This window comes from Vigna umbellata, chromosome 7 (genome assembly GCF_029865625.1).
Source record: "Vigna umbellata cultivar VRB3 chromosome 7, Vumbellata_1.0, whole genome shotgun sequence".
Classification (NCBI taxonomy): Eukaryota; Viridiplantae; Streptophyta; class Magnoliopsida; order Fabales; family Fabaceae; genus Vigna; species Vigna umbellata.
Window position 1 is genome coordinate 9,124,175 of NC_142171.1, and position 72,089 is coordinate 9,196,263.

A 72,089-nucleotide genomic window follows, 5' to 3' on the forward strand; every position below is an offset into this window, starting at 1 on the left:
GTGTATAAGAGATGATCACTCATTCACTCTACTATCACAATGTCACATGAATCAAATTTGCCTTTCATTTTACCACAATCAAAAACATTCACAAGCATGCATCATCACAAGGACTTTTCTATGGCTTATAATGTGGCTGGGCTAACAAGAAAATTGGTTTTTCTGGATCACAAAATCCTTGAGTTAAGAGAATCATACAACACAATCATCTTATTCTTTCCCAACTTTCTTTTGCCTTTGCATTGAGCTTTGCTTCTTTTTCTTTTCTTTTCTTTTTCTTTGCATATTCTTACTTTTTAGCTCTTAGCTCAATGCTTTTCATGTTTTCCCAACAACCCCAAACTTGAACATTTAACAATACCACACAAGATCTTCTACTTAACTCAAGGTAAAGATTTTCAATCAAAGGTTTCAGTGTATATTCAAGGCTAAGGGTTCAAAAGGATTGAACACAAAGTGTTCTCTTTTAGTGGGCTAATTTTACAAATTTGGCCAATAAAAAGGTTTCCAACAAACGGCCTTGATCATATGATGCAAAACAAGCAATTGATTCAATCATAGAAAACCTGGGCAAAATCATTCATGCTTTCAAAGTAATAGCATTCAACAATAACAACTCTGGAGCTCAAAATCTCACATATAAGCTCATTCACATTTGACATACACATCCTGCTTAATTTCACAATCACAATCATGATATCATGCATTTGTTCACAAAGCTTGTGAATCACCTGTATAAGCATTTTAATGTGCACATCATCTCAACATCAATTAATCATAAGCATCATTCAGTATTACTTATCACACAATCACAGTTAATAGCAAACCATCACAAGAAACCAGGTTTCAAATAGAGTACATCAAACCCTAATCTAAAAACAAAAACAAATAAGTTCAGAAAACTTAAACCACAAAAGCATAATCATATGATAGCATTTATCAGTAAATGCTATCTCAGCTCCTCATCAGTCTGAGCTGTCCTCTGTATCTTCCTCTTCCTCCTCATCTTCATCATCTTCAAATGCATCATCATCATCAGCTTCATCTTCTTCCATCTCTCTAGCTGAAGCTTCAGCTGCTCCAGCTCCTCCTCCATGCACTGGCTCCTCTGGCCAAGCTACCACATTATGGAATTCATCCATAGTCCACCTGTGGGCTGGAGGTGTATCATACATCCCCACAATCATCTCAGCAGTGGCCACCTGCCCTCTGTGAATGGACTGCAACTGAGCACCTATAAGAGACATGTACATGTCCCTCATCTGGAATGGTTCTGCTTCATGTGTATCAGCAGATGTCTGGCTCTGTGCTGGCCCTCTCTCTCTACGAGCCCGGCGTGGTGGAACTGGCTGAGCTGCATCATCACCTCCACAGTACTGTCTATAATAGGCCTCATCAATAGCTTTTCTTGGCCTCTCAAATGGTGGAGCAGAAGTGTCCACCCCAGCTATCTTGCAAAGGTGCGTGATCAAAGAAGGATGTCCTAGTGGTGCTTTGTTGTTTGAAGTATTGGCGCACACACTAATCTCATCAGCTATCACCTGCCCAATATTAACATTCAAGTTTCTGATAGCACAGTAGATGAAGAATGCCCTGCTGAGAGTAATATCTGACACATGTGAACATGGCTGAATGTTGGCATGAGAAAACGCCATCCAATACTTTGCAAGAGGAGTCAAATCTGTCCTCCTAATGTTAACCACTGAGCCAGATCGATTCCTTTGGAAGTGTCCTCCAGGTATACACAGTACTCTCTCCACATCCTCATAATCAGCACCTTCCTCCATGCAAAGAGCAAACTGGCACTGCTCACCAGCCCATACAGTGTCCAGAAAGTTATTAATTGAATCAGGATCATACCTGATAGCATGGCCTCTGACATAGCCCAAATAATTCTCAGCTGGATAATCACCAATCTTCTTTGCATTGGTGTAAAATTCCTTAACCACAGCTATGTTGGCAGGTGCAGGATAAGTGGCTAGCTTTCCCCAGTCATTCCCTAACACTTGCTCTCCAAATTGAGGAGCAAGGTTAGGTATCATTCCAACCTTTCTCTCCATCAGAAGTCTCCTGTCCTGAACCACTTTAAAGTGCTTCTCATGTTTCCTAGAGAGGAACCTGCTAGAGTGGGGTTGCTCTGGTTCCTTTTCCTTTCTCTTGGTTGCCATGGTTTTCAATCTTTTTCCTGAATGAGGATGCCATTCCTACATTCAAAACACAATACAAAACCACAGAACATGATGTTAATCATTAGTAAAACACAGAACACAACTCCTTTCGAAGCTAAACCACCGCTGAGGGCCAGAATTTCCCCCTCAGCGCCACCAGTACCACATTCCAGATCACAAAAAACCAGAAAAATCAAATCTGGCAGAGTGCCGCTCAGCGGCAGTTTACCCCTCAGCGGTAACTCTGCAGATTTTTGAAAAACCTGTTTTAAAGCTTTCCTAACTCCACCCAAATGCAATTTTCAGTTTTCCAGTTCATAATCATGCAGTTTAATCGGTTCAAACATCAAATATATCATCAAATCATGCCAAGAAATCAAAACCCCTAAATCTTCATGCTTTGACAATCATATTCAAAATCAAAACCCTAGAATGAACAAAATGCATTTTACTTACTTGGGTGGAGATACTAGATGCAATGAGAATGCTTCCAAGCTAGAATGCTCTCTTCCAACCCCAAACTTTGATGGCACACTAGTGAAAAAGTGAGTGGAAGAGAAATTTTCTTAAGAGGGAAGAGTGAAAAGATGTGGAAAACCTTGGAGAAGGTATGTGGGAGTGTTTGTGCAGAGAAAAATCTGAAAGTGTGAAAGAATACGCAGCTTAGGGTTTAAAAATACCCTAATGGGCTCGGGTCCCGCTAAGGGGAACTAAAACCCAATCTGCGAGAGTACCGCTCAGCGGTAAAGTACCGCTCAGCGGCACTTTCGTGATGTGTTCTTCTCCTTCTTTTCTTAACCTACGTGCCTCCTAGACATGCCCCTCACTGGCTCCCTGCAATTCAATGTTCAAAATGCTTATGCAAACCCTAACTAAAACAAATCAACAAAAATATTCAATCAACTGGGTTGCCTCCCAGGTAGCGCTTGTTTAACGTCACGAGCCTGACCCAAAATCCACCAACACCCTTCAGTAGGTGCAAAATTTTCTTACCAACACCCATCAGTAGGTGTTACAGCCATAGTATCCTTCAGTAGATACTTAACCACCTAGCATCCTTCAGTAGATGCTATATCCAACAAAATAATTACAAAAATAATGTTCACAAATTAAAAATTACAAAACCAAATCAAAAGTTCTTAAATCACTGGGTTGCCTCCCAGCAAGCGCTCTTTTAACGTCATTAGCTTGACCCAAAGCTCAAGTTCCTTCTTCTTTTTCTTCTTTCTACTGAACTTCTTCAAAAATTTGATCAAACCAGGAACCTGTTGCAAGTGTCTCAATCATAGGAACTTTAATCTCCAATTTCTTGAAGATTTCCATAAAGCACTTGAATTTCTTTTCCTTCCTATGATTCTTCTTTAGATGAGGATGTGATTTTTCATATGATTTCTTCTTCTTTCCTCTCATCTTCTTTTTCTTCCTTTTTCTCTCCCTAAATTTTCTCTTTTTCTTTTCTTTTATTTTTTTCTTCCCTTTTCTTTTTCTCCTCAACTTCTTTATTTTCACACAAATTTTCTTTCTCTCTTCTCTCTCAACCACTTCTTTTTCTTTTTCTTCATCTTTATCTTTCTCACTCAACTCTTCTTTCTCTTTTCTCTCTACCCTTTCCTCATCTCCCTCTAATTTTTCCTCATCAAGAATCTTGTCACTTTCAGTGATAATGACTTGCCCTTCCTCCTTAAGGTTAACTTCAGTATTAACATCATCATTCAATCTCTGATTGATGTAACGAAGTTGCATCTCCATTCTTTTACATGATTCTTCAATGCTTTTCTGAGTAGAGTCGGAATTTTTCAAAAATCGTTGAAGGGTGTCCTCCAACCTATCCAAACTTCCTGATAGAAAGGGTTGTTGCTGCCATTGTTGTTGTGGTTGGTTCTCAAATTGTCCAGCAGCTTGCCAAAATTGGCTTTGATCCATGCTTGAGTGAGGTTCCCACCAGTGGTTGAGATTACTTTGGTGGAATTGAGTGCCCATATAGTTAAATTCTTGACCAAATTGCATTCTGCAGACATTAGGCACAAAACCCTAAAAACAATTGTTAGCACAAAAAGATAGAGAAAAAAAAATCAAAGGATATAATTGAAAAGATAAGAAGATAGGAAATAAAAACAGAAAAATAAAAACAGAAAAATAAAATAAAATAAAATAAAATACAAACAGAAAATAAAATAAAATAAAATAAAATCTAATCTAATCAAATAAAATAAAATCAAATAAAAACCGAAAAATAAAAAACAGAAAATAAAAACAGAAAACAGAAAAACAGAAAACAGAAAATAAAATAAAATAAAATCAAATAAAATACAAACTGAAAAATATAAACAGAAAAATAAAATAAAATAAAAAAAATTCGAAATTTAAATTAAAATAAAAAAAATAAGTCAAAGATAATCAATAATCACACAAATTAACCAGTTAAACCACGAGTCCCCGGCAACGGCGCCAAAAACTTGATGGACAAATTTATGAACACCAAATTATGATGTCACAAACTTGTTTTCAATCGGCAAGTATGACCGAATCGTTCAAGTAATAAACTTGGTTAGACCAAGTATCGTTCTTCCCAAAGGACTCACGGCCTAGTTTAGTTATGTGGTTTCTTGATTAACTAAGACTTACAAACGAAATATTTGGGGTTTAATATGCAAGACAGAAAATAAACATGTATGCATGAATTTTGATCAATGGCAAAAAGCAAAAGATAAACACTTTCAATGAAATTATATGTATGAATATGTTGTTGGGGGTCAATTTCATCTTATCCACTCTCATATATTTTAGGAATTCAACAGTCAAATCATCATTGTTAATGCCACTCTCTAATGTACCTTTCTAGAAGGCTTCTCCCTAATCACGAGTTCATACAATTCCTAGCATTCCTAATGATCAGTTCATAAGTGCAGGAGCTTAACGACAACCAATATCATATTGGGAGAAATTCCCCGGATCTAGACTTCCCCGTACGTGCCCGTATCGACAAAACCAATAATCATGCATCGAATGAGTTAAACAATGCAAGCATTAAGCAAAGAGGAAAAACCCTAACTAATGATGAAAGAAAGCATAAGTCTTAATTAAAAGATGTAAAAACAGATTCCATATATGAGAGTTTCACAAGATTACATTGATTCCCCAACAAACATACAGAGTTTAGTTCACCATATTCATGGTGAACCTAGATGAATTACAATGAAAGAATGAAAGAATAAACCCGTAGAAAGAGAAGAGGAGAGCTGTCACCATCTCCCAATCTACCCCAAGGGGTGGAAGAGAGAGTGTTTGCTTCGTTTCTGCCAAAGATGCCTAACCCTAGGAAACCCTAAAGCTTATATATCATTCGTAAATTACAAAAAGTCAAGTCCAAGCCCATTAAAGTGCCGCTCAGCGGTAAAATACCGCTCAGCGGTGAGTGCGTGACTTGTTTTCTCCCCTCAGCGGCCATTTTGCCCCTCAGCGGACCTCCCGCAAGCTCCTGAGTGCCGCTCAGCGGTAAACTGCCGCTGAGCGGTGACTTCGGCTTTTCCTTTTTGCACTTTTTGTTGTCTTTTCTGATTTCAACTCTCTCCTTCTTCACTTCTTTCACCAAATTCACCTTAAAACCTGCACAAAAACACTGAAATCAAGCATAAACCTGTCCAGCTCTCTTATTTCCAAAAATATAAAGAAAAGCATGATTTCAAGCTAGTTTCTAAGTGTAAAGGTTGCTTTTAATGTCAATTTTAATCATAAAAATAACAGTTTTTCAACTGTTATCATGTACCTCCTGCAACATGGTTAGTGCAATGTGGCTCCAAAGAAATGACATGCAGGGGTATAACACGCAATCCCAATTTATCAGACTGAACCTCAGATACATCCTCAGAACATGAATCAATTTCAAAATCACAAGCAATATCAACTACAGACTCAGATTCATGTTCAATGCATGGAGAATAAACATTCGGATGCGACAGCAAAAATTGGTTCTCATTATGCATAGAGGGAAAATTAAAATCAGACTCAACAACAATATAATCATCAGCATACCTCTCAACAACATAATCATCAATATAATCAAATTGAGGTATGCTTACCTCCTCTTCCTTAAAGATTGCTAAAGTGTGGGAAGATGAAGGTGGTCTACCTGGTTCAAAATTGCTGCTTATACCTGCCTGGTCCTCAAAATCTTTGTCAGTCTCCTCTGGTGCAAGAGTGAGGACATCTGAAGGTGGGAAAGTAGGTTGCACAGTGGTAAGCTCATAACTCTGCTCCCCATCTCCTATGTGGATGCCACTATCATCATCATCTGGAATCTGAACAGTCTGAAATGGTGATTCCTCTAACAGTTGAGACTGTTCCTGATTAAGTTGTGTGGCCATCTCCCCCATCTGATCAGTCAAATTTTGAATGGACGCTCTGGTCTCTTGCCTGAACTCAATGTTCTGCATGGCCATCTGCCTCAGTAACTCCTTCAATGTAGGCTCGGAATTAGAAGGTTGAGGAGTTATTTGGGCAGGATTATCATATTACTGACTTTGGTATTGCTGGACTGGCGGAGAAATAAAGGTATTTTGAGATGGTGCTTCCTGATATTTTTGTGGAGTTTCATACCATCCCAAACCAGTGTCATTCCATCCAGAATCGTTGTTGTAACTATTTTGCACAGGAGGGAATTTCTTCAGAAACTGATGCTTAAGATTTTCCCATCTGGTAACGCATCCTCGAGGAAGACGATCTTTCCAATCCTTTGCTGCTCTTTCTAATGAGTGCGGGAATGCCCTTAAGAAAACTAGATCATCCGGGACATTTGGAAGTTTCATTAAAGAGCAAATTCGATAAAACCTATCCAAATGTTCATGTGGGCATTCATCTGCAAGACCATAAAACTTGGGCAACAAATTCATCAGTCCAGTAGTGAGAACTAAATGATCACCATCCTCATTAGGTGGAACCGGCTCCCAGAGAGAGCTCTCAGAAGTTGGAGGATGAGCCATATTGTTCTCAGCATAAAAGTCAGCAGAATTACAATCAGAGTAATATGTAGAATAAGAGTCATAGCTAGAGGCATCAGCAGAATAAGCACTATTCACAAAACCAGAATAAGTAGACATGGAAAAATAAAAATACTAAAAATTACGAAACAAATAAAACACAACACATTTATACATGCAAAACGCACACACAAAACAGAACATCACATCACAAGACAAGACAAAACACAACACACACTAACACAACAAAAACCTAAGACCGAACCATTGGTCCCCGGCAACGGCGCCATTTTGATGAGAGGGTCGCACCTCCCACAAAAATTGTGCATAAAAGAATGCAGTATAGACTAGGCAGTGACTCCTAGGTCGTCTCTCAAGGACCAATTTATGGTTCGAGTCTCAGGTCAAACACGTAGTGGGGGGTTTTGAAAGTGTTTTTGCGATTGCGGATGAACTTGAATAAAACACGAATGCAAACATAAAATGTAAATAAAAAAAAATTGATATCAAATACAAAATTAAATCATTGGTCTATTAAGCTAACATGACAACTAAATTAAAGAAATTTGTATGACCCACTAAAAAGCAATTGACAAAATAAAAAAAAATTAAAATAAATAAAAAAAACATACTATTCAACTAGAATAGAAGAAGCTACGGTTAAGCTATGAAAATGGAACGTTGATTGCAGTAGCTTGCCACCCACTTCCATCATCGAAAACAATAATCTAAAAAGAAAATTTCGTGAACAGTGAGCTAAAAAAAATGAATACGCTGCTTCCAAACTAAATGCATTTAAATGTATATGGTATAAAAGATTCTCGGTGCTAGCATTAAAACATAATAAATCAACAAACACATCTATTTAAAACCAAACAAAACCACTGCTTAAGCAAAGCAAATCCTAAATGAAGTCAGCACCGAAATTTTTAAAGCAAGCCACATAATAAAATGCAAATAAAGCCTTTGCTGGTTTCTTCTAAGTGAAAATCACCATTTAAATCACTGTGCTTCTAACAAGAATGAAACGTGTTTCTCCTAGCCAAACCGTGACACCTCCTTTCCAACTCCACGTGTGCACCGCTGCACATTCAGCTGAACGTTCCCATGCTTCTCACTGTCCCATTCAATAAAAACTTCTTCGAAGAAAGTCCCTGGAGGTGGCGGCTGGAGCCCTCCAAGTGTGCACACCTCCCAGACCTCTTCTCCCCCTCTTTTTTTTTACTGTAGCCCTGGACCCTTGTGTGGACTCTTCTATTCCCCCCGTGCACACCCCAAGCTGCTGGGAATTGAAGAAACATGTTGGGCCGTGGTGATGCTGGAGCGTGGTGAAGCCCTTCGTGCACCTCCCATTCTCTCCCCGCACCCCTCTAGCTGCTTCCGGATGCTACTGGACTCCCGTGTGCGTGGACCTGTTTTTCAAGCCTTGCTGCTGTGTGCTTCTTCTTCAAAAACCCTTGACCGCTTCTTCTTTTGCCACCTAAGAAAGCTGCCCTGCTGGACGTGTGAAGGTGCGGAATGTGCTGGACCGAAAACTGTGTGGGTCGTGTGTATGCCTAGCTGGATGGAAGAAGGTATGGGCCGCGTGCTTCTTTCTTTCAGCTGGACGTGGACGTGGACGTGTTTCTTTCTTCAAGCTTGCTGGGTAGAATCAGCTCTCAAGGGCCGTGGAGTGTGTGCATCCAGCAAAGGCCGTGAGCTTCACTCTCTGATGATTGCTAAAATAAATTTTCCATGGGCCCAAGCCATGTGTAACCTGCTGCTGGTTCCGTGTGTCCATCATACAATTTTCAATTGGAAATTCAATATTTTGCTGACTTCTTTCCTTGTGCAAAGTGAAAATAAATTTTCATTTTTGTTTCTCATTTTAGTTTAAATTGAAATTGATGAGAAATGTCTCTTTCAGTCCCAAAATATTATCCAACAATTTCCCTACAATTAATAATGCAAATAATTAGTCTCAGATAATTCAAATTAATTAAAATACGAATTTCTGATCAAATTGAGCACAATTAGGAAAAATGGAAAAACACTGGACATTTAAGCACAATTCCCCGATTAATTCTAGCACAATAAACTATGTGAAGTGAACAAAATATCGACTCATCACAGGGTTTACATCTACTAATGGATGTTAGGTGGAAGAGTATCTACTGAAGGATACTATGTTTGTATACACCTACTGATGGGTGTTGGTAAGAAAGATTTGCATCTACTGAAGGGTGCTGGAGGATTTTGGGTCAGGCTCGTGACGTTAAACAAGCGCTACCTGGGAGGCAACCCAATTGATTGATTTTATCTGTATTGTTTGTTTTGATTCGGATTTAGTTACATGATAGGGATTGAATGTATGAGTGATCTGAGAACTTAATTACAGGTAGCAAGTGAGGGGCATGAGTAGAAGGCACCTAGGGTAAGCTAGGAAGAAGAAAAGCTCAACACGAAAGTGCCGCTGAGCAGCAAATTGCCGTTGAACGGTGGTATCGTAAAATGGGCTTAGGTTGCCCCTTAGCGGAACCCGAGCCCATTAGGGTATTTTTATACCCTAAGTCACGCTTTGGCCTCTATTTTCAGATTCTTCTCTTCACACACACTCCTAAACACTTTTCCAAAGGTTCTCTACATTTTTCCTTTCATTCCTCTTTAGAAAATCTCCCTTCCACTCACTTTCTCACTAGTTTTCCATCTAAGTTTGGGGTTGGGAGAGAGCATCATTGATGGGGTTGAGTTTTTCAAAGCACTAGAGCAGGATTTGTTTTATCAATCACTTTTGTTTTTAGAATAGGGTTTGATGTACTCAATTGGAAACTTTGTTTGTTATGATGGTTTGCTTATGATTGTTGTTTGATAAGTAATGCTTGATGATGCTTTGATATTGATTGATGATGAGATGTGCACATTATATGCTTATATAGGTGATTCACAAGCTTTATGAACAAATGCATGATGTTGTGATTGTGATACTAAGCAGGATGTGTATATGTGGAATGTGAATGAGCTTATGGGTGAGGTTTTGAGCTCCAGAGTTTTTGTGATTGAATGCTATTATTTTGAAAGCATGAATGATTTTGCCCAGGTTTTCTATGATTGAATCAATTGCTTGTTTGCATCATATGATCAAGGCCATTTGTTGGTAACCCTTTTGTTAGCCAAATGCATGAATTTAGCCCACTAAAAGAGAGAACTATGTGTTCTATCATTTGAACCCTTAGCCTTGAATATAATTTGAAAACCCCTTGTGAAAAGCTTTACCTTGAGTTAAGTAGAAAATATTTTGTGGTATTGACAAATGTTCAAGTTTGGGGTTGTTGGGAAGTTATGAAAGGGAAATTGAAAGCATTGAGCTAAGAGTTAAGAACTAAGTATGTGAAAAGAAAAAGAAAAAGAGAAAGAGAAGAGAAGAAAAAGCAAAGCTCAATGCAAAGGAAAGTTGGGAATAAGTAAGAATGGTTGTGTTTATATGACTCTCTTAACTCAAGGGTTTTGTGATCTAGAAAAACCAATTTTCTTGTTAGCCCAACCACATTATAAGCCATAGAAAAGTCCTTTTGATGATGCTTGATTGTAAGTGTTTTTGATTGTGGTTAAATGAAAGGCAAAGTTGATTCATGTGACATTGTGATAGTAGAGTGAATGAGTGAATACCTCTTATAGACTTGTGTGTTTGAGTGAAACACTTTATCCAGTGAGGAAAGATTCCATGAACACATAAGAACATCTTTGCTTAGTTGATTGATCACTCATGAAAAGTAGCATTTGTTGGATAGTATGTGATTGTGTGAACACTAAAGCATGTGCATGTCTTGATTGAAATCTTTGCAATGAGCTTAATTGAGTACTTACTTATCTTGAAAAGGGAGTTTTGAATGTGGTGAACCATTATATGGATTGATGGAAGATTGAGTTACATCTTGTTTTCTTGAGGACAAGCAAAGTTTTAAGTTTGGGGTTGTGATAAGGTTTGAAAAACCGTTATTTTTATGCTTAAAATTGATACCAAAAGCAACCTTTAAAACTTAGAAACTAGCTTGAACTCATATTTTTGCTTTAGTTTTATGAATAAGAGAGTTCAAGGTGAATTTAATGGTTTTGTGCAAGATTTCCTTGATTTTGTAGGCTAATTGAATGATTTGAAAGAAGAATTGAAGTACCTAATGATTGGAGTGCTAAAAAGTCAACCAAAAACCAGAAAAGTCAACCAGTCAACCAGAAAAGTCAACCAGTTAACCAGAATGCTGAAAAGTCAATTAGAATGCAGAAAAAGTGCGACCGAGTGGCACTGAGCGGTAATTTGTTGTTGAGCGGCAGTTTTCAGGTGCCGAAATCACTGCTGAGGGGCAAAACAACAGTTGGGGGGCAAAATGGATCATGCACTAGTACCGCTCAACGATAAAATACTGCTGAGCGCCATTCTAAATGGGCTTGGACCGGTTTTCTATTACTTTTATGGGCTTGGGCCTAATTTTCTGTAATTTTTAGAATAGTATATAAGCTTTAGGACGTCCTAGGGTTTGTATCTTTTGCTGGGAGGAAGCAGAAACACACTTTTCACCCCTTGGGGGTAGATTGGGAGATGGTGACGACTCTCCTCTTCTCTTTCTAGGGTTTTTCTATCTCTTCCATTCTTTCATTATTGTTCATCTAGTTTCACCATGAATATGGTGAACTAAACTTTGTATTGTTGTTGGGGAATCAATGTAATCTTTTGAAGCTCTCATATATGGAATTTGTGTTTAAACATCTTATTTGATGATGTAATCCTGCCCGACGTAGTGCTTCTTTAGTATTTTTACCTTTTATAGGTTAGCTTGTAAGGAGCATGGGTTACTATAAATACCCGTCTCCATCATTGTTGTCGCAACCGGAATCGCGACGGGAGGACGATCCAAAAAGAAAATTTAGTTTTGGAAAAGAGATTTGGAGTCGCCACCATAGTTTATTCTGGAAAACTACAGAAAAACCATAAAACGATAAAGCACGGTCCACGAAAACCAAAGATTGGGTTCGGGAGTCGGTTACGCGTGGGGAAGGTGTTAGCACCCCACAACGCCTGCTCTAAGGCAGTACCTTTAACTAAATGCACGAATATGATGTGGTTTTCAAAATGTTTAACTATCCCCTAAAATAAAATTCTAAATAAACAAAACATATTTTTTAGTTTTTTGGGCCCGACAAGGATTGACCTTGCTCCTACGTATTCTCACTCAAAATGAGAAATCAGGGTTACGTAGTTCTTTTGGAAACTGTGTTGAAAATTTTGATTAAGAAATTATTTGTGAATTTTGTTTGGAAATGATTTTGTATTTTTGGGAAAGTGAACCTGACAAGGACTAGCCTTGCTCCTACGTATCTCCAATCTTGATGGAGAATCAAGGATCACGTAGTTCTGGCTAGGAAGATTGTTTGTTGTTTAAAATTGTTGATGTTTTTGGGTTTTTTGAAGATTTTATACCTTTTTTGTATTTTGTTTAAGAAAGAGAAAAGGTTGTTAGCACAAGGACGATGCGTGCGATCACACATGTGCATAAACCTTTAAAACATATTTTTTTGTTAATTTTAATTAAGAAAGGGAAAAGATTTTTAGCACAAGGACGATGCGTGCGATCACACATGTGCCTAAACCTTCAAAACATATTTTTGTGATTTTAACTAAGAAAGAGAAAAGGTTTTTAGCACAAGGACGATGCGTGCCATCACACATGTGCCTAAACCTTTAAAACATATTTTTTGTAATTTTAATTAAGAAAGGGAAAAGATTTTTAGCACAAGGACGAGGCGTGCGATCACACATGTGCCTAAACCTTTAAAACATATTTTTGTGATTTTAACTTAAGGAAAAGAAAAGATTTTTAGCACAAGGACGATGCGTGCGATCACACATGTGCCTAAACCTTTAAAACATATTTTTGTGATTTTAACTTAAGGAAAAGAAAAGATTTTTAGCACAAGGACGATGCGTGCGATCACACATGTGCCTAAACCTTCAAAACATATTTTTGTGATTTTAATTAAGAAAGAGAAAAGGTTTTTAGCACAAGGACGATGCGTGCGATCACACATGTGCTAAACCTTTAAAACATATTTTTGTAAATTTTATTTTTTTATGTGTATATAAGTAAAATTATTATATATATATTTTGAAATAAGTGGATATTTAAAAGAAATAAATAAAACAAAATGAAATAAGATAAATAGAAAGGCAAATAAATAAATAATAAAAAAAAAACAACAAAATGGGGGTGCCAAAATAAAAATAAAAAAAGGTCGAACGGTCAGTCGAAAAGCTTGGTTAATGAGCGGTCCGTGGAAGAAATGAATTGGACGAGCGGCAGAAGGAGAGTGATTAGGACGAGCGCCAGAATAAGGAGTGACCTGCACAAGCGCTATTTGCTTCCTGAACGAAAGCTTAAAACCGAACGCTTGGAGACAAACGTCATTGAGACCGAGCGTTCAAACGAAGACCGAACGTTTATTAAACAATATAACCGAACGCTTACTAACACATTACACGACCGAACGTTCACTAACACAAAACAAAACCGAACGTTCACATAACATGACCGGACGTTCACATGAAGACCGAACGTTCATTAAAACATTATGACCGAACAGTTGACTCTTTGTATGACCGAACGTCCTAAAGATCTGAATGGCCGAACGGTCGAATAGTGGACTCTTGAGAACGACCGAACGGTTGAAGCTGAAAATTGCCGAACGTCCTAAAGGTCAGTATGGACGAACGTTCGAATAAGGCAAAGTACGAATGGTGGAGGACGAACGTTCGTGAAAGTTAAAGGACAAACGGTTGCATGCACAGTTGATGGCGAACGGTCGCGTAGGATACAGGAAGAACGTTTGAAAGGGGAGAAAACGAACGCGCACGGTCGAAAAGGCTCAAGGTTAACGAGCGCTCGTTCGTTTGGATAACGAGCGCTTGTTCGTTTATTTCTGAGCCTGGCCCAATCGAATGGTTTCTAACCTAGAATTTCCTAAGGGTTCAGGAGTGGGGTTATCATACAAGGGGTTACATACAATAAAAACTAGTAACCAAACAAATGCTAATAAAAATAAAGAAACAAAAGCATAAAAATGAAGCAAGAGAAACAGCCCAACAAGAATAGGGGTGTGAGATTAAAAACCAGAGGTGCGGAGTAAAGTTGAGGCTCCTTTGGTTTGGGTCAAAGTCCTTTTTCTCCAACTTTGGATCTGCCAAGGTGTAAAGATGAAAATAGAGGTGTATCCAGAAATGTGTGTCCAGGTCCAATTCTTCTTTACTTGCAGAAACAAAATGGGTTTCAGCCCATATGGCAGGGGGTGCGAATGGAGATCTGCATGTGGCAGGAAGAAAAGATGCAGCCCAAAGCTAGGCCCAAGGCTTCTTAACCCAAATCAACAACATTAGGGGTTCTAACAATTTCCTCATTTTCGTCTGCACCCAACACATCAGAGACCTAGAGTCTCCTCCTCCGATCAATAGAGACAACTCACCTCCGCCGCTCAACGGCCACGTCTTCTTCCGATTGACCACCGCGGACCAGACTAGTCACCGCAACGAAGGTGGCCACCGTATCACTGCCTCTCCGGACCAGCTACCATGCCATCATCTCTCTCGATCTAGCGACCGCGCCACGCCGCGCCACACCGCGCCACTGCTTCCTTGCCCTTGTCTGCTCTCTCCGACACCGGCAACCCAGGGAGGGGTTCGTCTCCGCCAGGTCAAACACACGGGCCGCCGCTTCTTCGATCAGACCACCGTGAACCTCCTTCGTGGCGTCGCCAGTAATCACGCGCACCGCCAGAACCCGCGTCGGCCCAAGCTCCGCTCCGCCAACTCCTTCTCTTCTCCGCCTCTTCGCGTGCGAGAGAGAGACTCTCGCCCCTCGACGCCACCCTCAGTGAGGCCAACCACCGCAAGCCGTCGCGACATCATTCCTCCTTCCCATCCTTTTTTATCAATTATTGATTGGTTCAGTATTGTCTGATATTTTGTCTACTGGATTGGGAACGATTATTGTGTGTTGTGCGCATATGGGTCTATTCTGCTCTGTGTATTGATTGAGTGCTTGGATTGATTCTCTTTTCTTTGCAGGAAAAAGGTATTTGGGGGATTTTGGTATTAGAAGTCAGGGTTGATGATGATAATGGGATTGGAGGTGATAAGGGGTTCTTTCGGTGTTGACAGAGTATGGGGAAGGGTAGAGAGGAGTTTGAAATTAGGCCATGGTTGGGGAATTTCTAGTAGCCGTGAGTGATGAAAATGAAGAAGAAAAAGATCAAAATGATGGGCCGTGAGGTAATAAGGATGATGTGATGGATATGGGCTGTGAGTGTGAGTATGGAGGATGGGTGTTTGGCCGTGGACGTGTTGATGATGTTGGAGATGGTGTTTGAGATGAAGGTGATGAAGAAGAAGGTATTGTGATGGAAGTGTGTCAGGAGTGATGAGCCGAGTGGTGGAAGATGGTAGGCGTTGGTCGTATAGTGGATGGCGAGAGAAGAAGTTGATGGTGGCTGGGATGGAGGCTGTTTGAGGTTAGGCCGTGGTATAAGGTGTTGGAGATGAAAATGAAAAGGAAATGGATGAAAATGGTAGGTTCCTTTTTGCTATGTCCCCTGCAGAGTGCCTTCACGCGTGAAAAGTGTGCCTCATTCAGGGGAGGATTTCTGAAGAAAGGTGGTTACGGGTCAGGGTAGTGGAGAGCCAAAAAGGAACATGTCCTGCTTCTTTTTTTTTCTTTTTTTTTTCTTTTTTTAAAATACTGAAAATCAAATGAAATAATAAAAAAAAAACACAAAATAAAATAATAATAAAAACCACGAAATAAAATAATAATAAAAACAGAATTAAAATTATAAAAAAACATAAAATAAAATAAGATACAATGAAAAAGAAAGACCTATATTATTTAGCTAACCAGACGAAATTGGGTGTTGACAACTGTATCATGGACTTTTGAGATTAATGAGAATTGAGTTTTCTGAATCAGAAACTATTCTCTCTTGAAAGTCATAGGCTAGAGAGTCCAAAGACTCCCTCTACCCACCTTCCAAGCACCTCTCTCACTTTCATTTTCCATTCCACCGTGCTTCTCTCTCATCACACACCATCCGCTTCAGCTTAGTGGCGTCAGCGCTCCTTAGCCACGCGTCCTCCTTTCTCTCGCGCAAAGCCTCGCCACACCTTCCTTTCATTGCCACCTCCTTCATTTTCAATTAATCTCTTGCGCATCAGAGAGAGGATTCTTCATTTGCGCATCACATTTCTATTCACAGAATCACACTCCTTCGCGTCCCCTGCTTATCACAGCCTCGCAAAATTCCATTTCTCGTTTCAACCCCAACTTGCACCTTAAGGTAATCTCGCTACAAACCCTAGCTTCAATAATCTCATCTCCAGATCTCTACTTCCTCTCTATTTTTCAAGTTTCTAAGCCTAAAACACCTCTTCCTTAGGTTTCCTTCGATTTAACCGATTTAAACAATATTTTCCACATTTTCCACCGATCAAACCTTATTTCTTCCGTTCATACTTCTTTTCCAACGTTCAATCATTTGTTTCCACCGATTAATCGGTGCCGTTTAAGTTTTTCCCCTTTTCTAGGGTTCCATCGGTCAGTTTAGGGTGTTTGGTCCGATTAGAGCTCGATTTTAGTTTTCCTTCGAGTCAATCTTCGATCTCATGTTCTCGTCATCATTTTCATCATTCTGCTGCGTCTTTCTTCGTCGAGGAAGCTTCAAGGAGTTCGAATCGTGCTCGCACAGCTTCTATCGTCATCTTCGCGGGCGTTCGTCCATCAAGTGGTCATTAGAGCGTTGGTCGTCCACGCGTCAAAGGTAAGTATCATGTTTCTGTTTCCTTCGTTGTTTGAGTTTTGTTTTCTTGATTCGGTCTTGTTTGAGTCATGTTTCGTTCATTTGATTCTGAGTCGTGTTTATTTTTGTTCATTCTCCGCGTTGTTTTATGATTCCTTTAATGTCTTGTGTTGTTTCGCTATTCTGAGTTTCCTTCACTTATGCGTTGTTCATTACATCTCTCTATTGTCTTGATTTGTTATTCTGATTAGAGTTGTTGCGTATCTTCTCTATTAGTGTATCGTGCATCTTCATTCAGTGAAGTTCCTGTGTTTATGTTTCCAAGTTGACTTGTTCTGTACATGTTTGTGTCGTTATGTGTTTGAGTCATTACTTTGAGTTTTATTTTCATTTTATTCGGTGATTTCACTTTATTTGAGTTTTTAATTTCTAAATCCATTTCTGTCATGTTTTAGTCTTGTGCTTTGTTTTATTTTGTCATTTTTAATCTGAGTTTAACCTTTCAAATTTCCAATTCATAATTTGATTTGATATCTGCCTTGGTTGAATCTTGTCAATCATCAAGAGCCGTGACATTCAATTGAATGAGTTCGATGACAGATTTCTATGGCAACATTGGTTGATGTATCATGGGCTAATTGTGCGATTCATGATCTGAAATGTGTTTGAATGTGAATGTCATTGCACACCAAATGAGTGATGAATTTCAATTGTGAGCTCGGGTGCAATTGACTAACATCAACACTGTTTTTCACCAATTACACCGAAATTGGAAGTTGCTTTGAAGAGTCTGTGAGTCATTCATACTTGGTTTTAAAATCTTTGCCAAGTTCTGAGTCAATTTTTTTTCCAGTATTGTCTTTGTTTCTTTGGCATCTATTGAGGTATATGAATCTGCAGAATTGCATTAAAACTGTTTACAACAGTGATTGAACTTAGTTTGAACTTCTGAGTTTGTGATCCATAGTGTGCATTCACGGTTTTCACTTTGCTATCAATTCTGCAATTGAGAATAAATTTTTGGTCACTGATGGAAGCCTAAACCAGTGGTATTTGAAAACTATAACTGTGGCTGAGAGTGATTAACTTCTTGTTTTCCTTTGGATTATTTTTTTTCTTCTTTGAGTTGAACCATGTTCACTTTCCTTTGGCAACAATCTGATTAAGTTGAAAAACTGATTAGGTAATCTGTTCTGAACTGTGACTGAAAATAGCAAGTTCTAAAGTGTTATCCAACTCAGATTTGGCTATCAAATTGTGAAAAAAAAAGCAAAGAGAACTGGTGCAATTCACAATATTGTTCACTGTTTCAGTAAACTATCTCTGCCAAAATCAAATCAGATATAACTTTCTTCAATCATAATTGGTTCAACTTAAGTCCTTTTTATTGTTTTTAAAATCTATTCTAGTTTTATTCCTTAGGTTCTATTTGTTGTGCTTACTTTGATCAAAAGCTTTGTTTCTTGCTTGTCATTGTTGAATGTTCTGGTTTTGTCTCAGTGTAAGTGTAAACTCTGATCTGTTGTTCATAATTGAGCTTTTGTTGTTTTATTAATCTGGTCTAGAGTTGATTTTGAGTTAGTTTCATTATCTGGTGCTTATATTGTTGGTGGTTGTCCTGTATTGTCCATTACTTTGCTTAGCCTAGCCTTTTCAGAAATGAGAAGCTGTACACTTTGGATTTTTGGAATTTGAAAGAAGGTTTGTGTGCTTGGTAGCATCTTAGGTGGTGGTGGTCTGAAAGATTCTCCAGCTTTGAACTGCCAAGGGAGAATCTCCTTTCCAAACCTTTCCATTTTGAGTGCTTTAAATTTCAAAAGAGAAGCCTGAGTGTAGTGAGTTTAGTGAGGCTACTTTGGCCTAATTCCTTGGCACTTTGAAATAGAGAATTCATTGTTAATCTAACTGTTTGTGATTGTCATTGTGCAGGGAAAAGGAGTTTGAGTGATCAACCTAGAGTAGTTGTGTTTTGCTTAAACTGACATTGCATTCATTTTGGCTTATAAACTGTTTGCTGAATCATAGTCATTGTGTTTGGGAAGTCTTAAACAGTTATATTTTGTGCTGCTAGAGAATTAAGTCTAAGCCAATTGCATTATCTTTAATGTTTCTTAATTAATCTGGTTTAATATCCATTTCCCATTTGTACCTTGCTGGAATTTGGTATGAATTTTTAGTGTGCAGAGTTGATGTGTTGGGAGTTTAGTTGGAATTACACACAGTTAGAAGCAGTCTTTTAAATAGTTTGGGAAAAGCCATACTGCTTGTAGTGTAGCAGATTGTAAATTGTGAGCTAAATCCGTGAGACAAGTAGCATTTGTATCTTGATGTGCAGTTTTGAAGGGAGTTTCTTCTACCTTCACTTACTTTTGTTGTGATTGAACTGCTCTTGTTATGGGTTGTAGTTGCTTGCAATTTGTGATCTATTGATTTTGGAATGAATTGTCTGTGCAGATTTCAGCTGATGAGAAATATATATAGCTAGTGCAGCGTCTTGCAATTTGAGAGCAAAAGCAATTCTATTAGATGCCAGGAACAACAAGTACACACGTGAAGGCCAGAGAAAAAAAGGGAAGTTCTTACTGTTATGTGTTTTCATTGTGAAATTTGTTCTAGCTAAGGAAATTTTGATTGCAGCTCTATGCATTTACTTTTGTAGGATTGAGCACCTTTGTCTTCAATAGTGGGTGTTTGTTGATTAAATTCGTGTGTACCTCCTGCAACATGGTTAGTGCACTGTGGCTCTACAAAAATTACATGCAGGGGTATAACTGATGGACAAATTTATCATCACCAAAATATGATGTCACAAACTTCTTGAACAATCGGCAAGTATGACCGAATCGTTTCAAGTAATAAACTCGGTAAGACCAAGTATCGTTCTCCCAAAGGACTCACGGCCTAGTTTAGTTATGTGATTTGTTGATTAGCTAAGACTTAAGAACAAAATAATTGGATTTTACTATGCAAAAGACGAAAATAAACATGTATGCATGAGGTTAATCAATGGCTAAAACAAAATACAAACACTTTCAATGTATTATATGAATGAATATGTTGTTGGGGTTTATCAAATTCATCTTATCCACTCTCATATATTTTAGGAATTCAACATTCAATTCATCATTGTTAATGCCACTCTCTAAATTACCTTTCAAGAAGGCTTCTCCCCAATTACGAGTTCATACGATTCCTAGCATTCCTAATAATTAGTTTATTTAGCACAGGAGCTTAAGGCAACCAATATACTTATTGGGAGAAATTCCCCGGATCTAGACTTCCCCGTACGTTCCTGTATCGACAAAATCAATAATCATGCATTGAATGAGTTAAACAAAGCAAGCTTTAAGCAAACAGGAAAAACCCCAACTAATGATGAAAGAAACCATAAATCTTAGATTAAGATGCAAGCACAAATTCCATATATGAGAGCTTCAAAAGATTACATTGATTCCCCAACAAACATACAAGGTTTAGTTCACCATATTCATGGTGAACCTAGATGAACAATAATGAAAGAGAAGAGGAGAGTTGTCACCATCTCCCAATCTACCCCAAGGGGTGGAAGAGAGAGTGTTTGCTTTGTTTCTGCCAAAGATACCAAACCCTAAGACATCTAGGTCTTTAAATAGGACATAAAAATAATAGAAAATCGGTCCAAGCCCAAACAGATCATAAAATCGCAGAAAACTGGCCCAAAACTCGTATGGTTGACTTTTTTCGTATTCTGGTTGACTTGTTGACTTTTTGGTTGACTGGTTGACTTTTCTGGTTGACTGGTTGACTTTTCTGATTCCATCTCTCTCCTTCTTCACTTCTTTCACTAAATTCACCTTAAAACCTGCACAAAAACACTGAAATCAAGCATAAACCTGTCCAGCTCTCTTATTTCTGAAAATATGGATAAAAGCATGATTTCAAGCTAGTTTCTAAGTGTAAAGGTTGCTTTTTGTGTCAATTTTAAGCATGAAAATAACAGTTTTTCAACTGTTATCACAACCCCAAACTTAGAACTTTGCTTGTCCTCAAGCAAACAAGATGTAACTCAATCTTCAACCAATTCATATGATGGTTCACTCATTCAAAAATCCTCTTTTTCAAGATAAGTAACAACTTCACTCAAACTTATGACCAAGAGTTAAATCAAGTTGTGCACATGCTTTAGTGTTCACAAAGTCATTTAAATTCCAACAAATGCTATTTTTCATGAATGATCAATCAATTAAGCATGGATGTTCATGTGCTTATGGAATATTTCCTCACTAGGTAAAGTGTTTCACTCAACACACAAGTGTATAAGAGGTAAAGTGTTTCACTCATTCACTCCACTATCACAATGTTACATGAATCAACTTTGCCTTTCATTTTACCACAATCAAAAACATTCACAAGCATGCATCATCACAAGGACTTTTCAATGGCTTATAATGTGGCTGGGCTAACAAGAAAATTGGTTTTTCTGGATCACAAAATCCTTGAGTTAAGAGAATCATAACAACACAATTATTCTTATTCTTCCCAACTTGCCTTTGCATTTGCATTGAGCTTTGCTTCTTTTTCTTTTCTTTTCTTTTTCTTTTTTTTTCTTTGCATATTCTTACTTTTTAGCTCTTAGCTCAATGCTTTTCCTTTTTCATGTTTTCCCAACAACCCCAAACTTGAACATTTAACAATACCACACAAGATCTTCTACTTAACTCAAGGTAAAGATTTTCAATCAAGGGTTTTTAGTGTATGTTCAAGGCTAAGGGTTCAAAGGATAGAACACAAAGTGTTCTCTTTTAGTGGGCTAACTTTATGAATTTGGCCAATAAAAAGGGTTCCAACAAACGGCCTTGATCACATGATGCAAAACAAGCAATTGATTCAATCATAGAAAACCTGGGCAAAGTCATTCACGCTTTCAAAGTAATAGCATTCAATCATACCAAAAACTCTGGAGCTCAAAACCTCACATATAAGCTCATTCACATTTGACATACACATCCTGCTTAATTTCACAATCACAATCATGATATCCTGCATTTGTTCACAAAGCTTGTGAATCACCTGTATAAGCATTTTATGTGCACATCTATCTCAACATCAATCAATCAATAAGCATCATTCAGCATTACTTATCACACAATCATAGTTAATAGCAAACCATCACAAGAAACCAGGTTTCCAATAGAGTACATCAAACCCTAATCTAAAACGAAAAATAAATAAGTTTAGAAAACTTAAACCAACAAAAGCATAAGCATATGATAGCATTCATCCGTAAATGCTATCTTAGCTCCTCATCAATCTGAGATGTCCTCTGTATCTTCCTCTTCTTGGATCTTATAGTCTTGATTCTTTTTGCCCGATGAGGAGGCCATCCCTGCATCAAACATAATTCACAAAACCAAAAGATACATTGTTAAGCATTAGTAAACCACAATGAAGAAATAAGTCCCTTCAATGATGCTTTCTCCCAACCCCAAACTTAGATGGAAAACTAGTGAGCAAGTGAGTGGAAGGGAGATTTTCTAAAAAGGGATGAGGGAAAAGTTGTAGAGAACCATTGAAAAGGTATGTAGGAGTGTGTGTGCAGAGAAGAGTCTGAAAAGAGAAACCAAAACGCAGCTTAGGGTATAAAAATACCCTAATGGGCTCGGGTCCCGCTAAGGGGCAACCAAAGCCAATCTGCGATAGTACCGCTCAGCGGTAAGTTGCCGCTCAGCGGCACTTTCGTGATGTGATCTTCTCCTTCTTTTCTTATCCTACGTGCCTCCTAGACATGCCCCTCACTGGTTCCCTGCAATTCAATGCTTAAAATACTTATGCAAACCCTAACTAAAATAAAACAAACAAAAACAATCAATCAATTGGGTTGCCTCCCAGGTAGCGCTTGTTTAACGTCACGAGCCTGACCCAAAATCCACCAACACCCATCAGTAGGTGTTTAAAATCTCACCAACACCCATCAGTAGGTGTTACACACTTAGCATCCTTCAGTAGATGCTATGTTCAACAAAATATTCACAAAATCATGTTCAACAGATTAAAAATTACAAACCAAAATAAAATTAAAAGTTTTTAAATCACTGGGTTGCCTCCCAGCAAGCGCTCTTTTAACGTCATTAGCTTGACCCAATAAAGCTCAAGTTCCTTCTTTATAGTTGATGTTGTCATCCCACCAACTCCTCAGGTGTGCCAAGTTGGAGTCTTCTTTTCTCCCAGTCACCAGGAATTTCTCCTCCTCTTCCAATCTTTTCTTCCTTGTGTACCTGAAACAACAAACAATGGTTACCTGCAACCTTGAGATTTTCATCTTTTCGGCTAGTCATGGGTGCATCTTGAAATGCAGCTTTATAACTAGCTTCTTCCTCCTGTGTTTGCGTCTCATCTTTAAAGACGTCTATAACCACTCTCTCCTCCCTGTCCTGGAGCACCACTATACCTTCATTTACATCAATGATAGCTTTGGCCGTTTTCATAAACGGTCTTCCAAGTATGATAGGTATCTTCTCTGTCTCCATCTTCATCACCACAAAGTCTGCCAGGAATTGAAGTTTGCCAACACAAACTATAATGTCCTCTGCAATCCCACATGGCTCCTTTGAAGATCCATCGGCCATTACTAGATTAACCTTTACAGGTTTCACATTAACATTGCCGATTTGCTCCAGTAAAGAGTGAGGTATCAAGTTAACACTTGAACCTAAATCAAGAAGAGCTTTCTTCACCCTTTTCTTCCCTATGGTACAAGGGATAGAAAAACTGCTTGGGTCTGTTGCTTTAGGAGGGAATGACTCTTTTTTAACAGTTATACACTCCTTTGCTTCATCATCTTTACGTCTTTTCTTTGTAGAGATGTTTTCATCAGATTTTGTGTAAACTGTGATTTGCTGTAGAATCTGCTCCCAAGGTGCATCATTATCCACCATTCTGAATAATTCTGTGAAGTCCAGCTGTTTCCCTTGATGGATTGGAAAAGGAAAAGTGCTTTTGCTCTCTATTTCACTTCTCTCTTCTGTATCTAACTCAACTTTCTCATCATCAACACTCTCTACTACCTTGCACTCTTCTCTGGGGTTAACCTCAGTATTAGCCCCAAAATTTCTATTTGGCCTTTCTTCCACCTGTTTGGTGATCTGCCCCATCTGAGTCTCCAAATTTTTGATAGCAGCTTCAATGCTCTTTTGGGTAGACTCAGTTTTCTGTATGAAATTGCTAAGAGTTTCCTCCATCCTCATGGATCTTTCATTAAGCATAGATAACTGTTGCCATAAGGTGGGTTGCTCCTGCTGCTTATTATATTGACCACCTTGCCCAGTTTACCCTTGACCAATACTTGGGTGAGGTTTCCACCCCTGATTGTAGCTTCCTTGACGGTACTGATTGGTCATGTAGTTTACATCCTCTACGGCTTCAACTGGAAAGGCACATTGACCATTGATATGGTCGCCTCCACACAATTCGCACAACTGGGTTTGTACCTGTGCAGCAGTTTTCAACTCTTTGGGTAATTGTGCAAGAGTTTTGGTCAGAGTCTCCAGCTGTTGAGTTAGAATTTTGTTTTGAGCTAGCAGGGCATCATGTGTCTGTAATTGGAGGACTCCTTTTGGCATAGGAGCTCCTCTCTCATTGTGTAGCTCATTATCACTAGTAGCCATGTTTTCTATAATCTCTGTTGCTTCCTCTGGAGTTTTCCATTTAATATTGCCTCCTGCTGAGGCGTCCAGCATCATCTTGGTTTGTGAACCAAGCCCTCCAAGGAAAGTTAAGGCTACTTCCTGATCTTCAAAGCCATGCGTGGGTGTTTTTCTTAGCAAGCTTTTGTATCTGTCCCATGCATGCCCCAGTGATTCTTCCATACCCTGCTTAAATGAAGAAATCTCTTGCTTGCCTTTTGTCACCTTAGATTGTGGGAAGTACTTGTTTAAAAATTTTGTGACCACTGCTTCCCACTCTGTGAAACTTTCTTCTGGGAAAGAATTCAACCAAAGCTTAGCATTGCCTCCCAATGAGAAAGGAAACAAGCTAAGTTTGATAGCTTCGTCTGGCACCCCATTAATTTTGACTGTGTTGCAAATCTCATTGAAGGTAGTGAGGTGCTCATATGGGCTTTCATGAGATAACCCATTAAATTGGTTGCTTTTCACCAGTTGAATTAGTGCTGGTTTGACCTCCATATTAGCTGCATTGACTCTAGGTCTAGCTATACTGTTAAAGAGCTGAGGTCCAGCTATATTGGTGTAGTCAGCAAGAGTTCTTCTGATATTATTGTTCTCCATATTTTCTGTGCTATGAACAGAACCATGTGGTGATGGTTGCAACAGAGTTTCCGGAGGAGGGAAAAGTTCTGTAGATGTTCGAATTCTTCTCCTCCATCTACTCTCGTTTAGACCTTCAAGAAGAGGTTCTGTTGTTTTCTTGCTCCTAGTTCGAATTGCCTCCTGCATACACAAGAACACAAAACCCTAGAATATTTGGTTAGCACAAAAAGATATAGGAGAAGATATAGATTCAGAAGATAAAAGATTCAGAGGATAAGATAAAATAATATAAAATAAAATAAAATAAAATAAAATCTAATCTAATCAAATCAAATCAAATAAAATAAAATCTAATCTAATCAAATCAAATAAAATCTAATCTAATCAAATAAAATAAAATAAAATAATATCAAATCAAATAAGATAAAATAAAATAAAATAAAATCAAATATAATAAAATAAAATCAAATAAAATAAAATAAAATAAAATAAAAACAAATCAAATAAAAACCGAAAAAATAAAAACAGAAAATAAAAACAGAAATTCAAAATTAAAGTCAAAGATAATCAATAATCACACAAATTAACCAGTTAAACCAGAGTCCCCGGCAACGGTGCCAAAAACTTGATGGAAAAATTTATGATCACCAAAATATGATGTCCCAAACTTGTTGAACAATCGGCAAGTATGACCGAATCGTTTCAAGTAATAAACTCGGTAAGACCAAGTATCAATCTCCCAAAGGACTCACGACCTAGTTTAGTTATGTGATTTGTTGATTAGCTAAGACTTAAGAACAAAATAATTGGATTTTACTATGCAAAAGACGAAAATAAACATGTATGCATGAGGTTGATCAATGGCTAAAACAAAATACAAACACTTTCAATGGATTATATGAATGAATATGTTGTTGGGGTTTATCAAATTCATCTTATCCACTCTCATATATTTTAGGAATTCAACATTCAATTCATCATTGTTAATGCCACTCTCTAAATTACCTTTCAAGAAGGCTTCTCCCTAATTACGAGTTCATACGATTCCTAGCATTCCTAATAATTAGTTTATTTAGCACAGGAGCTTAAGGCAACCAATATACTTATTGGGAGAAATTCCCCGGATCTAGACTTCCCCGTACGTTCCCGTATCGACAAAATCAATAATCATGCATTGAATGAGTTAAACAAAGCAAGCATTAAGCAAAGAGGAAAAACCCTAACTAATGATGAAAGAAAGCATAAATCTTAGATTAAGATGCAAGCACAAATTCCATATATGAGAGCTTCAAAAGATTACATTGATTCCCCAACAAACATACAAGGTTTAGTTCACCATATTCATGGTGAACCTAGATGAACAATAATGAAAGAATGAAAGATAAAACCCTAGAAAGGTGAAGAGGTAGCCTGAGGATCCAAGATCCTCCTTCAAAGGGGTGGAGAAGAGAGTGTTTGCTTTGTTTTTGCCAAAGATACCAAACCCTAAGACATCTAGGTCTTTAAATAGGACATAAAAATAATAGAAAACGGGTCCAAGCCCAAACAGATCATAAAATCGCAGAAAAGTGGCCCAAAACTCGTATGGTTGACTTTTTCCGTATTCTGGTTGACTAGTTGACGTTTTGGTTGACTGGTTGACTTTTCTGGTTGACTGGTTGACTTTTCTGGTTTCTGGTTGACTTTTCTGATTCCTTCTCTCTCCTTCTTCACTTCTTTCACTAAATTCACCTTAAAACCTGCACAAAAACACTGAAATCAAGCATAAACCTGTCCAGCTCTCTTATTTCTGAAAATATGGATAAAAGCATGATTTCAAGCTAGTTTCTAAGTGTAAAGGTTGCTTTTTGTGTCAATTTTAAGCATGAAAATAACAGTTTTTCAACTGTTATCAATAACACCCAATCCCAGTGTAACAGGCTGAACCTCAAATATACTCTCAGAACATGAATCACTTTCAAATTCAGAAACAATATCAACCACAGACTCAAATTCATGTTCAGTGCATGGAGAATAAACATATGAATTTGATATCAAAAATTGGTTCTCATCATGCAGAGAGGGAGAATTAAAAACATGCTCAGCAACAATATGATTATCAGTAACATACCTATCAACAGCATAATCATTAACAACATAGTCAAAATTAGGTATGTTTACCTCCACTTCCTTGAAGATTGGTAGAGTGTGGGAAAATGAAGGTGGTCTACCTGGTTTAGAATTACTGCTTATTTCTGCCTGCTCTTCAAAATATTCATTAGTCTCCTCAGGTGCAAGAGTAGGGAGATCTGAAGGTGGGAAAATATGTGGCGTAGTAGTAAGCTCATAACTCTGCTCCCCCATCTTCTATGTGGATGACACTAACATCATCAGGAATTAGAACAGTCTGAAATGGTGATTCCTCTAAATCTTGAGACTGTTCCTGATTGAGTTGAGTGGTCATCTGCCCTATCTGATTGCTCAAACATTGAAGGTGTGCTATGTTCTCTTGCTGAAACTGAAGGTTCTGCATGGTCATTTGCTCCAACAACTCCTGCAATGTAGGCTCAGAAGTAGAAGGCGGAGGAGCTATTTGGGCAGGAGCATCATACTGCTGACTCTCGTATTGTTGGAATGGTGGAGACATAAAAGTACTCTGGAATGGTGGTTGTTGATAATGATGTTGTGGAGTACTATGCCATCGCAGGTTAGGATCATTCCATCCAGGATCGTTGTTGTAACCATACTGCACAGGGGAGAATTTGCTCAGAAACTGATGCTCAAGATATCCCCAATCCGTAACGGATCTTAGAGGAAGAGAGTCTTTCCAATCCTTAGCTGCTCCTTGTAATGAATGCGAAAATGCCTCCAAGAAAATGTGATCAAGAGGGACATGTGGAGGCTTCATTGAAGAGCACATGATCTGGAACTCCTCCAAATGTCTATGTGGGCATTCTCCTGCAAAACCATGAAACTTAGGCAGCAGATGTATCAGTCCAGTGGTGAGAACGCAATGAACATCATCCTCATTAAGTGAAACCGGCTCCCAAAGAGAGCTCTCAGAAGTTTGAGGATGAGCCATATTGTTCTAAGCATAAAAATCAGCAGAATAAACATGAGGACTGTACTCAGAGTTAGATGCAGAAGGAGAATCATAATTAGAGGCACTCACAAAATAAGCACTATTCACATAACCAGAATAGGTAGACATGGAAAAAGAAAAATACTAAAAATTACGAAACAAATAAAACACAAGACATTTATACATGCAACACGCACACAGAAAACAGAACATCACAACACAAGACAAAACACAACACACACTAACACAACAAAAGACCTAAGACCGAATCGTTGGTCCCTGGCAACGGCGCCATTTTTATGAGAGGGTCGCACCTCTCACAAAAGTTGTGCATAAAAGAATGCAGTATAGTGCTAGGAAGTGACTCCTAGGTCGTTTCTCAAGGACCAAATTTGGTTCAATCTTAGGTCAACACGAAGTGGGGGGGTTTGAAAAGTTTGTGAATGCAAATGAACTACATTAAAGCACGAATATAAACACAAATGTAAATACATAATTAAAACGATTGGTCACTAAAGTTAACATTACCACTAAATTAAATGAAAACACTAAAATAAAACATTCAATGTAAAAGTGCGCGAACTAAGTGCAATGCAATAAATAAATAAGAAAACTCATCTACTTAAATTAAAACACAATGCGTTAACACTAGAAACCCAATGCAGCGGAAATAAAATAAAAACAATGCTGAATGCAATAAAAAAAAATATCATTGTGTCTGAAAAAGAAACAAAGTTTAAGCTAAAAAAATTAAAATGCATACAGCGGAAATAAAGAAACAAAGCTTAACTAATAAATGAAGTGCATATTCCAGCAGCATCCACGCACACATTGCAGCTCCATCACCGTGAGTTTCTCAAAGAAAAGAAAAAGAAATAAGCCCTCAATGAAATCAGCATCTACAACTATCTAAAAGCAAATTTGGATTTGACATTCAAAATTCCTTCAGGCCGTGACACTTGGAGCTCGGACGTGGCAGCCTTGTGCATATACCAATTGCAAAGTAAATCTGCATTTTCAACAAGAAAAATGAAATGTCCGTATGTGTGTGCACCGCTTCCTTTTTCATCAATCAACACTTTTTTCAATAGCAAAAAGTAAATGTAGCACTCCAAAGCAAATGGAAAGAAAAATGAATCACCCCACACCAACGTTGGACGTAACCATAGCTAGAAAAATAAATGATCAATTGAACTTGCTGCACCTCAAAGATTAATTTCCGCGCACAAAACCAAATGAAATTACTATTTGTTTCTCTCAAAGCCAAAATGAATGCACCGCATGTGCCTCCTGCTACAATGACTCAGTGCCTCTTTTTCTAAAAAAAAAATGAATTGCTGCTTCTTCCAAAAGAAATTCTCCGCATCTGCCTCATAGCTGAACGTCACCGTGCACCACTTTGCTAAATGAAAGAAACACTCATTTCTCTTGCTGGAATAAAACCGAGACTCTTTATCTATGAATAACTGTGCACAACAAAATACTCCTTCATTGAATCTCTGTGCTCGTCGTGCAGCCTACTGGAATCAGCGTGTGCCTTCCTCTCCATCCAAGACGTGGTAGCTGCTGGACAAAATGGAATGCGCTTTTCAAAAGTAATGAGTCACCGTGGTGGGACGATACTGGACGTACCCCTTGTGATTTTTGCTTGAATGAGAAATTAAAGAAAACATGGTTCTCATGAATACAGCATTTGCAAAATGAAAATAAAATTCAAAATATCTCCCTCATTCATCCACCGTGACAGCGTTCAAAAGCCAAAGAGAAGTTCAAAAACAAAAGTCTCCAAAACCAAAGATCGAGAGAGTGAGTGCAAAATGGCCAGTGGCGGCTGCCCAAGGGCCGTGTGTCCTTTTTTTAATAAGGGTAGGGTCCACACAAAAACTTAAAAACCCTAACCTAAAAGGCACATGTCCTACAAATGATATTTTTTACAAAATTGCCCCTAAAAGGGTCCAAAACACCTAATTCTAATTAAGGGCTTCTAAAAAACGAAATTACAACTTTAATTAGAATCTAAATGACTAAATGTTGAGCCTTTGAGTGTGTCACTCCATATCCCAATGCTCCAGATGATGTTTCCACAACTTCCCTGCAACCAGAAATGCACTTAATCAGCTTAGAAAACCCAAATTAGCACAATTACAAATTTCCGACCAAATTAAGCAGAATTCGGAAAACGGGGAAATAACAGATAATTAAACACAATTCCCTGGTTTATTTAAGTGCAATAAACTAAATATAGTTCAAGAAATAACGACTCATCAAGGATTGAACTGGCCTGGAAAATTCAAGACAATTGATTCCAGAAGCAACAAAGTTGAGCAACAAAGTTGAGCAACAAAGTTGAATGAAGTGGACCAAGATCGTAGCAGCCTAGGATTGTTGTTTTTTGTAATTGTTTTTCTTCAATTTGTTTGTAATAGGCTTGTGTTAGCCTACTGTTAGCTTTAGCTTGTTTTCTAAAAAGGCCTTTTATAAAGTCCAAGTGCTTTGGAAGAGTCTTTGGTGCTCTTTCAAACTCTTGGCAACTTTACTTGCTTAATTTTAGCATAGCTAGACAGGTGAGTGTGTCTTGTTAGCCAAAGCAACAAGCCTCACCATAAGAGTAGACTTTAAATATTGATTTGCTTTGTGTTTCACGTTTAGGGGTGATTTAGGCTAAAAGGGATTAAACTCTAAGCCTTATCACATTAGAGTCCGAGAGTCTAGTCTTTTAATTTGTGCTTAATTGTTTGTGATTGTTTGTGAGTTGTGTTCTTTGATTTTAAAGGTGATTTTTGTTTAAAGGGTAACTAGTAGTAACCTAAGACATTTCTGGCAAGGTAAGACTTGGTACTTAAGCAATCTTCATGACTCACCTCTCTTACCTGGGACTTGTCTAAGTGTGAATCTTGTATACCTTTCACACAAAGAAAACTTTTAAAAACAAAGATGTCTTGTTATAGTTCATATAGGTCTTCTAGGTTAGATAATGTTGATGAAATTTTTAAACAAGCTAGGAATCTTCCATCCTTTGGTAAAGACATAGGTGCATTAACATACCCAGCTTGGGAAAAAGAAATTGATAAAATAAATCCTTGGTTTTATGGAGAGAGTGAATATTATGTCCTTAGCATATATCTCTCTAAGTTAGAAGAGCATGCAAGTGAGTGGTGGGATGAAAGACAATATCATGTTAGGAAAGGTAGAAAGTCCTCCATACGTGATTGGCATGATTTAAAAGCTTGCATGAGAAGAAAGTTTATGCCTTCAAGCATTAAAAGAAACCTGGAACTAATTAGGGATTGCATTGATGATGGAAAATTATTTCTTGAGCGTTTAAATGATCATGCGTTTCTTCGTAGAGAATTAGAATTTGGAGCAAGACTTAAAGAGCTCAAGAATAAGAAAAGAGAAAGAGAGATTAAGAGAAAGGAAGAGGAAGAAAGGAAAGAAGAAGAGAAGAGAGAGAAAAAAGAAAACGAGAAAAGAGAAGAGAGAAGAAGAGAGGAATTAAGAAGAGAAGAAGAGAGAAGAAGAGAAGAAGAGAAAAGAAAAGAAGAAGAAAGAAAAGAAAAAGAGAGAAAAGAAGAAAAGAGAGAAAGGCAAGAAAAAGAGAAGAAAGAAAAGGAGAAATTGTTGCTGATGACAAATTCTATTCTTTCCAAGACTATGGAACCTAAAAGGAAGGTTTCCAAATCTTTACTTCTTTTCCAATCATGGTTTATTCTTCAAAAATTGACTTCTCTTTCAAACCAATTGTCATTATATATTCTATAAAAAAATTTTCAAAATATGACAATTCAAATCTTGAGTTATTGTTATCTTTAAGAAAACAATTAACTCAAGACAAAATTGAATTTGGACTTCTAAAATTTTCAAAGATTACATATCAAAGTATTAGAAGTTCTTATTATCTTGTCTTTAAAGAAAAATTCTTTCTTGGATTATTTAACAGGTATGCCCCAATCTAGTTTGGAGAAGGAGGGAGAGCAAGCTACGTCCGAGAAGTCTTCGACACCTGTTCGCTACAAGAATCATCCGTCCGCTTCAACATTCGTCCAGTCCCCGACGTCCGCCCGCTTTGATTGATGTTCATACGGTTTTCAAGCTTCGTCCAGTCTTCAAGGTCCATTAAGTCTTAGAGACAACATAGTGTTTTGAGCGAGGGACCACCCATAAAAGAAAGAAGAAGAAAGGTGTGTGCAGGATGGTATAGACGTGAATGACAAAAGTGAGGAAAAGAGAGTTTAGGGAGGGATTTAATAAGATCCTCGAAGGTAGGAAAGAAATGTAAGGGATTAATTGTGGAAAGAGAAAACAAAGAGATAGAACTTAAAAAGTAGAGTTGGTGTGGTCTGACGGATTATACGTGAGTTCTAAAAGGTAAGAGAGGGGGGCGAAGGTGGAATTATGTAAGTTATATTATATTATATATTTTTTTATATATAAACTTATGCGTACAATATAAAAAAAAAATGAAAGTTAGATTACGTAAGTTTATATTATAATAATATAATATAGATTTATATATATGCATTAAAAGGTGTGGGTCCAACTTCATGGTCATTTTAGTTTTCCAATGATATATATATATATATATATATATATATATATATATATATATATATATATATATATATATATATATATGCATAGGTGTGTAATATTTGCGTGAGAATTTTATTGGTAGAAGAGCCTTGGTCATTCTGGGTTGGTTGGGGAAAACAATAGCTGCAGAGAGGGAGAGCACACTTTCGGATTGAGAGAATTTAATTGTTGAGAATGTGATGATCATGGTGTGAGGTTAAGAAAGGGCTAGTGCTATAATTTGGCATTATCATGGGTGGGTTAAATTATCACTGGTACAGAAATAGCATATTACGTCGGTTATTTTTGGCTTTTAACGACGAACTCGAGACGGATGTCATATCAGGTAACGTAAATTTTACGTCGAACATCACTGCGCGATGTTAGTAGAACAATTTGACATCGAATGGATCGAGAATTGATGTAATTCTAAGGTCGATTTTGTACAACGACGTGAGGTTACGTCCATTAGTAAAGAGAATGACGTCCAATATTTGAATAAATATTTATATTTATTGTAAGATTTGTCGTCGCATGTACGAGAGAACTGACGTAAAGTTCACATCGATGCGGAAGATAATGGACGTAATGTTCACGTCAAAGTTCAAAGAGGACGTCAATTTTTGAGTAATATTTGAATAAATATTTATATTTAAAAGAATATTTGACGTCACGTATAATGGGAAGGACGTAAGGTTAACGTCAAACTTATCGATATGTGACGTTACTATCGCAGAGCCATAAAGATTCTTGCCCAGCGGTGCATTATTATCGTTATCCACTGTACTATATGAACTTCATTCAGTGCATCGTTCGATGATAAGATACATGTATGAACGTTGAACAATGTATACTGTCGATGTTTTTTTTTTAAATTTGATTCGGGTTAGCTCATTTAACCAAGGTTTAATACCTATTTTGGTCCCTCGGTTTATTAGATGTGTTCAAATTGGTCCTTCTTTTCTCAAAAATTCATAAACGTCCCATGTTTTGTAAAAAATAGTTCAAGTTGATCCTTTCTGCTTACGACGTTAAAAACACTAACGATAGAGTTGCTCCCCTAGCCAAAACTAAATGACCTGTCCAGTTAGTCATTGTGTGGCAAGCTCAGCCAATGAGGGACTACCACGTGGCAGTCCCCTTCCCACTCAAAACTGGAAGCTTCATCACACTTCTCCTTCTTTTGCCATCATTGTAACCCTCATTACCATTAACCAGTCATATTGAATATCGAACCATACTGCAGCCTCCATCGCAACTTCTCCTTCATTACCTTTAGGTTAAAATCAATTCGTGATTTGTGGCTCATTGAACGTACAAATCGAATTCCAGCAAAGAAGGCAATGAAATTTTGATGAGAAAAATTGGAGACAGTCATGTTTTGTACTTGGGATTATACTGTATTATTATTCAGTTCTAAGCACAAACTGCATAGTGGAATCAATGTTGACATGTTAATGGATCTTTTATTTTAAGTCCAAACCAATTTCTGAAAGAATGAGCATTTTAGGATTTAGGTTGCAGAAAGGGAACAGTGGTTCCCTCAAAAACACCAATGACCAATCTTCCACAATGAACAATTTATGAAATCAATAAAAGAAAACGTTTTAGAGAGATTCTTCCTGGTTCATTTACCCTCAGCCCTCAGTCTAAGTGCAAAACCCTAGCTTTCGGCATCAATAATAGACTTCATCAACTTCACTGCATTCTCCAGCTTCCACTTCGCATTCACCACAACATAATCAAAATTCTTTCAAAAGTTTCATCTCCTCTTTCACATGGCGGCGCCCTAAATATCGACCCTAAGAACGAGGGCGTACTAGAGAAACTCCTCCCGCTCCACCATCCCGAGAAACTCCTCCTTCAAGACGAAGAGGTAGTCCTTATCGTCGACTTTGGTGGGGCGGCGAGGGCGCGATGCGGCAGTGACGACAAAGTGGAGGCTACGACGGGCCTTACGGAGGCGCACGATAAGGGTGTCTTTGCTAACGCTGGTGAGCCGCTGATGGCGATGATGAGAGGGTTGAGGTTGGGAGAGTGATAACAGTTTTTCAACTATTATTTTCATGCTTAAAATTGATACTAAAAGCAACCTTTAACACTCAGAAACTAGCTTGAAATCATACTTTTGTTCATATTTTTAGAAATAAGAGAGTTGGACATGTTTATGCTTGATTTCAGTGTTTTATGCAGGTTTTAAGATGAATTTGATGAAAGAAATGAAGAAGGATAGAGATGACATCAGAAAATAACTAAAAAAAGTACAAAAGAGAAGCCACAAGTATCGCTCAACGCCAGTTTACCGCTGAGCGGCACTCAGGAACACTCGTTGGCTCCGCTGAGGGGTGAAAGTGCAGCAGAGGGGAGAATTAACTATGCATTAGTACCACTGAGCGGTGGTCTTTTGGGCTTAGGCCCACTTTTCTGTAATATTTCGAATAGTATATAAGCTTTAGGACGTCCTAGGGTTTGTATCTTTGGCTGGAGAAGACACAAAACATACTTTTCACCCCTTGGGGGTAGAATTGGAGATGGTGACGACTCTCCTCTTCTCTTTCTAGGGTTTTTCTATCTCTTTCACTCTTTCATTGTATTTCATCTAGTTTCACCATGAATATGGTGAACTAAACTTTTCTTGTTGTTGGGGAATCAATGTAATCTTTTGAAGCTCTCATATATGGATTTGTGTTTAAACATCTTTTTTTAGATACATGCTTCCTTTCATTAATAGTTAGGGTTTCTCCTCTTTGCTCAAAGCATGCATTGTTTAACTCATTCGATGTCATGATTATTTATTTTGTCGATTTGGGAACATACGGGAAAATCTAGATCTGGGGAAATTCTCCCAATAGCATATTGCCTAGACATAGGGATATGAGAGTTGGTTGCAAGGTGATTTAGAGAGTGACATTAACATTGATGAAAAGAATGATGAATTCCTAAAGTATATGAGAGTGGATAAGATGAAATTGATTACCCCAACAACATACTCATCCATCTAATTCGTTCAAGTGTTTGTGTTCCTCTTTTCCATTGATCAAAACTCATGCATACATGTTTACTTATTGTCTTTTGTATTTGAAACCTCAAGAATTTGTTCACAAGTCTTAAATAATCAAGAAATCATATAACTAACTAGGCGATGAGTCCTTTGGGAGAACGATACTTGGTCTTACCGAGTTTATTACTTGATATGATTCGGTCACACTTGCCGAGGGTTAAACAAGTTTTTGGCGCCATTTTTCGGTGTTCATAAATTTGTCATCAAGTATTTGGCGCCGTTGTCGGGGACTCGTGGTTTAACTAGTTTATTTGTGTGATTATTGATTATCTTTGACTTGAATTTTGGATTTTGAAATTTGAATTTCTGTTTTTATTTTTCGGTTTTTATTTTATTTTATTTTATTTTATATTTTGTTTTTTTTTCTGTTATTATTTTATTTTATTTTATTTTTCTGTTTTGATTTTTTCTGTTTTCTGTTTTTATTTTATCTTCTTATCTCTTATTTTATATCTTTCTATCTTTTTTTGCTAACAAATTTTTCTAGGGACTTGTTTTCTTGTGTATGCAGGAAGCAATTCGAACTAGAAGCAAGAAAACCTCGGAACCTCTTCTTGAAAGCTTAGACGAGAGTAGACGGAGGAGAAGAATCGGTACATCTAGAGAACTTTTCCCTCCTCCGAAAGATCTCTTACAACCTTCACCACCACAAGGTTCTTACCATAGCACTGAGGAGATGGAGAATAATAATGTCAGACGGACTCTTGCAGATTACACTAATGTAGTTGGGCCTCAGCATTTCAATAGCATAGCAAGACCGAGGGTCAATGCAACTAATATGGAGGTGAAACCGACATTAATCCAACATGTTAAGAGTAACCAATTTAATGGGTTGTCTCACGAAAGCCTATATCAGCACCTCACAACTTTTAATGAGATTTGCAATACAGTGAAGATAAATGGGGTGCCTGATGAAGCAATCAAACTTAGCCTGTTTCCATTCTCATTAGGAGGCAACGCTAAGCTTTGGTTGAATTCTTTTCCAGAAGGGAGCTTTACAGAGTGGGAAGCTCTGGTGACAGTTTTTGAACAAATACTTCCCACAATCCAAGGTAAACAAAGGGAACCAATAGATATCATCTTTCAGGCAAGGCATGGAGGAATCACTAGGTCATGCATGGGACAAATACAAAAGCCTATTAAGAAAGACTCCCACGCATGGATTTGACGAAGTAGAAGTAGTCCTAATCTTCCTTGGAGGTGTTGGTTCACATACCAAGATGATGCTTGACGCCTCAGCTGGAGGCAATATCAAATGGAAGACTCCAAAAGAAGCTACGAAAATAATTGAAAACATGGCTACTAATGATAATGAGCTGAACAGTGAAAGAGGAGCTCCTATTCAACAAAAAGGAGTTCTACAATTGCAATCCAATGATGCCTTGCTAGCTTAGAACAAGATACTAACTCAACAATTGGAAAATCTCGCAAAAACACTTGCCCAACTGCCAAAATAGTTAAAGACTGTTTGATGAGAGGGTCGCACCTCCCAACAAAAGTTGTGCATAAAAGAATGCAGTATAGACTAGGAAGTGACTCCTAGGTCGTCTCTCAAGGACCAATTTGTGGTTCAGTCTCAGATCAAACACGTAGTGGGGGGGTTTGTGAAAGGCTTGTGAATGCAATTTGAACTAAATTAAAATTTGAAAATCGAACACAACCGAATATAATTGACGGTATTCAAGTGCGTAAAAACACTAAACTGAACACAGCAACAAATAATTATCCCAACACAATTTCATGCTATTAAAATGCAACACTTAATTAGAAAGATGACAAGCAATTCCAAATATAATGTAAAATATCCTAAGGCAAAAGAAATAAGAAAAGATAAATTTTTTTTCTACCATTTCACGTGACTCATGTGCTCTCCTTAATCAACAAAATGATTAAAAACATTCACCGCTTGAGCATTTTCCCAACCGTGAATCAAAGCCAATGGAGCACCTCTTCTTCTTGGACGCAATGTGAACCAGCCGTGGCAAGCACCTCACAAACGTGACACCACACTGCTGGACTGAAATCCTTCTCTCCATCCTGAATCAAGGTTCCACTTTTGCTTTCTAAATGGCAGCTGTAAACAAGACCGTGTGCTTCCTTCTTCCAGGCCGTTCCATTTCTCTACTCCAGAAGAAATAAATCATGCGTGTCCCGTTTCATTCTTCCAGCTCAACACGTGCACACCATTCATTCCAGCCCTTCTCTTTTCTCCATCACCGTGCTCTCTTCCAGCGTAACAGCGTCCGTTTGGAGCTTTTTCTTCCAGGACTTTCAACATCCACCTACTCCCATCTTTTTCTTATTACCGTGCACACCAGCCATGACACCTCTTCACTCCAGGAAAAATAAAAGAACCAGCTTGCTTCCTTAGCTCCACATCCGTGCACACCATTCTTCCAATCAACATTCTCCTTCTTATAATCACTTCTTCATTGATGTGGCAATGCTAAAAAAATGAATAAAAAACCCTGCACTGCAATCCCATCCAGACCGTGTGCTTCCAGCCATCCTAGAAGAATTTCCAACTCCAAATGCCGTCCACTCTTGATTCCAACCATATACTTCTTTTCTCCATTTTCAATCTCCGCGTAAAAAAAAATTTCAGTTCCTCTCTGTGACAGCCCTCCAATTCCCGTGAGCTGCTTGCTTCCCAGCCGTCACCGTTATCTCCCTCTCGGTCACTGCTCCAGCGGCTGGCTCCTAGCACCTCTAGCACCGTTTGCTTCCAGCAGTAACATTATTTAACTCTCAACGCTGTTTGCAGCTTCTTCCACTCAACCAAACCGTTTAATAATGAAGCACTATGAGCCAAAATGAAATTAAATGGCAACTTGAGAACGAAACTCATGCACAAGTCAAAGCAAAAGAATTAAATTCCATGAAAGCTTCCTTCGCAACAGTGTTTTTCAGCCAAAGAAAAACGTTCCCTCCAAACCAAAAACCGAGAGAAAAATTGCCAAAAATGCGTGGCGGCTGGGGCCCTAGGCCATGTGGTGTGTTTCTGCTTTTTTTTTTTTCTCTTCCCGTGCACTCCCACCTTTGCTGGACTCAACCCCTCTTACGTGGTGCCAAGTTGCTGGACGCGCAACTGCTTCTACTGGACGTAGCTTCCCTTCTTGCTGGACGCGTGCAGCCAAGTGTGGGCCGTGTGCTTCAATGCTTCCATTCTCAGCGTGAAGGCTTTTTCTCCCAGGTGGCAGCTGGATCTCCAAAAAAAAAATTGTTGGACCGTGCCAAACAAATGGGACCGTGGGTGCTGCTGGAAAATGTTGGAGCGAGTTGAACTTGGACGCGTGATCTCCTGCCACCACATTTCTCTGCTACGTGAGGCCCACCAACAGCCCTTTGCTTTGCTGTTTTCCAAAAGAGAAAGAAAGGGAACGTGCGGATCCATGTGTGATGGACAAATTTGTAAGCACCAAAATATGATGTCACAAACTTGTTTCACAATCGGCAAGTATGACCGAATCGTTTCAAGTAATAAACTTGGTAAGACCAAGTATCGTTCTCCCAAAGGACTCACGGCCTAGTTTAGTTATGTGATTTGTTGATTAGCTAAGACTTAAGAACACAATAATTGAAGTTAATATGCAAAGACGAAAATTAAATATGTATGCATGAATTGATCAATGACAAAGACAAAAGATAAACACTTTCAAGGAAATATATGAATGAATATGTTGTTGGGGGTCAATTTCATCTCATCCACTCTCATATATTTTAGGAATTCAACATTCAAATCATCATTGTTAATGCCACTCTCTAATGTACCATTCTAGATGGCTTCTCCCTAATCAAATAGTTCATACAATTCCTAGCATTCCTAATGATTAGTTCATGAGTGCAGGAGCTTAAAGGCAACCAATATAATATTGTCAGTATAATATTGGGAGAAATTCCCCGGATCTAGATTTCCCCGTACGTGTCCGTATCAACAAAACCAATAATCATGCATTAGAATGAGTTAAACAATGCAAGCATTGAGCAAAGAGGAAAAACCCTAACTAATGATGAAAGAAAGCATATGTCTTAATTCAAAGATGTACTCAACAAATCCATATATGAGAGCTTCAAGAGATTACTTTGACTCCCCAACAAACATACAAGGTTTAGTTCACCATATTCATGGTGAACCTAGATGAATTACAATGAAAGTATGAAAGAATAAACCCAATAAAGGTGAAGAGGTAGCCTGAGCATCCAAGATCCTCCTTCAAAGGGGTGAAAGAAAGAGTGTTTGCCTCGTTTCTGCCAAAGATCCTAACTATAGGACGTGCAAGCCCTTATATACTAATCTAGAGTTACAAAAGATTACAAAAGTCCAAGCCCAAAAAGTGCCGCTCAGCGGTATTTACCGCTCAGCGGTGATTGCGCGTCTTCTTTCTTCCCCTCAGCGGCCATTTTGCCCCTCAGCGGTTCCAACGTCACCTCTTGAGTGCCGCTCAGCGGTAGTTTGCCGCTGAGCGGTGCCTTCGACTTCTCCTTTTTGCACTCTTTCTTGTCTTTTCTAATGTCCTCTCTCTTATTCTTCACTTCTTTCACCAAATTCACCTCAAAACCTGCACAAGAACACTTAAATCAAGCATAAACCTGTCCAGCTCTCTTATTTCTGAAAATATAAACAAAAGGCATGATTTCAAGCTAGTTTCTAAGTCTAAAGGTTGCTTTTAGTATCAACTTTAAGCATGAAAATAACAGTTTTTCAACTGTTATCAATGTGCTACTGTCCAAAAATCCCTTCTCATGGGCCCTCTCTCATTTCACGTGGCAGCTCACCATTTCTCTGGACCGTGTGCTTCAATGTGGGCCCCTCTTCCAAAATTAATTTTCCAATGGACCTTAGCTATTACAAATTCAAGAAAAATATTTATCAACACACAGAATAAATAAATGCAGTGCAGGTTCTTCTAAGCAAACTGTGTGAATGTTTTTCCAAATGTCCCAAATTATTATCCAATAATTTCCCTATAATTAATAATGCAAATAATTAGCTCAAATAATTCAAATTAATTAAAATTTGAATTTCCGATCAAATTAAGCACAATTGGTGAAAACGGGAAAATATCGGACATTTAAGCACAATTCCCTGATTAAATCCTGTACAATAAACTAAGTGAAATTGAGAAAATTTTGACTCATCACTGTTGCACAGGTTCAACCACAATTGTGTGAATTATGTGGGGGTGACCATATCAATCGTCAGTGCGCCTTTCTAGCATAAGCTTTAGAGGATGTTAACTTCATGGCCAATCAATTTCCATACCGTCAGGGGAATTTCAATCAAGGGTGGAAACCACACCCAAGCATTGGTCAAGGACAAAGTGGGCAAGCTGGACAATTTAACAAGCAACATCAACAACCTACCTTATGGCAACAAATGTCTATACTTAATGAAAGATCAATAAGGATGGAAGAAACTCTTCAGCAATTCATACAGAAAACTGAATCCACTCAAAAGAGCACTGAAGCTGCTATTAAGAACTTGGAGATTCAAATGGGTCAGATTACTAAGCAGTTGGAAGAAAAGCCTGACAAAAATTTTGGGGCTAATACTAAGGTTAACCCTAGGGAAGAATGTAAGGTGTTGGAGAGTGCAAATGTTGAAACAGTTGAGTTAGAAAGAGAGAAAGAAAAAGAAGAGAGAGAAAAGAGAGAAAAAGAAAAAGAAGAGAGAAAAGAGAAAGAAGAGATAAGAGAGATAAAAAGTGAAGATATTCTTCGTTTTCCAACAGATCATGAGAAACAATTTGATTTTACAGAAATATTCAAGATGGTGGATAATGATGTACCTTTGAAGGAGATATTACAGCACATTGCAGTTTATACAAAGCCTGAGGAAGAAGTCTCTACAAAGAAAAGACGTAGAGATAATGAGACAAAGGAGTATAAAGCTGTTAAAAAGAAGCAATTCCCTCCAAAAGCAAAAGATCCAGGAGGTTTCTCCATTCCATGCAAAATAGGGAAGAAAAGGATAAAGAAGGCTTTACTTGATTTAGGATCAAGTGTTAACTTGATGCCTTATTCTTTACTTGAGCAGATTGGTGATCTTGATGTGACGGCTATAAATATTAATTTAGTAATGGCAAATGGATCCTCAAAGAATACCTATGGTATAACAGAGGATGTTATAGTTTGTGTAGGCAAACTAGAGTTCTTGGTGGACTTTGTGGTGATGGAGATGGAGAGTGAAAAGATACCCATTATTCTCGGAAGACCATTTATGAAAACGGCCAAAGCCATCATTGATGTGGATGAAGGTGTAGTGGTGCTCCAAGACCGAGAAGAAAGAGTTGTTGTAGATGTCTTCAAAGAAGAGAGGTAGATTCAGGAGGAAGAAGCTAGTCATAAAGCTGCATATCAAGATGTACTCATGACTAGCCCTGAAGATGAAAAGCCAAAGGTCAAAGGTAAACATTGTTTGTTGTTCCAGGTACAGAAAGAAAGATTGGGAAAGGAAGAAAGGTCCGTGATGACTAGATGAAAGAACGACTCCAACTTGGTAAACCTGTGAAATTCAAAAACAAGTTGTGGGTTGTGAAAGACTACAAAGAAAATGAGGTGATAGAGATAGAGTCTCCACATTCCAGAAGAGTCAGAAAAGTGGACTGGAAGCAGTTGATGAGTTGGTGTGATATGAACATCAACCATGAAGAAGGAACTTGAGCTTTATTGGGTCAAGCTAATGACGTTAAAAGAGCGCTTGCTGGAAGGCATTCCAGGGATTTGAGGACAATTTTTCTTTTGATTTTATTTTGGTTTTGTAAATTTTTATAAACTTGGACATTACTTCTGTAAATTTTTGGGTATAGCATCTACTGAAGGATGTTAGGTGGTTAAGTATCTACTGAAAGATACTAGGTTTTTACACCTACTGATGGGTGTTGGTAAGAAAGATTTGCACCTACTGATGGGTGTTGGTGGATTTTGGGTCAAGCTCGTGACGTTAAACAAGCGGTACCTGGGAGGCAACCCAGTTGATTGATTATACTTTTATTTGTTCTGCTTTAGTTGCATGATAGGGATGTGGATGCATGAGTGATCTGAGAATTTAATTGCAGGGAGCAAGTGAGGGGCATGAGTAGGAGGCACCTAGGTTAAGCTAGGAAGAAGAAGAGCACTTCACGAAAGTGCCGTTGAGCAGTACTGTCGCAGAATGGGCTTAGGTTGCCCCTTAGCGGAACTCGAGCCCATTGGGTATTTTTATACCCTAAGTCGCGCCTTGGCCTTTATTTTCATATTCTTCTCTACACACACACTCCTACATACTTTTACAAAGGTTCTTTACAATTTTCCCTTCATTCCTCTTGAGAAAATTTCACTTCCACTCACTTTCTAACTAGCTTTCCATCTAAGTTTGGGGTTGGGAGAGAGCATCTTCATAGTTTGAAAGCATTCTGCACTCATCTAGCATCTCCACCTAAGTAACTCAAGCATTTTTCATTCTAGGGTTCTTGAGCATGAATTTGATTGTTGAAGCATGAATTTTTAGGGGTTTTGAATTTTATGCATGATTTAATGGATTAATTGATGTTTGAATCGATTGAACTGATTGATTTTGATCTGGAAGATTGAAAATTGCATGTGGGTGGAGTTAGGATAGGTTAAAAAAGCATTTTTCAAAAATCTGCAGAATCACCGCTCAGGGGTAAATTGCCGCTGAACGACACTCTGACAGTCTTTAGATTTTTGCTGAATTGTGTACTAGATTGATGCACTGGTGGCGCTGAGGGGTGATTTTGACCCTCAGCGGTGGTTTAGCTTGGAAATAGGGTGTTGTTTGTGGTTTACTAATGATTAACAACATGTCTTGTGGTTTTGTAATCTGTGTTTGATGTAGGAATGACATCCTCTTCAGGCAAAAGAGTGAAGACCATTGCATCCAAAAGGAAAGAAAAGGAACCAGAACAACCCCACTCTAGTAGGTTCCTATCTCACAAACATGAGAAGCATTTTAAGGTGGTCCAAGATAGGAGGCTCCTTATGGAGAGGAAAGTTGGAATGATACCTAACTTTGCTCCTCAATTTGGAGAGCAATTGGTGGGAAATGATTGGGGGAAGCTAGCCACACACCCTGCACCAGCCAATATAGCCGTGGTGAAAGAATTTCACACCAATGCAAGGAAGATTGATGTTTATCCGGCTGAGGATTACCTAGGCTATGTTAGAGGCCACGATAATAGGTATAATCCTGACTCTATCAATAGCTTCTTGGGTACTGCATGGGCTGGTGAGCAGTGCGAGTTTGCTCTATGTATGGAAGAAGACACTGATTTTGATGATGTGGAGAGTGTTTTATGTGTACCTAGAGGACATTTTCAGAGGAATAGAACTGGTTCTGTGGTGAACATTAGGAGGACTGACTTGAATCCTCTGGCAAAGTATTGGATGGCATTTTCTCATGCCAACATTCAGCCATGTTCTCATGTTTCCGACATCACTCTTAGCAGGGCACTCCTCCTTTACTGTGCGATCAGGAACTTGGATGTCAATATGGGACAAGTAATAGCTGATGAGATAAGGGTGTGTGCTAGCACAACAAACAACAAAGCACCCTTAGGACATCCTTCTTTGATCACACACCTTTGCAAGATAGCTAGGGTGGATATTTCTGCTCCACCATTTGAGAGACCAAGGAAAGCAATTGATGAGGCCTATTACAGACAATACTGTGGAGGTGAGGAGGCAGCTCAGCCAGTTCCACCACGTCGTACTCGCAGAGAAAGAGGACAAACACAGAGTTAGGCATATGTTGAAACACGTGAAGCAAAACCTTTCCAAATGAGGGACATGTATATGTCTCTTATAGGTGCACAGTTGCAGTCTATCCACAGAGGGCAGGTGGCCACTGCTGAGATGATTGTTGGAATGTATGATACACCTCCAGCACACAGGTGGACTATGGAGGAGTTCCATAATGTGGTAGCTTGGCCAGAGGAGCAGGCCCAAGGCGGCAGAACTAGAGCAGCTGAAGCTTCAGCTATGGAGATGGATGAAGATGATGCTGATGATGATGAAGATGACGCATTTGAGGATGCTAAAGATGAGGAAGAAGAGCAGGATACAGATGACAACTTAGACTGATGAGGAGCTGAGATAACATTTACTGATGAATGGTATCAGCACTAGAGCAGGAGTTATGCTTTTGTGTGGTTTTATATTTCTGAACTTATTTGCTTTTGTCTTTAGAATAGGGTTTGATGTACTCAATTGGAAACTTTGTCTGTTATGATGGTTTGCTTATGATTGTTGTTTGATAAGTAATGTTTGATGATGCTTTGATATTGATTGATGTTGAGATTGTGCACATTATATGCTTATACAGGTGATTCACAAGCTTTGTGAACAAATGCATGATGTTGTGATTGTGATTATGATACTAAGCAGGATGTGTATATGTGTGTTGAGAGGGTCGCACCTCACACAAAAGTTGATTGCAAAATTAATGCAGTACAGTACTAGGAAGTGACTCCTAGGTCGTCTCTCAAGGACCAATTGTGGTTCAGTCTTAGATCAACACGTAGTGGGGAGGTTTTGGTGAAAGATTTTTACTTTGATGTGGTAAAATTAAATTAAACTGGAAATTAAATAAAACACGACCGAATATAATTGAAAGCATTAAAGTGCATGAAAACATTTAAAGAAAACAATACAATAGATAAATATTCAAACACAATTCAAATTATAAAACTGCAACACTTAAGCTAAAACATTAAATGCAATATTGTATGGTAGACATTAAAACAATGAATCTAAAAGAAAGAAGAAATATGGATGCAACCCGTGAACGTGAACATGCTCCCAAGAGAATTGGAAATTAAGATTGTTTCTAAAATGAACTCTTGGCCGTCACAGCCTTGCTAAATAAAATCAGTCATATACCTCCTAAAGAAAGAAAAGAAAACCAATTTCCCTAGTGCTCTCCCTTTTGGTCGTGAGAGTGTGCTCTCTTTTCAACAATAAATAAAAACTCTTTTCAATGGCAAACAGTAAAGAAATATGCAGCACTTCAAAGAAAAATGGAAAGAGAAATGAATCACCACCACTGTGCTTCTCTTCTCCCCAGGAAAAATGAATGTGATAAAAGATGTCTTTTTGTGTGGCAGCTGGCGCACGCCCCTTCACACATCCAGCACCAATTTTTTATCCAATTAAAGTGTACTTTCAGTATGCAAAGAGTAAATATCACTTCCGAAATCAATAAATTGTTTTCCTCTCTACCCGTAGCCCTCCATACTTACTTTTCTTTCTCTCGCTCTCCTCCCAAAACAGTGTTCAAAAGCCAAAAGAAAATTAAAACAGTAACCAGTGGCGGAAAACCAGAGAAGAGTGGCAGCTGCCTCCTGATGGACAAATTTATGAACACCAAATTATGATGTCACAAACTTGTTTTCAATCGGCAAGTATGACCGAATCGTTCAAGTAATAAAACTTGGTAAGACCAAGTATCGTTCTTCCCAAAGGACTCACGGCCTAGTTTAGTTATGTGATTTCTTAATTAACTAAGACTTACAAACGAATTAATTGGGGTTTAAAATGCAAGACAGAAAATAAACATGTATGCATGAATTGTGATCAATGGCAAAAAGCAAAAGATAAACACTTTCAATGAAATTTATGTATGGATATGTTGTTGGGGTTCAATTTCATCTTATCCACTCTCATATATTTTAGGAATTCAACGATCAAATCACCATTGTTAATGCCACTCTCTAATGTACCTTTCCAGAAGGCTTCTCCCTAATCACGAGTTCATACAATTCCTAGCATTCCTAATGATCAGTTCATAAGTACAGGAGCTTAACGACAACCAATATAAAATTGGGAGAAATTCCCCGGATCTAGACTTCCCCGTACGTTCCCGTATCGACAAAACCAATAATCATGCATCGAATGAGTTAAACCATGCAAGCATTAAACAAAGAGGAAAAACCCTAACTAATGATGAAAGAAAGCATAAGTCTTAATTAAAAGATGTAAAAACAGATTCCATATATGAGAGTTTCACAAGACTACATTGATTCCCCAACAAATATAAAGAGGTTAGTTCACCATATTCATGGTGAACCTAGATGAATTACAATGAAAGAATGAAAGAATAAACCCTAAAAAGGTGAAGCGGAAGCCTCAGCATCCAAGATCCTCCTTCAAAGGGGTGGTAGAGAGAGTGTTTGCCTCGTTCCAGCCAGAGATGCCTAACCCTAGGAAACCCTAAAGCTTATGTATCATTCGTAAATTACAAAAAGTCAAGTCCAAGCCCATTTAAGTGCCGCTCAGCGGTAAACTACCGCTCAGCGGTGATTGCGTGACTTGTTTTCTCCCCTCAGCGGCCATTTTGCCCCTCAGCGGATCTCCCGTGACTTCCAGAGTACCGCTCAGCGGTAAAATACCGCTCAGCGGTGAGTGCGTGACTTGTTTTCTCCCCTCAGCGGCCATTTTGCCCCTCAGCGGACCTCCCGCAAACTCCTGAGTGCCGCTCAGCGGTAAACTGCCGCTGAGCGGTGACTTCGGCTTCTCCTTTTGCACTTTTTATTGTCTTTTCTGATTTCATCTCTCTCCTTCTTCACTTCTTTTACCAAATTCACCTTAAAACCTGCACAAAAACACTGAAATCAAGCATAAACCTGTCCAGCTCTCTTATTTCCAAAAATATACAGAAAAGCATGATTTCAAGCTAGTTTCTAAGTGTAAAGGTTGCTTTTAGTGTCAATTTTAATCATGAAAATAACAGTTTTTGAACTGTTATCACAACCCCAAACTTAAAACTTTGCTTGTCCTCAAGCAAATAAGATGTAACTCTATCTTTAAACCAATTCATATGATGATTCACTTCATTCAAAAATCTTCTTTTCAAGATAAGCAAAAACTTCACTCAAACTTATGACCAAGAGTTCGATCAAGATGTGCACATGCTTTAGTATTCACAAAGTCATTTAAATTCCACCAAATGCTATTTTCATGAATGATCAATCAATTAAACATGGATGTTCATGTGTTCATGTGATATTTCCTCACTCAGTCAAGTGTTTCACTCACACTCAAGTGTATAAGAGATGATCACTCATTCACTCTACTATCACAATGTTACATGAATTAACTTTGCCTTTCATTTTACCACAATCAAAAACATTCACAAGCATGCATCATCACAAGGACTTTTCTATGGCTTATAATGTGGCTGGGCTAACAAGAAAATTGGTTTTTCTGGATCACAAAATCCTTGAGTTAATAGAATCATAACAACACAATCATCTTATTCATTCCCAACTTTCTTTTGCCTTTGCATTGAGCTTTGCTTCTTTTTCTTTTCTTTTCTTTTTCTTTGCATATTCTTACTTTTTTTTAACTCTTAGCTCAATGCTTTTCATGTTTTTCCCAACAACCCCAAACTTGAATATTTAACAATACCACACAAGATCTTCTACTTAACTCAAGGTAAAGATTTTCAATCAAGGGTTTTCAGTGTATATTCAAGGCTAAGGGTTCAAAAGATAGAACACACAGTGTTCTCTTTTAGTGGGCTGATTTTATGAATTTGGCCAATAAAAAGGTTTTCAACAAATGGCCTTGATCATGTGATGCAAAACAAGCAATTGATTCAATCATAGAAAACCTGGGCAAAACCATTCATGCTTTCAAAGTAATAGCATTCAACAATAACAACTCTGAAGCTCAAAATCTCACACATAAGCTCATTCACATTTAACATACACATCCTGCTTAATTTCACAATCACAATCATGATATCATGCATTTGTTCACAAAGCTTGTGAATCACCTGTATAAGCATTTTAATGTGCACATCATCTCAACATCAATTAATCATAAGCATCATTCAGTATTACTTATCACACAATCACAGTTAATAGCAAACCATCACAAGAAATCAGGTTTCAAATAGAGTACATCAAACCCTAATCTAAAAACAAAAACAAATAAGTTCAGACAACTTAAACCACAAAAGCATAATCATATGATAGCATTTATCAGTAAATGTTATCTCAGCTCCTCATCAGTCTAAGCTGTCCTCTGTATCTTCCTCTTCCTCTTCATCTTCATCATCTTCAAATGCATCATCATCATCAGCTTCATCTTCTTCCATCTCTCTAGCTGAAGCTTCAGCTGCTCCAGCTCCTCCTCCATGCACTGGCTCCTCTGGCCAAGCTACCACATTATGGAATTCATCCATAGTCCACCTGTGGGCTGGAGGTGTATCATACATCCCCACAATCATCTCAGCAGTGGCCACCTGCCCTCTGTGAATGGACTGCAACTGAGCCCCTATAAGAGACATATACATGTCCCTCATCTGGAATGGCTCTGCTTCATGTGTCTCAGCAGATGTCTGGCTCTGTGCTGGCCCTCTCTCTCTACGAGCACGGCGTGGTGGAACTGGCTGAGCTGCATCATCACCTCCACAGTACTGTCTATAGTAGGCCTCATCAATAGCTTTTCTTGGCCTCTCAAAAGGTGGAGCAGAAGTGTCCACCCCAGCTATCTTGCAAAGGTGCGTGATCAAAGAAGGATGTCCTAGTGGTGCTTTGTTGTTTGAAGTATTAGCGCACACACTAATCTCATCAGCTATCACCTGCCCAATATTAACATTCAAATTTCTGATAGCACAATAAATGAAAAATGCCCTGCTGAGAGTAATATCTGACACATGTGAACATGGCTGAATGTTGGCATGAGAAAACGCCATCCAATACTTTGCAAGAGGAGTCAAATCCGTCCTCCTAATGTTAACCACTGAGCCAGATCTATTCCTTTGGAAGTGTCCTCCAGGTATACACAGTACTCTCTCCACATCCTCATAATCAGCACCTTCCTCCATGCAAAGAGCAAACTGGCACTGCTCACCAGCCCATACAGTGTCCAGAAAGTTATTAATTGAATCAAGATCATACCTGATAGCATGGCCTCTAACATAGCCCAAATAATTCTCAGCTGGATAATCACCAATCTTCTTTGCATTGGTGTAAAATTCCTTAACCACAGCTATATTGGCAGGTGCAAGATAAGTGGCTAGCTTTCCCCAATCATTCCCTAACACTTGCTCTCCAAATTGAGGAGCAAGGTTAGGTATCATTCCAACCTTTCTCTCCATCAGAAGTCTCCTGTCCTGAACCACTTTAAAGTGCTTCTCATGTTTCCTAGAGAGGAACCTGCTAGAATGGGGTTGCTCTGGTTCTTTTTCCTTTCTCTTGTTTGCCATGGTTTTCAATCTTTTTCCGGATGAGGATGCCATTCCTACATTCAAAACACAAAACCAAACCACAGAACATGATGTTAATCATTAGTAAAACACAGAACACAACTCCTTTCGAAGCTAAACCACCGCTGAGGGCCAGAATTTCCCCTCAGCGCCACCAGTACCACATTCCAAATCACACAAAACCAGAAAAATCAAATCTGGCAGAGTGTCGCTCAGCGGCAATTTACCCCTCAGCGGTAACTCTGCAGATTTTTGAAAAATCTGTTTTAAAGCTTTCCTAACTCCACCCAAATGCAATTTTCAGTTTTCCAGTTCATAATCATGCAGTTTAATCGGTTCAAACATCAAATATATCATCAAATCATGCAAAGAAATCAAAACCCCTAAATCTTCATGCTTTGACAATCATATTCAAAATCAAAAACCCTAGAATGAACAAAATGCATTTTACTTACTTGGGTGGAGATACTAGATGCAATAAGAATGTTTCCAAGCTAAGATACTCTCTTCCAACCCCAAACTTAAATGGAACACTAGTAAGCAAGTGAGTGGAAGAGAAATTTTCAAGAGGAAAGAATGAAAAGATGTGGAAAACCTTGGAAAAGGTATGTGGAAGTGTTTGTGCAGAGAAGAGCCTGGATAGAAAACCTAAACTGCAGCTTGGGGTATAAAAATACCCTAATGGGCTCGGGTCCCGCTAAGGGGAAACTAAAGCCCATCTGCGAGAGTACCGCTCAGCGGTAAGTTACTGCTCAGCGGCACTTTCGTGATGTGCTCTTCTCCTTCTTTTCTTAACCTACATGCCTCCCATACATGCCCCTCACTGGTTCCCTGCAATTCAATGTTTAAAATGCTTATGCAAACCCTAACTAAAATAAACAAACAGAAATATTCAATCAACTGGGTTGCCTCCCAAGTAGCGCTTGTTTAACGTCACGAGCCTGACCCAAAATCCACCAACACCCATCAGTAGGTGTTACAGCCATTGTATCCTTCAGTAGATACTTAACCACCTAGCATCCTTCAGTAGATGCTATATCCAACAAAATAAATACAGAAATAATGTTCAAAAATTACAAATTACAAAACCAAATCAAAAGTTTTTAAATTCACTGGGTTGCCTCCCAGCAAGCGCTCTTTTAATGTCATTAGCTTGACCCAACCTCAAGTTCCTTCTTCTTTTTCTTCTTTCTACTGAACTTCTTCAGAAATTTGATCAAACCAGGAACCTGTTGCAATGTCTCAACCATAGGAACTTTAATCTCCAATTTCTTGAAGATTTCCATAAAGCACTTGAATTTCTTTTCCTTCCTATGATTCTTCTTTAGATGAGGATGTGATTTTTCATATGATTTCTTCTTCTTTCCTCTCATCTTTTTTTTCTTCCTTTTTCTCTCCCTAAATTTTCTCTTTTTCTTTTCTTTTATTTTTTTCTTCCCTTTTCTTTTTCTTTTCAACTTCTTTATTTTCACACAAATTTTCTTTCTCTCTTCTCTCTCAACCACTTCTTTCTCTTTTTCTTCATCTTTATTTCTCTCACTCAATTCTTCTTTTTCTTTTCTCTCTATCTTTTCCTCATCGCCCCCTATTTTTTTCTCATCAAGAATCTTGTCACTTTCAGTGATAATGGCTTGCCCTTCCTCCTTAGGGTTAACTTCAGTATTAACCTCATCATTCAATCTCTGACTAATGGAATGAAGCTGCATCTCCATCCTTTTACATGATTCTTCAATGCTTTTCTGAGTAGCGTCAGAATTTTTCAAAAATTGTTGAAGGGTGTCATCCAAACTTCCTGATAGAAAGGTTTGTTGTTGTTGCTTGTTAAATTGCCCAGTTTGTCCAGCTTGCCCACTTTGTTCCTGACCAATACTTGGGTGTGGTTTCCACCCTTGATTGTAGCTCCCTTGACGGTACTGATTGGTCATGTAGTTTACATCCTCTACTGCTTCAACTGGAAAGGCACATTGACCATTGATATGGTCACCTCCACACAATTCGCATAACTGGGATTCTACCTGTGCAACAGTCTTTAACTCTTGTGGCAATTGTTCAAGTATCTTTGAGAGATTCTCCAATTGTTGAGTTATTAACTTGTTCTGAGCTATCAAGGCATCATTGGATTGCAACTGTAGAACTCCTTTTTGTTGAATAGGAGCTCCTCTTTCACTGTTCCACTTATTAGTAGTCATGTTTTCAATTATTTCTGTGGCTTCCTCTGGAGTCTTCCATTTGATATTGCCTCCAGCTGAGGCGTCAAGCATCATCTTGGTTTGTGAACCAAGACCTCCAAGGAAGATTAGGACTACTTCTTCTTCGTTAAATCCATGCTTGGGAGTCTTTCGTAATAGGCTTTTATACCTGTCCCATGCATGCCCCAGTGATTCTTCCATGCCTTGTCTAAATGAAGAGATCTCTTGCTTCCCTTTGTTGATTTTAAAGCTTTGTTGCTGCCATTGTTGTTGTGGTTGGTTCTCAAATTGTCCGGCAGCTTGCCAAAATTGGCTTTGATCCATGCTTGAGTCATGTTCCCACCAGTGGTTGAGATTACTTTGGTAGAATTGAGTGCCCATATAGTTAAATTCTTGACCAAATTGCATTCTGCAGACATTAGGCACAAAACCCTAAAAACAATTGTTAGCACAAAAAGATAGAGAAAAAAAAAATCAAAGGATATAATTGAAAAGATAAGAAGATAGGAAATAAAAACAGAAAAAAATAAAAACAGAAAAATAAAATAAAATAAAATAAAAACAGAAAAATAAAATAAAATAAAATAAAAACAGAAAATAAAATAAAATAAAATAATAACCAAAAAAATAAAAACAGAAAATAAAACAGAAATTCAAAATTAAAGTCAAAGATAATCAATAATCACACAAATTAACCAGTTAAACCAGAGTCCCCGGCAACGGCGCCAAAAACTTGATGGACAAATTTATGAACACCAAATTATGATGTCACAAACTGGTTTTCAATCGGCAAGTATGACCGAATCGTTCAAGTAATAAAACTTGGTAAGACCAAGTATCGTTCTTCCCAAAGGACTCACGGCCTAGTTTAGTTATGTGATTTCTTAATTAACTAAGACTTACAAACGAATTAATTGGGGTTTAAAATGCAAGACAGAAAATAAACATGTATGCATGAATTGTGATCAATGGCAAAAAGCAAAAGATAAACACTTTCAATGAAATTTATGTATGGATATGTTGTTGGGGTTCAATTTCATCTTATCCACTCTCATATATTTTAGGAATTCAACGATCAAATCAGCATTGTTAATGCCACTCTCTAATGTACCTTTCCAGAAGGCTTCTCCCTAATCACGAGTTCATACAATTCCTAGCATTCCTAATGATCAGTTCATAAGTACAGGAGCTTAACGACAACCAATATAAAATTGGGAGAAATTCCCCGGATCTAGACTTCCCCGTACGTTCCCGTATCGACAAAACCAATAATCATGCATCGAATGAGTTAAACCATGCAAGCATTAAACAAAGAGGAAAAACCCTAACTAATGATGAAAGAAAGCATAAGTCTTAATTAAAAGATGTAAAAACAGATTCCATATATGAGAGTTTCACAAGACTACATTGATTCCCCAACAAACATAAAGAGGTTAGTTCACCATATTCATGGTGAACCTAGATGAATTACAATGAAAGAATAAACCCTAAAAAGGTGAAGCGGAAGCCTCAGCATCCAAGATCCTCCTTCAAAGGGGTGGTAGAGAGAGTGTTTGCCTCGTTCCAGCCAGAGATGCCTAACCCTAGGAAACCCTAAAGCTTATGTATCATTCGTAAATTACAAAAAGTCAAGTCCAAGCCCATTTAAGTGCCGCTCAGCGGTAAACCACCGCTCAGCGGTGATTGCGTGACTTGTTTTCTCCCCTCAGCGGCCATTTTGCCCCTCAGCGGATCTCCCGTGACTTCCAGAGTACCGCTCAGCGGTAAAATACCGCTCAGCGGTGAGTGCGTGACTTGTTTTCTCCCCTCAGCGGCCATTTTGCCCCTCAGCGGACCTCCCGCAAACTCCTGAGTGCCGCTCAGCGGTAAACTGCCGCTGAGCGGTAAACTGCCGCTGAGCGGTGACTTCGGCTTCTCCTTTTGCACTTTTTATTGTCTTTTCTGATTTCATCTCTCTCCTTCTTCACTTCTTTTACCAAATTCACCTTAAAACCTGCACAAAAACACTGAAATCAAGCATAAACCTGTCCAGCTCTCTTATTTCCAAAAATATACAGAAAAGCATGATTTCAAGCTAGTTTCTAAGTGTAAAGGTTGCTTTTAGTGTCAATTTTAATCATGAAAATAACAGTTTTTCAACTGTTATCACCTCCTGTTCCAGGCCGAGACACACCTCCTGCTTCCATTTCCAAAACTGGACGTGAGTTGCTGAACCAATGAATCACCGCGCCACACTTGCTTCCATAAAGAAAAGTGAATCAGCGTCTTCACTCCCTTCCGCTCAACGTTTCAGCTCTCCAATAATCACCGCGTTTGCTTATAAAGTAAAGAAATGAGAATGTGCTTCCTCTGCCCATGTGTTTCCCTTTCCATGAATCACCATCCCGTGAGCTCACCACCAAAATCAATCACGTGTGTGCCCTCTGGATTCAACAATCTCCATCCTGCATGTGTGCTCGTGTGCTTCTTTCCCAGCAAAAGCATTTAAATATGTTGCTCCAGATTCTTCACAAAACCGTGTGCTATCTTCTCTAATTCTATGAAAAACATAAAAATAAAAACTAAGTGGGTGGCGGCTGGTGGACGTGCGCCGTGCACAACGCAAGATGAAAGCAGCATCCTCAGTGTTTCTATTCCCAGCGTAAAACATGCACAAAACAAAGCAAAACAGCTGAACCCAAGCTTCAATTAAAGGTGCACAAAACCAAATAAAAAGGCAATGAGAAATCAGCAAAAAGAATCAACGTTCTCTTCATTCATCCATTGAAAACCGCGTTCCAAGCCAAAAAAAATAGAATGAGTGTGGCGGCCCTTGCTCCCAAGGCCGTGAGTCCTCTTTAATAGGGGTGGGGTCCACACAATAAAACCCTAGGTACAAGTCACTAACCTCTAATTTTGGGTCTCATCTAGTTTACCAAAGATTGACCCAAAATGTAAGAGTTGATTCAAATATTCTAAACTACTGAATTACAATTTAATTAATTCTAAAATGTCTGTGTGGAGAGTCTTGAATTTAATTGCATTCTTCCTGATGTCCCAAAATGTATCTCCAAAATTCTTCCTGTAATAAAAAATGCACTTAATCAGCTCAGAAAACCCAAATTAGCACAATTAAAAATTTCCGATCAAATTGAGCACAATTAGGAAAAACGGAAAAATACCGGACATTTAAGCACAATTCCCTGATTAAATCTGGTACAATAAACTAAGTGAAGTGAATAAAATATTGACTCATCAATGTGGAATGTGAATGAGCTTATATGTGAGGTTTTGAGCTCTATAGTTTTTGTGATTGAATCCTATTACTTTGAAAGCATGAATGATTTTGCCCAGGTTTTCTATGATTGAATCAATTGCTTGTTTGCATCATATGATCAAGGCCATTTGTTGGTAACCCTTTTATTAGCCAAATGCATGTTTAGCCCACAAAAGAGAGCACTATGTGTGTTGTCCTTTGAACCCTTAGCCTTGAACATGATTTGAAAACCCCTTGTGAAAAGCTTTACCTTGAGTTAAGTAGAAAAAATTTTGTGCTATTGATAAATGTTCAAGTTTGGGGTTGTTGGGAAGTTATGAAAGGGAAATTGAAAGTATTGAGCTAAGAGCTTAGATCTGTGAAAAAGGAAAGAAAAAGAATAAAGAAAGAAAAGAAGAAAAAGCAAAGCTCAATGCAAAAGAAAGTTGGGAATAAATAAGAATGGTTGTGTCTATATGATTCTCTTAACTCAAGGGTTTTGTGATCTAGAAAAACCAATTTTCTTGTTAGCCTAACCACAGTATAAGCCATTGAAAAGTCCTTGTGATGATGCATGCTTGTGAATGTATTTGATTATGGTTAAATGAAAGGCAAAGTAAATTCATGTGACATGGTGATAATAGAGTGAATGAGTGATTACCTCTTATACACTTGTGTGCTTGAGTGAAACACTTTATCTAGTGAGGAAAGATTCCATGAGCACATGAACATCCATGCTTAGTTGATTGATCATTCATGAAAAATAGCATTTGTTGGATATTAGGTGATTGTGTGAACACTAAAGCATGTGCATGTCTTGATTGAAGTTTTCGTCATGAGCTTAATTGAGTACTTACTTATCTTGAAAAGAGGATTTTTGAATGGAGTGAAGCATTGTATTGATTGGTAGAAGATTGAGTTACATCTTGTTTGCTTGAGGACAAGCAAAGTTCTAAGTTTGGGGTTGTGATAACAGTTGAAAAACTGTTATTTTCATGCTTAAAATTGATACTAAAAGCAACCTTTAACACTCAGAAACTAGCTTGGAATCATGCTTTTGTTCATATTTTTAGAAATAAGAGAGTTGGACAGGTTTATGCTTGATTTCAGTATTTTATGCAGGTTTTAAGATGAATTTGATGAAAGAAGTGAAGACGGATAGAGATGGCATCAGAAAAGAACTCAAAAAAGTGCAAAAGAAGAGAAGCCACAAGTACCGCACAACACCAGTTTACCGCTGAGCGGCACTCAGGAACACCCGTTGGCTCCGCTGAGGGGTGAAAGTGCAGCTGAGGGGAGAATTGACTACGTGTTGGTACCGCTGAGCGGCAATTTACCGCTGAGCGGTGGTCTTTTGGGCTTAGGCCCACTTTTCTGTAATTTTTCGAATAGTATATAAGCTTTAGGACGTCCTAGGGTTTGTATCTTTGGCTGGAGAAGACGCAAAACACACTTTTCACCCCTTGGGGGTAGAATTGGAGATGGTGACGACTCTGCTCTTCTCTTTCTAGGGTTTTTCTATCTCTTTCACTCTTTCATTGTATTTCATCTAGTTTCACCATGAATATGGTGAACTAAACTTTTCTTGTTGTTGGGGAATCAATGTAATCTTTTGAAGTTGTCATATATGGAATTTGTGTTTAAACATCTTATTTGAGATACATGCTTCCTTTCATTAATAGTTAGGGTTTTTCCTCTTTGCTCAAAGCATGCATTGTTTAACTCATTCGATGTCATGATTATTGATTTTGTCGATATGGGAACATACGGGAAAATCTAGATCCAGGGAAATTCTCCCAATAGCATATTGCCTAGACATAGGGATATGAGGTTTGGTTGCCTTTAAGCTTTTGTGCTTCAGAATTAATTATTAGGGATGCTAAGAATTGTATGAACTCGTAATTAAGGATAGACTTTCTTGCAAGGTGATTTAGAGAGTGACATTAACATGGATGAAAAAAATGATGAATTCCTAAAGTATATGAGAGTGGATAAGATGAAATTGATGACCCCAACAACATACTCATCCATCTAATTCGTTCAAGTGTTTGTGTTCCTCTTTTCCATTATCAAAACTCATGCATACATGTTTACTTATTGTCTTTTGCATTTGAAACCTCAAGAATTTGTTCACAAGTCTTAAATAATCAAGAAATCATATAACTAACTAGGTCGTGAGTCGTTTGGGAGAACGATACTTGGTCTTACCGAGTTTATTACTTGATATGATTCGATAACACTTGCCGAGGGTTAAACAAATTTTCGGCGCCGTTTTTTGGTGTTCATAAATTTGTCATCAGAGAGAGAGGGTCGGAGCTGAAGGGGGAGCCTGGGGAAGGTTCCAGAGGGTGGAAGAGATCAGTGCGTTCGAGCATTTAGGATCGGCGTGCTCCACTCCACCGGCTTCTTTCCCGCCATGATAACCCTGGCCTTCAGCACTTCACTTATGGTAATCCACGTCATTAAGTTTTATTTTTAAAATCGACACCTCAATTCATTTCAGAGTGCCACGTAATGATAAATTGGACAACTCATTCAGTAGTTGCCAGGAGAGCAACTCTACCGTTAATTTTTTAACGCTGCAGGCAAAAAGGATCAACTTGAACTATTTTTTACAAAACATAGGACGTTTATGAATTTTTGAGAAAGGAAGGACCAATTTGAACACATCTAATTAATAGAGGGACCAAAATAGGTATTAAATCTTTAGCCAAACCTGAAATACATAAACCAGTTTTCCAATTCATATATATTCACATAATTAATCAATTTAAACCATGATATCATCAATTCATCAATTCCAATTAAATAGTAAAACTAAAAGACACTAATGCTATCATCAAAAGTTAAAAGAACCCAGTTTTCCATTCATCTATTCACAATATTCATCTATTCACAATAATCTTTTAACAGTTTAAAAACTGCACAAGTAAGCAAATGCTACTATCATGAAAGGAAAAACCTAAAGTTATAGCTATTTAAAATGTTTATTCAAATATCCTGTCCAATCCTCTCTTATCTTCTTTATTATTGAAGTGGACAATGAAGAGGTAGTGTTGAACTGTTGCAAAATCAAGGAAACTTTACTATTATATTCATTTTAATGTCAAAAGTTTATTGATATTTGTAAGATTTTCAAATGTAAATTTCTACCTTAGTCCATTCCCCTTTGATTTCTGCTCGGATCATTGCCTTCATCCATGACATGATGTAGTAGCCACATGCCCAGGAATCATTCTTCTTATTACACTAAACATGTGAAAGAACTTAGTCAAATGTAATGGTTTAAATTTGACTACGAAAATTAAAGGTTAAAGATCAACGAATTCCAACCTTAGGATATATAATTTCAAGTTGTTGTCCTCTGGTCCTAGTCACAACTCTAAACAAATTTGAAACATTTGAAACATTAGAAACATAAGTTAATATATTAATATCATAATGAATTGATAAAAATGAATGTAATAGTTACGTTTGTATCAAGGACTTCAACTCCGCTTTCATCTTCCTATGAAGAGAACAAAACCATACAACTTGTGCATTTTTTGGAATGATCACCATGAGTTGCCAATGACCCCTATCATGTACCAACAACTAGTGAGTTTATTGATTAAAATTTGATAAAAGTTGACAATATTGGGAAACACATACGCATCAACGTATGGCGCGATATATATCTCTCTGTTAGACTCAGTCATCCACGTTTGAATATATGATTTTCTAGAATCTAATGTGTTTCCAGATGGTTGAATGGTCTGAGGTTCAAGAAAGCCATAAACTGACGCCCGACCTGATTCCACTACGATGGTGTCCATGTACCTATAAGAATAAAGTTAAGTATATTTATTAAAAAGTAATAATATTAATATACAAATTGGAAAATAAGAAATAAAAAACTTACATGCACCATAGTTGTATGCATGCAATGTTCAACATTTTTTCTCCACCAATGATCTCATATGCATCATTGAAATTAATATACAATGGAACATGGCACTAGAGGCCAAATGTTCTTAACTCCCACAACAACCCTACCGGTCCTTTTCTCAACTTATTTAATCTCGGGGTCAATATGGATATAGGATCATGGTCTTCTGCTTCCGCACGAGCCTCATTCACAAGTTAAGCCATTGGTTGTTTCTCAGGACGGTAGACCTGCAACTCACATTTACAAAAGTTAGGAATCATTTAATTATAACTTGAAGATTTAAGATAATGAAAAGAAGAATATAATACCGCTGGTGGGCCAAAATATGACACTATCATAGCCTTAGGCCAAGCTATAAATGTGCCTAAGGCGTCCCCCACGAATTGGATTTCAGATGTAGGCACTAGCACTCGAGCCTGGGGATCGCTTGGATCATCAATCATTACCCGCGCGTGAGTGCGCAATAAAGGAGCACCATGAATGGTCTGGCCTCCTGCAATTTGTCGTCCCACAGCCACTACGCGCGAATGGTCCTCATCAACCAAAAACTCATACTGAATATTATAATCAGTACGATCTGCAGTAGAGCATGAGCCTTTGGTGCTCACATGAGGTGCAGTAGGATCATCTATAGGGGCGTCCTCCTGCTGTGGCTGTTGTTGTTGCTCTTGTTGTTGTCGTTGCTGTTGTTGGATGATCATCGCAAGTTTTTCTTCGAGTGCTCTTAAGCGTTCACCCATGCTTTCCTCTAATTCGACTTGCACCTGTTGCCTGATGCTATTAACCATTTCCTGAGTCAGGGCTTTTGTGCTTCTTGGTTTAGGGCCAAAGTAGTCCCTCAATCCAGTAGCTCCTCCAACAACACGCACACGACCTGGACGGTCTAGTCGACCTATGGCTGCTACTAGGTGATGCACAAATTTATGATCACCAAAATATGATGTCACAAACTTGTTTAACAATCGGCAAGTATGACCGAATCGTTTCAAGTAATAAACTCGGTAAGACCAAGTATCGTTCTCCCAAAGGACTCACGGCCTAGTTTAGTTATGTGATTTGTTGATTAGCTAAGACTTAAGAACAAAATAAGTGGAGTTTAATATGCAAAAGACAAAAATAAACATGTATGCATGAGGTTGATCAATGGCTAAAACAAAAGACAAGCACTTTCAATGAAATATATTGATGAATATGTTGTTCGGGGTCAATTTCATCTTATCCACTCTCATATATTTTAGGAATTCAACATTCAAGTCATCATTGTTAATGTCACTCTCTAAATTACCTTTCAAGAAGGCTTCTCCCTAATTACGAGTTCATACAATTCCTAGCATTCCTAATAATTAGTTTTTTTAGCACAGGAGCTTAAGGCAACCAATATACTATTGGGAGAAATTCCCCGGATCTAGACTTCCCCGTACGTTCCCGTATCAACAAAATCAATAATCATGCATTGAATGAGTTAAACAAAGCAAGCATTGAGCAAAGAGGAAAAACCCTAACTAATGATGAAAGAAAGCATAAGTCTTAGATTAAGATGCAAGCACAAATTCCATATATGAGAGCTTCAAAAGATTACATTGATTCCCCAACAAACATACAAGGTTTAGTTCACCATATTCATGGTGAAACTAGATGAATAATAATGAAAGAATGAAAGAGATAGAAAAACCCGAGAAAGAGAAGAGGAGAGCTGTCACCATCTCCCAATCTACCCCCAAGGGGTGAAAAGTGTGTTTCTGCTTCCTCCCAACCAAAGATACAAACCCTAGGACGTCCTAAACCTTATATACTATTCTAAAATTAAAAAAAATCTAGGTCCAAGCCCATAAGTGTGCCGCTCAGCGGTAAAGTGCCACTCAGCGGTAAGTGTGTGAGTAGTTTCTTCCCCTCAGCGGCCATTTTGCCCCTCAGCGGTCCTCCTGTGAGCTCCTGAGTGCCGCTCAGCGGTAAACTGCCGCTGAGCGGTAACTTCGGCTTCTCCTTTTGGACTTTTTGATGTCTTTTCTGATTCCATCTCTCTCCTTCTTCACTTCTTTCACCAAATTCACCTTAAAACCTGCACAAAAACACTGAAATCAAGCATAAACCTGTCCAGCTCTCTTATTTCTGAAAATATGAGTAAAAGCATGATTTCAAGCTAGTTTCTAAGCATAAAGGTTGCTTTTAGTATCAATTTTAAGCATGAAAATAACAGTTTTTCAACTGTTATCACTAGGAGATCCTCCCTACCTTGTGCCACAAATGTGCCTTGAGTCTGTTGGTCAACCAAGTCATCCTGCATATCATAATGAAGTTAGACACATTAAAAAGTTTGTTACATAATTTTTTTTATAAACTATGGTAATTAGTTAAAAGTATTCACTTACAATGCTCTAGGATATCTCCTGAGCAAACTGGGATGTAAACTGGCCATTGGACTTTGTCCGTGCAGCCTTCCACAATTCATGTCTAGCTGGTGGAGGTGCTAGATCTTAGGTGACTCAAGACCTAACTCCTCAGCACGTCATTTTCTCATTTTTTTCTCTAATAACGCATAACCACCACGTGACAGTATGTGTGGTGTATTGATGACAAATTTATGAACACCGAAAAACGGCGCCACAAACTTGTTTAACAATCAGCAAGTGTGACCGAATCGTATCAAGTAATAAAACTAGGTAAGACCAAGTATCGTTTTCCCAAAGGACTCACGGCCTAGTTAGCTATATGATTTGTTGATTATTTAAGACTTGTTAACAATTGATTGTAGGGTTTAAATGCAAAAGACAATAATTAAACATGTATGCATGAATTTGATCAATGGAAAAGAGGAATACAAACACTTTAATGAATTAGATGGATGAATACGTTGTTGGGGTTATCAATTTCATCTTATCCACTCTCATATACTTTAGGAATTCATCATTCTCTTCATCAATGCTAATGCCACTCTCTAAATCACCTTGCAAGAAGGCCTATCCTTAATTACGAGTTCATACAATTCCTAGCATTCCTAGTAATTAATTCTGAAGTGCATAAGCTTAAAGGCAACCAATATGCTATTGGGAGAAATTCCCCGGATCTAGATTTCCCCGTACGCTCCCATATCGACAAAATCAATAATCATGGCAATGGATGAGTTAAACAAAGCAAGCTTTAAGCAAAGAGGAAAAACCCTAACTAATGATGAAAGAAAGCATATATCTTAAAATAAGATGTTAAAACACAAATTCCATATATGAGAGTTTCACAAGACTACATTGATTCCTCAACAACAATACAAGGTTTAGTTCACCATATTCATGGTGAAACTAGATGAACAATAATGAATGAAAGAAAGATAGAACCCTAGAAAGATGAGGAGGTAGCCTGAGCATCCAATATCTTCCTTCAAGGGGTGGAAAAGTGAGTGTTTGCTTCGTCTCAGCCAAAGATACAAACCCTAGGACGTCCTAAAGCTTATATACTATTCTAAAATATACAGAAAATTAGGCCCAAGCCCAAAATGGTGCCGCTCAGCAGTAAACTACCGCTCAGCGGTAAGTGCGTGAGTCGTTTCTTCCCCTCAGCGGCCTTTTCACCCCTCAGCGGAGCCAACGTGGGTTTTCTGAGTGCCGCTCAGCAGTAAACTGCCGCTGAGCGGTATTTGCGACTTCTCCTTTTGCATTTTTTTATGTCTTTTCTGATTCCATCTCTATCCTTCTTCACTTCTTTCACCAAATTCACCTTAAAACCTGCATATAAAACACTGAAATCAAGCATAAACCTGTCCAGCTCTCTTATTTCTAAAAATATAACCAAAAGCATGATTTCAAGCTAGTTTCTAAGTGTTAAAGGTTGCTTTTAGTATCAATTTTAAGCATGAAAATAACAGTTTTTCAACTGTTATCATGTATCATTAAGCTTCTGCCTCTACTGGGCGACTATCCTTTTCACCTATGAAAAAAATGAAAATCATTAAGCATAAATCACAAATTAACATCTTGTGTGACTAGAGCAAAATATTAAAAAACATACCTGCCACTCAGGAGTAAGTCTAAATTCTTTAAACTATACCCACTGCTCCTCGGTTATCTTATATTTTGTACAAGGAGTGTCGTTCTGTTTAGACCCAAAGACGTATTGACGTGTCATTCTCGTCTTGAAGTCCCTCCACCAGACTGCAATATAGGATAAAATCTTCTTCCTTATCCTCTCATCGTTAGGGATATCCTAATTTTCATGTTAAAAACAAAATTAATGTTAAGGCATGTTCAAAAAAAATAAGTCAATGATGGAAGTAAAACATCTTAAACATACCAAAATATCCTGCCATAGTAAATTTTTGTTAACTTGTGGGACATCATCCCAACAGGTAGAGACAATGGGGACATGATATTTTGCCATCACGCCCAAGTAACTCCTAAACGATGTTGCATGTGCCCCAATAGGCACAAATGTTCGGGGATCAAACTCCACCGTCATTGGTTTATCATTAACCCGACGAGATGTGACATTAGACATCCGAGTCACAGATCTACCACACCCTTTTTGACTTAGAAGCTTGCTTGAACTCATCTTTTTGCTTTAGTTTTGTGAATAAGAGAGTTTAAGGTGAATTTAATGGTTTTGTGCTAGATTCCCTTGATTATATAGGCTATTGGAATGATTTGAAAGAAGAGTTAAAGTACCGAATGGTTGGAATGCAGAAAAGTCAACCAGAATGCAGAAAAGTCAACTAGAGTGCAAAAAAGTCAACCAGAGTGCAAAAAAGGTTGCGCTGAGCACCAAAGTTGCGCTGAGTGCCAGTTTTGAGTGCCGCAGCTACTGTTGAGCATCAACTACGGGGGCTTGGACCTATTTTCTGTTATTTTTTTGGACTTGGACCTGTTTTCTGTTATTTTAATGTTATATTTAAGGACTTGCACATCCTAGAGATTGCATCTTTTGATGGCTTAAGCACAGAAACACACTTTTCACCCCTTGGGGGTAGATTTGGAGATGATGATGACTCTCCTCTTCTTTTTCTAGGGTTTTTCTATCTCTTCCATTCTTTCATTCCATTGTTCATCTAGTTCTTCCATGACAATGGAGAACTAAACCTTATTTGTCGTTGGGAAAGATATAACCTCTTAAACTCTCATGTATTGAATTGATTCTTGATTATATATGCTTTACTTCATTAATTGTTTGGGTTTTTCCTCTTTACTCTTTGCATGCTTTGTTTAACTCATTCAATTGCATGATCATTGATTTTGTCGATATGGAGACATACGGGGAAATCTAGAACTGGCGAAATTCTTAACCGATTTTAGACTTTTTATCTTTTTATTTTTTTTATCTTTTTTTTTTATCTTTTTATCTTTTTCTCTTTTATCTTTTTATCTTTTTCTCTTTTATCTTTTTATCTTTTTATCTTTTTATCTTTTTATCTTTTTATCTTTTTATCTTTTTATCTTTTTATCTTTGTATCTTTTTATCTTTTTATCTTTTTATCTTTTTATCTTTTTATCTTTTTATCTTTTTATCTTTTTATCTTTTTATCTTTTTATCTTTTTATCTTTTTACCTTTTTATCTTTTTATCTTTTTACCTTTTTAATTTTATTTTATTTTTCTATCTCTCTATCTTTTTTATCTTTCTATCTTTCTATCCTTCTATCTTTCTATCTTTTTATTTTTTTCTTTCTATCCTTCTATCTTTCTATCTTTTTATTTTTTTCTTTCTATCTTTTTATCGTTTTATCTTTCTATCTTTCTATCTTTTTATCTTTTTATCTTTCTATCTCTTCATTTTTATCTTTTTAATTTTTTATCTGTTTGTGCTAATTGGGTACTCTAGTGTAGTGTTCTTTAGTGTTTGCAGGATAAAATTCGAAAATCTGTACTAGGAGTACATGATCATCAAGAGAAGAAGGACAAAGAAGGTTGCAAGGCGTGCCTGGGCGCCCTATTAAGCGCGTTGAGCGCCATCCTTCAAGTGTCATGTTCACCAAGTTCTGTGCATGAAGTGGTTAAAAATATCAAAGAGAATGGAGTTATTGAGAAATAGGCTCCTTATTCAAGGAGGATAAACATGATGAACAAGAAGATGATGTAGATAAGTTGGTGTGATGAAAGCAAAAGGAACACCAACATCATAGATGCAAATTATGCTTAATGGTGTTAAGCTTGTGACGTTAATTAAACACTTATTGGGAGGCAACCCAATTTTTGACTTTTTCTTTTGGATTTGAATTTGCTTTGCAAGAATTACAACATCTACTGATGGATGTTGGACAACATCTACTTAGGGATGCTAGGAGGACTCAGATAACAACATCTATTGATGGATGCTGCTATGATGAGGGTTATGAATGATAGCGTCTATTGATGGAGGCTATGTGATTAAGCATCTACTGATGGATGCTATGTGATTAAGCGTATACTGATGGATGCTACTGATGAAATCTACTGATGAATGCCGATGAAGATGCGAAAGCTTAGCATCTACTGATGGATGCTGATGAGAAGGATTCACATTTACTAATGGACGCGGGAAGATTCAGATGAGAGAGAATCTACTAAAGGATGCTACTGAGAGCATCTACTCATGAATGCTATGCTACTAGACATCTACTGATGGATGTTACTGACAACATCTACTGATGGATGCTGATGGATCAGGATTTTTATGTTTTTGCTTTATTTTATTTGAATTTTGTTTTATTTTTATTTTTGCTTATGTACTTGGTTTAATGAGATGTGCTGCAATGGTTTGCTATGATGCGATAAATTGTTTGTGATGAGTAATATTCTTGTGTTTGCTCTATTGTTTTATGATGCATGTTGAGTTAATGATTGGTGAGGATTTTAAGCATAGATGATGGTTGCTCATAGTTTTGTTAAAAACAGATGCATGATTTCAATTGTGATTAATATGCTGGGCAGGATGTTTATCAAATTGTGGAACTTGAGTTAACCTGTGAGAGATTGAGCTCTAGAGTTTTTGATTGATTGAATGTTATTGCTTTAGAGGCATGATTGATTTTGCCTAAGTTTCTATGATTGAACCACTTGCTTGCTTGCTACACATGATCAAGGCCATTATTTCTTCTCCCTTAGAGCCAATGTTTATAGGTGAACCCAATAAAGATCAATGTTTTCTCTAACCTTTGCACCTTGAGCCTAAATTTGAAAATTGGAAAAACCCTTTTTGAAATCCTTACCTTGAGTTAAGTAGAGTATGTTTTTGTGGTAATGGAGAATGGTTCAAGTTTGGGGTGGTGAGAAACCAGAAAGAACTTTGTGAAATTTATCAAAGAGCATTGAGCAAAAGAAAAAGCAAAAGACAAAGAAAAGACAAGAAAAGAAACAAAAGAAAAGGTTGAGCTCAATGAAAGGAAAGTTGAGAATAAGTTGAAGATTTGGTTTTTCACAAAAAAGGAGAAAGAGAGTTAATTGTTAATATGAATGAATGAATTGTGCACTCTCTTAACTCAAGGAATTTTGTTGTCTAGAAAAACCAATTTTCTTCTTAGCCCAACCTCAATACAAGCCTTGAAAAATCCTTGTGATGATAACTTGTTGATGAGTGTGTTTGATATGTGGTTAAATGAAAGGCAAAGTTGATTCATGTGTGATAACAATTGAAAAAATGTTATTTTTCTACTCAAAATTGACTTTAAAGACAACCTTTACGACTTAGGAACTAGCTTGGAATCATGCTTTTGTTTATGTTTTTGAAATAAGAGAGTTGGATGGGTTTTATGCTTGGTTTTCCTTGTTTTTGCAGGTTTTAAGATGAATTAGATGAAAGAAGTGAAGTAGGAAGAAGTTGGAATCCGAAAAGGAAGTGAAAAATGCACAAAAAGAGAAGACACGAGTACCACTCAGCGGATATTACCACTAAGCGGTGTTCTTGAGGTCCCATAGTCACCGCTGAGGGGCAAAACTACAGCTGAGGGGAAGAATAGAAGACACACACTTACCGCTTGATAACAGTTGAAAAACTGTTATTTTTATACTTAAAATTGACGTCAATTACAACCTTTATGACTTAGAAATTAGCTTGAACTCATGATTTTGTTGAATTGTTGGAAATAAGAGAGTTGAAGGTGAATTTAATGGTTTTGCGCTATATTCCTTTGATTTTGTAGGCTAATTGAATGGTTTGAAAGAAGAGTTGAACTACCGAATGATTGGAATGCAGAAAAGTCAACCAGTCAACCAGAAAAGTCAACCAAAAAAGTCAACCATAATGCAAAAAAGTCAACCAGAGTGCAGAAAAAGTTGCGACCGAGTGGCGCTGAGCGGTAATTTCCGCTGAGCGCCAGTTTTCAGGTGCTGAAATCACTGTTGAGGGGCAAAAAAGCAACTGATGGAAAAACTGAGGTGTCGCACTTGCCGCTGAGCGGCACTTTTCTAGGCTTCTTATGATTTTTAAGTATCAGGAGATGTCATACTCCTAGGATTGGGCGATTTGGGGATGTGACAACTCTCCTCTTCTCTCCCTAGGATTGTTATTGAGAGATATCTTACAAATCACGATCTGGGGAATTCTTTCAACAACATATTACAAACCTAGACATAGGAGTATGATAGTTGGTTGCCTTTAAGCTTTTGTTCACTATAATGCATGATTAATTGCTAGGGAGACAAGACATTGTAAACTAGTGATTATGATTAGGCTTTCTTCGTCAAGACATCGGGTTTAAAGTAATTTAGAAAGTGGCATTAACATTAATGAAAAGAATGATGAATTCCTAAATACAAGAGAGTGGATAGGATGAAATTGATAAACCCCAACAACATATTCATTCATATAATTCAAATCACGTGTTTTGTTTCTTCTTGCCTATTGATCATCACATGCATACATATTTATTTTTCAGTCTTTTGCATTTGAAACTTACAACAATTTGTTCACAATTCTTAATTAATCAATAAATCAGATAACTGTCTAGGCCGTGAGTCCTTTGGGAGAACGATACTTGGTCTTACCAGGTTTATTACTTGATACGATTCGGTTACATGAAAGCCCGTATGAACATCTCACCACCTTCAATGAAATTTGTAACACTGTGAAGATAAATGGAGTACCGGATGAAGCAATCAAGCTTAGCTTGTTTCCTTTCTCATTGGGAGGCAATGCTAAGTTATGGTTAAATTCTTTTCGAGAAGGTACTTTTACAGAATGGGAAGCTATGGTTGCAAAGTTTTTGAACAAGTACTTCCCACAATCTAAAGTCAATAAAGGGAAGCAAGAGATCTCTTTTTTGAGACAAGGCATGGAGGAGACATTAGGTCAAGCATGGGACAGGTACAAAAGCTTTTTGAGAAAGACTCCCATGCACGGTTTTGATGAAGCAACAGTAGTTCTACTTTTCCTTGGAGGTCTTGGTTCACAAACCAAGTTGATGTTAGATGCCTCAGCTGGAGGTAATATTAAATGTAAGACTCTAGAGGAAGCAACATAATTGATAGAGAACATGGCTGCTAATGAACAAATCTTCAAGCCCCAAACATGTGAATTGAAATATATGGATAAGTATGTTGTTGGGGTTTATCAATTTCATCCTATCCACTCTCTTGTATTTAGGAATTCATCATTCTTTTCATTAATGTTAATGCCACTTTCTAAATTACTTTAAGCCCGATGTTTCGGCGAAGAAAGCCTATCCTTAATTATGAGTTCATACAATTCCTAGCATCCCTAATAATTAATTCTGAAGCACAGAAGCTTAAAGGCAACCAACTATCATACTCCTATGTCTAGGTTGGTAATATACTTTTGGGAGAGATTCCCCAGATCTAGATTTCCCCGTATGTGTCCATAACGAAAAAACCAATAATCATGACATCGAATGAGTTAAACAATGCATGCTTTGAGCAAAGAGGAAAATCCCTAACTATTAATGAAAGAAAGCATGTATCATAAAGATGATTTTGAAGAACAAATTCCATACAAGAGAGTTTCTAAGGATTTACATTGATTCCCGAACAACAAAATAAGTTTAGTTCCCCATATTCATGGTGAAACTAGATGAAATACAATGAAAGAGTGAAGGATAGAACCCTAGAAAGTTGTGAAATGAGCCTTAGCATCCAAAATCCTCCTTCAAGGGGTGAAAGAGTGTGTTTCTGCTTCGTTCCAGCCAAAGATACAAACCCTAGGACATCCTAAAGCTTATATATTATTCTAAAAAATACAGAAAAGTAGGCCCAAGCCCATAACAGTGTCGCTCAACGGTAGTAGCGCGTTTCACTTCTTCCCCTCAGCGCCAGTTTTCCCGTCAACGGAGCCAACAGTAATAAAAAGTGCCGCTCAGCGGTAGTTGGTGCTAAGTTGTACTTGTTGATTCTCTTCTTTTGCACTTTTTGTGTTCTTTTCTATCTCCATCTCTTTCCTACTTCACTTCTTTCATCAGTTTCATCTTTAAACCTGCAAAAACATTGAAATCAAGCATAAAACCTGTCCAACTCTCTTATTTCCAACAATTCAACAAATTCATGAGTTCAAGCTAATTTCTAAGTCATAAAGGTTGTAATTGAAGTCAATTTTAAGTATAAAAATAACAGTTTTTCAACTGTTATCACAACCCCAAACTTAGAACTTTTCTTGTCCTCAAGCAAATAAGATGTAACTCAATCTTCTACCAATACATTTAATGGTTCACCACATTCAAAACTCCTTCTTTCAAGACAAGTAAATACTCAATTTAGCTCATCACCAAGACTTCAATCAAGATGTGCACATGCTTTTAGTGTTCACTCAATCACATCATATCCAACAAATGCTATTATCATGAATGATCAATCAACTAAGCAGAGATGTTCTTATGTGTTCATGGAATCTATCCTTCCTAGGTAAAGTGTTTCACTGAAACACACAAGTGTATAGGAGATATTCACTCATTCACTCTACTATTACAAGTCACATGAATCAACTTTGCCTTTCATTTAACCATAATCAAAAACACTTACAAGCATACATCATCACAAAGACCTTTCAATGGCTTATAATGTGGCTGGGCTAACAATAACAATTGGTTTTTCTGGATCACAAAACCCTTGAGTTAAGAGAATCATCTAAACACAACCATTCTTAATTATTCTCAACTTTCTTTTGCATTGAGCTTTTCTTTCTTTTTTCTTTTCTTTCCTTTTTCTTTTTCTTTTCACATGCTTAACTTTTAGCTCAATGCTTTTTATTTTCCCTTTCTATTTTCCAACAACCCCAAACTTGAACATTTATTAATACCACATAATATTTTCATCTTAACTCAAGGTAAAGCTTTTCAAAAAGGGTTTTCAAATCATGTTCAAGGCTAAGGGTTCAAAGGATAGAACACATAGTGCTCTCTTTTAGTGGGCTAAATTCATGCATTTGGCTAACAAGGGTTACCAACAAATGGCCTTGATCATATGATGCAAACAAGCAAGTGATTCAATCATAGAAAACCTGGTCAAAGTCATTAATGCTTTCAAAGTAATAACATTCAACAACAACTCTGGAGTTCAAAATCTCACATATAAGCTCATTCACATTCCACACACACATCCTGCTTAGCATCATAATCACAATCACAACATCATGCATTTGTTCACATAACTCGTTGATGAGTCAATATTTTCTTGACTTCACTTAGTTTATTGTACCGGATTTAATTCGGGAAGTGTGCTTAATTGTCCAGTATTTTCCCATTTTTGCTAATTGTGCTTAATTTGATTAGAAATTCTTATTTTAATTAATTTGAATTATCTGAGCCTAATTATTTGCAGGATTAATTGTAGGAAAATTATTGGATAATATTTTGGGACATTTGGAGGACAATCACTTAATTCAAGACTCTCCACAAAGAAGTGTGCAAAAGAAGGAGTGATGTTCAGCAAATTAAAGGGTGTGCACGTTGGAAGAAAAGCAATGGGAGGCACCATGGCCCACAAGCACTCACGGGCTGCATTTAAATTGGAGTGTAGCTGGTCTAGCACGTGAATGGGAGGCAATTAATTAGGAGGTGCTTGGAAGAGGTTGCACGGTGAGGAGGTGGAAATTGAATTTACTCATGGGCTTATGAGAAAGGGGTGCTTCATTATTGGATAGGTGAGAGATGTGAGGTGCTACGACCCACAAATGTAAGGATTTTTTGCTTCTTTATTGAAGGAGATTGATAACTTTCGGAAAAGCAATTAGCATTCAATTAGGAGCTTCAAAAAGCAATTGGCTGAATTCAATTGAAGAGATGCAGCGACCCACACTTGGCACGTACAGCAGCTCACGGTCCAGCAAGCTTTGAGGACGTACAACAGCTTGGTCAAGCAGAGGAGCTTTGTCCAGCAGGTTGGAGCAAGCACGTCACGGGCTTAGATGCACGTAATGTGGGCTGAGTCACGCTCTAGCTTCAACAAAGGTCCAGTAGAGGTGACCTCTAGCACACCAGCAACAGCGGGTTGGTCCAAGAAGAAAAGAAAAGAGCAGCAGCCTGATAACAGTTGAAAAACTGTTATTTTCATGCTTGAAATTGATACTAAAAGCAACCTTTAACACTTAGAAACTAGCTTGAAATCATGCTTTTATTCATATTTTTATAAATAAGAGAGTTGGACAGGTTTATGCTTGATTTCAGTGTTTTTGTGCAGGTTTTAAGGTGAATTTGGTGAAAGAAGTGAAGAAGGAGAGAGATGAAA

At 37.9% G+C, this 72,089-nt stretch overlaps 1 pseudogene; it reads left to right on the plus strand.

The window, feature by feature from the left end:
- The first annotated feature begins 15,479 nt into the window (after positions 1–15,479).
- LOC148195104 (uncharacterized) lies at positions 15,480–42,219 on the plus strand (annotated as a pseudogene).
- Positions 42,220–72,089: the final 29,870 nt, after the last annotated feature.